General features: G+C 33.8%; 2 protein-coding genes and 3 pseudogenes across 3 annotated transcripts in view; 4 read left to right on the top strand and 1 right to left on the bottom strand.

Moving 5' to 3' along the window:
• LOC116113195 overlaps positions 1 to 862 on the bottom strand; it is a 3,814-nt pseudogene extending 2,952 nt beyond the window's left edge.
• A 2,801-nt stretch (positions 863 to 3,663) lies between these two features.
• On the top strand, positions 3,664 to 7,378 carry LOC116113196 (annotated as a pseudogene).
• Positions 7,379 to 16,987: 9,609 nt separating this feature from the next.
• Positions 16,988 to 21,827, top strand: LOC116113197 (annotated as a pseudogene).
• An 11,634-nt stretch (positions 21,828 to 33,461) lies between these two features.
• LOC116113201 (diacylglycerol kinase 7-like) lies at positions 33,462 to 52,453 on the top strand. 2 transcript variants are annotated; one of them, XM_031399352.1, is made up of 12 exons: positions 33,462 to 33,896; positions 46,108 to 46,230; positions 46,423 to 46,560; positions 46,652 to 46,737; positions 47,097 to 47,184; positions 48,277 to 48,352; positions 48,950 to 49,032; positions 49,891 to 49,961; positions 50,399 to 50,476; positions 50,700 to 50,787; positions 50,914 to 51,030; positions 51,979 to 52,453. In XM_031399352.1, the coding sequence occupies exons 1-12, from the start codon at positions 33,561 to 33,563 to the stop codon at positions 52,150 to 52,152; spliced, it is 1,458 nt and encodes a 485-aa protein (XP_031255212.1). In that variant the 5' UTR covers positions 33,462 to 33,560; the 3' UTR covers positions 52,153 to 52,453. The 2 variants fall into 2 exon arrangements, with proteins under 2 accessions (XP_031255212.1, XP_031255213.1); XM_031399353.1 differs by lacking the exon at positions 33,462 to 33,896 and adding an exon at positions 44,855 to 44,913.
• An 18,357-nt stretch (positions 52,454 to 70,810) lies between these two features.
• The window catches only part of LOC116113207 (glutamate receptor 2.8-like), a 3,167-nt gene continuing 1,888 nt past the window's right edge, over positions 70,811 to 72,089 (top strand). The window contains exons 1-2 of the mRNA XM_031399359.1: positions 70,811 to 71,598; positions 71,884 to 72,089. The exon at positions 71,884 to 72,089 is cut by the window's right edge and continues 113 nt beyond it. Of these exons, the coding sequence (XP_031255219.1) occupies positions 70,813 to 71,598; positions 71,884 to 72,089 (992 nt within the window). The 5' untranslated portion in view covers positions 70,811 to 70,812. The remainder of the gene's footprint in view (positions 71,599 to 71,883) is intronic.

The raw sequence follows: 72,089 nt of genomic DNA on the forward strand, positions 1-72,089 counted from the left end.
GAGGGAGAACGGGAAAGAATCCTTTAAATGCTAAAGCATTCCATGAATTTTATTTTTATTTTTTAAATCTAATTACAGTTTAATTTGATGTCATTGCTATCCACAAGGAATATAGTTAAGTAGATGAAAAAGAAAAAAAAAAGAACTTTACAAGAAGCATAGCCACGGGGAAATGGAGTTTCTAGTTATGGAAACAACAAAATTCATAACTTCATTTTGTTTGATAAAATTTAATACAATTTTTTCGTTTCCAAAAATAATGGAAACAAGAAATGTTGTGAAAACATGTTCGGTTGAAATGGAATGAAATGTTCTAAAAATCAGTCTTAAGATACAATCCTAAATAAGAAAATAATAAGTCCTTTTCTGAGTTTGCTATAGCTTTGACTCTCGAAACAGCTTTCTCTTCTGAATTGTATCTTAGATTTTCAAAATTATTTTGGGATCACAAACCAACAAGCCCAATTGCACAATGTAATGAAGTAAAATGTAATATGGTAATAAAGTAATCTAGACGATAGATAATAACTTATACCTGAATCTCTGCAACCAATTTTAACATCAGGTGCTCCCTCTGATGTGCCCCCAAATAGGCAACCAAAAAATGGCCTTTATCAACCTGCAGAACAAGAATAGTCCAATAACTTCTGTTATGAAGCAAAACTTACAAGGACCAAAAATTCCATCAAATTACATAACCTCAACAATGGTAGAGCATGACAGCTATTGAAGGGAGCAGAATTTGCAGGAAATGTAAACTCCTCCACCAATGGTTTCCGGATGTAAGATCCTTCGTCATATTACACACCTCCAAATTTGAACTTGCAGCACTTGCAGATATCCTAACTATCTTTCTGCACATAGTTTTCACCACATTACATTTCATCTAAACTTACTAAAACATCACTGCATTAAAGTTCATATTTGTAACTAATTCATGATTGAATGTTACAAAACATGACATTAACTAAAAGTCAAATGGCAAAGAATAGAGTACCTGAAAAGGTGTGCATGGAAATGATGAAACAAGTGATTGATATGCAAAGAAGAGTTGAAAATCAATAAATGAAGGTTGGATTTGCCTCTTGCTTTCAATTCCAAATGGGTTGTGAAAATCAGAAGCAGAAAACAGCAGCCAGCACCATAAACACAATAAGAGAACTCTCGCAACTGGTTTCCACATTTGAATGTAGAAAACTTGATGAAACAGAAAACGGCTAAACCATAATGAATTAAAGAACAAAGAAGAGAAAGAGAGCAAGAACGTACTTGGAATAAGCTTCAAAGAAGAGAGAGAGAGTGTTGTTTTGTTATTGTATAAGCTGGTTAGTGGCTTTGGTACTTTCTACTTTGTTGACTAAAAGAGAAGTGTCAAGAACGTCCCTATGGGGGGATTTTGTAATTTTCAGAAAATATTCATAATTTATTCCAAAAACTTTCTTTATTAATAAGCTATTTAATAGTTTCTAAAAATCTTATATAAAATATTAATAAAAAAAAATGATTCCCTAAGGATAGGTAATACCTGTCTTGATAATAATTATATTAAATTATTTGAATAACTATGATTAATTTAGATCGTGAAAGTGAATTATCACATCTCCTACTTTTTAGAATTCTCTAAAAAAGTTAATTAATTCAATATTTTAAGCTGGTTTCCTGTATTTAAATCTTCTTATATATATAATATGATATATTAAACATAATGTATTAGCATTTTAATCTTCATATAATCTAATAATTCAATCAAATCATAAAAAATCGTCACATGTTGCATGCGACAAAAACAAAAACAAAATCATGCATAAAAATTCTTGGATGATCGTCTAATATTCTAGTAACATCTTGTTAGGATTTTACATCGGAATCTCACATCTATCAAGTGTGGTACTTAAGTCTAAGGACTCTCCCACCTATCAGGGCGACCTTTGATGTGACTCTCCCTTGGATTTGAGTTCTAGCATTGATACTTTTCATTGAGAATTGGTTGTGGAAATGGCTACTTATACATTAGATTAAGGGCAGTGAGCTCTCCTTGAGAGGGGTGTTTATATTAATAACTGATAGGTGAGTGAAACATGAAGCTGCCTAAATGGGGAAATGGCTATTGTCGGGCTAGTGTTAATAAAGTGAAAACTGTCGTAGACATCCGCTCTTAGGAAGAGGGGCTACAAGTTAGGATCACACATGGAATCTTACATCTGCCAAATGTAGTACTTAAGTCTAAGGATTCTCTCATCTATCAAGTCAGTCTTTGGGGTTAAGCTCTCCCTTGAGCTTGAGTTCTAACACATGTGACTATTGTACATATATATTCATGATCTATTTGGTTTCCATTTTTTTCCAACCCTTAAAGTATAGGATTTTCTTTCTGTTTCATATGGGTATGCATAAACATTTATAAGAAAAAAATTTTCTCAATTACAACTATAACAAAGGCCACTCACACATAATTTCATTTATATTAATCAAGTATCTCATTTATTAATGAAAAAAATGTGTTATTGACTCCTAAATATCCATAATTGCAACTGTTGAGAAGTGGTGGTTGAGGAAAACACAGAATTGAGTTAAATAATTTTTGTACATTCATCGCATTAAAGTTGCACGCATGACATACACGAGTAATATTAATTGGTTGTTTGTACATATATCGATTTATAAAAAAGCTGTTGATAATTTATAAGGATTGCTAGAGAGAAGAATATAAACCCATATTAAGAACCATTCGCCGGAAGAAAAAAAGAAGATAAAATTTATATAGAAAAAGGGATAATTGCATACCATTTATAACCTTAATATAACAAAACTCATGGTGGTGGTGATGATAGATTGAACTGGAAGAACTTGAAGTGCTCAAGAGAAGCCATAATTAAGATTGAATAAAACAAATCAAGAGTGTTTTAAATGAAAACACATACCTTATATAACAAAACTCAAAAAGATCACACAAAATGTGGAAGTGAGGGCTAAAACCAAAATTCTATTTAATTAAAATACTATGTGGCAATGACTAGACATTATTATCACATAATCATTATTATCGCGCATATCTCATGTATATTACATATTTTTATCGCGTATATCAGGTAATTTCTTATCTCTATGATTGGTGTGATATTATTATATCATACTATATCCAATCATTATATTTACATATAAATACCATAAAAAAACATATTTTTTGACGATGAATTGTGAATATTTACTTGACGTGTGTAGCACAATTGGACAAAAAACATCAAAGTATTTCAACTTAGGGTCATTCATTCGATTAGTTGATTTTGAATGTAGATAACAAATTATAAGGGTATATATGTCATTTAACCCATCAAGAAATTAAATATATAAATTATTTTTCTTAATTTGAATGGTACTTTTTCGTATAAAATTTCTTTATTTTAATTTTTAATAATCAACCTTATGAAAATATCTCAATATCATAATAAGTGCCCCGTGTATCAGTTTAGTAATAAAAAAAAAGATATCCAAACCCCCAAATTTTGGTTTATCCCAACAAAGACCGTAATATCTCAAAATGACTCAAAAAACCCTCATCTAACTGAGCCGAACACGTGTTACGCCCTTCCCCTGACGAACAACACAACACAATACACCAACACTGAGAAAGTCGTCTGGTAGAAGAATCCGGGTCGACTTCACTCAAACTATGACCTCCAAAACACACTCCAAACGCTTAATCTTCGTAGCAGTTGCAGCAGTTTCTGCTTCCACTGCCATCTCTGGTACCTTCTCTGCCCATAAAGCTATTATATATATTTATTTAGTTTATGTTCTCACTGTGTCGTTTCTTGTGACCTTTCAGTTTTCATATGGAGAAAGATTAAAGGGTTAGAGAGATCTTTGAACTCTGCCTTACAAAAATGTGCTGCTGAGAGACAAGGTCGTATCAGAGCTCAACGGTGAGCAGTGTTTGTGCTTCAACTTTAGAAAAATACTTACTGAAGTGCTTTTGTTGGATTAAAAAAGTCTTTTGTAGGTTTTGAGGGAAGCTTTAGCGCGACCCAAGTCTCAAAATGTGGAACAAACGTCTTATCCCATGGCTCCTATTGTGTTGTCCAGTCTTGCTTCTCTACCAGGTGTATTGTTAGGAAATCAATTTTGTAATTTTTTTTTCCTGCTCTTTTGATATTGTTGGATGAGGTGTCTGAAAATATGCTGTCACACTTGTGAATCAAACTATTAAGAGCAAAGAAAATTTTTTTTTTCAAAAGAGTGGAAAAATCAAAGCTTTGACGGAATTGTTCCTTCATGTCAAAAGCTTGGATTTTTTGTGTTCATGATAAATTCTGGTTGTTGTGTAAATATGATGTTTTGCTGAATTGGGTTGGTTCTTAACATTGAAAGGTGTCATATAAATGAACTTGAGATTGGAATTTTTTCATTTGTGCATTTGATAATGCATGTCTAAATTCTTGTTTAATCAGATAAACTTTCATTTTTGCAGAAATGGGACACCGAGCAACCTTTACTTGTTCTTCTTGCTAGGCTTGTTGGTGGTTTGATGCATCTCGTGTCCCTCCAGCTTCTCTCGAGGGTCTTGGAGAATATTCTCATTGCTGATTATAATGATTTCATTTAAATACAGATCTAGAGAAGTTATGGAAGCATCCATCGAAATCAAAGTTTAAGCTAAGGTACGCAGTACTGTACTTGGTATACAATTGTTTCTTATCATCTTTAAATGTCTATAAAGTTGGCTTGATGTTCAGGTGAGAGTACCAAGACTAAAAGGTGAAAGATGGGAGTCTTTGCTACACGTTCTCCACACGGCCTTGCCCTATTGGGCTCACTGTTGCAAAGGTGCAAACTTTTAACAAGCATGAATGTTTCCTATATACTGATGCAAGCATGTATAAATCTGTAGCTTTTTAAGTTTAATATGTCTCCATGTGGGTTTTACTTTTGTGAAACTCGGAGAAAGGGAATTTACCATGCTCTTCACCCAAATGCTTAACAGAAGGTTTAGGAAAACTAAATTCAGTGGACATTTCGTAATTGTTTGTTAGCAGCATAATTATCATGTTTCGGTATGATTGTAGCAATCAATTTTAGACTATATGGGTAGCGAGCATTCCTCAAAATTTTCTTTAAAATTGATTGGCTGCATTTCTCTTTTGAAGGCAACAATATTCAAAGTGTTTGTTTTGTTGAACTTGTAGTTGCCATGATTGATTTGCTCAACTTGATGAAGGATAGTAGTCCATAATGTCTTGACTTACACAAACATGAGGCTTTTCTATCTGTGTGTGTGTGTGTGTGCAAGTGTGCGTTTTGCATTTGTATGTAGCTCTAGGGCTTTGTTGGTAGGAGAGAAGTGTGGGATGGAAATATTATTGTGGATTATAAATTTCTTTGGTAATGATGGAAGGATTGAAAATGGGTATGGGACCATTTTTCACCCCTATTGTCATTTCTAGGTCCCTACAGATTAGACTGACAAGGAAGTGTTTACTAAAGAGGTTATAAATAAAGCCATATACAATGATCTTTCAGCCTTTGTTTTCATCTCTTTAATATTTCCACCCCTTCTACCAATTTGATCATTAAAGATTCAATTCAAAATTGTATCTATAAAACCATTCTTGATTCGTTGTCTGAATCCTCTTATACAGAAAGTCGGTCTGTGTAAATCAAATGTTATATATTTATTGTTCCTCTGCAATGTCATGAACTTATGACTCTTACAAAAGACAAATTGCATATGGAAAGGGTATATATTAATGAGTATATTCTGTGTCCCCTAGGTGGAGGCAGTGCAGGAAATATGTTCTGTTATCTGGTGTGGATCTGGTTGATGGGACTGTAAGTTTTCCATGCTTATGTTTACCTACACCAAACTAAGCTAGATATGAACAGATTCGCCTGTTTCTTGGTTATAATTTGTCTTACCGTGATAAGTGCATTTATGTGTGCTATTGAGGATTTTAGTTTTAGGTCACTCATTCTTTATGCTTTATCAACAGCCAATACTCGATATCAAGCCGTATCTACCATACTGTGACAGCATACATGGAGCAGCAGTGCCAGAGTGCGTAATGGTATAATATATACAATCCTTTAGGTTTATATATTTTTTTATATATATATTGAAGCTATGTATTTGAATGTTATATCTTCCTTGTCGTTTTCGTGCTTTGTGATTCTCAATACTTTTAAAGGAGCTACTTATAATTGGGATATAGATCCTTGATATCCAGGGGTTTACAAACACATTAGACTTGGCCCTGGGTGGCTGATTTATCTATGGCTGACATATCCTGCTTTAGATGTATTCTGGTGTATAAATTGGTTTAAAACTAGTTTGAAGCGTTCATAAATTAGTTTATTAAGAGGAGATATCATGTGCTTTGACAAGCTGTTGCCATTTTTTCCATTTCATTACTGCTATTCTCATTATTCCATGCTGCACATGAACTGAAAATCTGAGGCAAATATGCCTTAGAGGTTATAATAGATGAAGTAGAGAAGAGGTGAGGGTGGAGCTATGGTTCGGTTCAGTTTGAAGTTTGGCGTAGAATTGGGCAGGCCATATCCCAAACCCTCCTTTCTGTCTCTTAAACGTTTTTGTTGAAAAGATATAATCAATTTCACGACCTTCACCTCTTAATGTGTTCATCAAAGCATGTACTATTTTGAAGATATTTAATGTTTTGCTTCTTTTTGTGTTGGAGGGACAACTTTCTAGACTGAATTATCTGTGTGATATTAGATGAATCTTCTCTTTTCATTTTCCCTTTTTCTTTTTGCTTGCCTACATCACGGTTTCCTTTTCATTCTGAATAATTTGCAGTTTTTTTTTTCTTTTTCTTTTTCCAAAAGGTGGACAATATTTAGCCATAGCTTCTGTCAGCTTCTCCGAGGCATTCTTTTCCACACTTGCGATTGTTGGGACACTGTAGTAAGTGGTTTCATCTTTGTTTTGATATATTAAACATCTTTTATTTATGCTTAATCTTTGCCATAAAATTGGCACAACACACAAAGCTTAGTTTGCCACATCAGGATTCTTTTATTCGCACCTTAGAAATGCTATTCCTATTTGTTGCTTAGACTTTTTCGAACAATTAGTCTCCACAATGTTAAACGCCCCAAAAAAATGTCATTCACTTCTCACTTTGAGGTTAATTTGCATTTCGATTGTTTCAGGAAGAAGTCACTCTATGCATCACCTGATGAGTTTCAAAGCTTAATCAAAGAGGTACTTTCATGGGATATCAGATCAGTTTCCCAGCGGAATCGACCTCATGATGGCCTTGTTAAGATAGAGTGGCAATGTTGGGGTAATACTTCAGATTTGGATGACACCAAGATGAAGAGCAGTTCCTATTCCTCTGAGACATACTTTACCATCTGATTTTGGAGACTGGATGTCTCATATAGAATTGATTGCAACAGCAATGTCATTGTCGAAAAAGCAAAAATTTCATCCGAATTCTTTAGTAGTAATAGAAGTCGGTGTAACTACTTAATGTGGAGAGAGCAACTAACTTGATTCTGTTTTGAACGCCTGTTGTAATTCCAATGCATAGAGTTCTATATGCTGCTTTTGAAATAGAGAGATCTTTTTATAATGTGCTGCCTTATGGGGCTGGCCCATAAATGCCAATCCAGTAACATGGAATCATCAAAAACTGCTCAAGCTTTATCAAAGTATGTAATTGCATTAATCGTGTAATAGCAATTCAGAATCAGTCTACATTAATGGGTGATATTAATGGCACCACCACTTTTTTACTGTTTCTCGCGCTTGTTTGGATCATTACAACAAAGAATCAAAGTAAAAGAGTTCCCCGAAGTTGCCAACATGCTTCAGAACTGGATACAGTATGGCTTGGTGGACCTCAAACCTTAAGAACAATGGAGTCCTGATAAGGATGTACTTGGAGAGAAGCTTCAACCTTCATATGCATCTTGAATATCAAAACCAAGAACACTTTTAAGTATGCTCTTGAAGTCAATCTCGTTTGTACATGATGGAAAATCCTGTCATATCCCAACCCTTTGATGCCTACACACTGCAAACAACAACACAACCTGCCAAGCACATCCCTGCTGCCACGAAAACAGATGGATTTGGTTTTGCTTCTTGTCACACAGAGACTTGGATCTAAAACAAAGATCTTCTACTTTCATAGCTTCGATAATCGGCAAGCTCCATCGGTGAAAATAAACAGCATCAACTTCTGACTAATAAATCTCCAAGCAATCCCATGTGCTCAACTGTTAAATTTGTTAGCTGACAGATAAGGTCTGATCTAACTGTTTCCAAACATAGCATTGTGCTTCGTTTTACTGTCTATAATGAGCTAAAACACCTTATGACTATTTTGAGCAACAATTTTTCAAGCGCTTCAGATGCAAGAGGATAACAAACACCCTGACATCAGAATGCCTTTAGTCTTCACCAACTCATGATCTTTGAATTTTGTCAAATGGGAGTTCAGAGTAATCGGACTGCCCACCAGGAAGCTATCATGCGATATTTATATAGATTTTATTGGCATACCTGGAATAGATACCAGCACTAGTTGAACTGTGTATGACCCATCTTCCTGTCCCACACTACAAAAAAACCAAGGATGAGTTTATTGGGTCAATACATTATACATACTCAAAAGGTCCAATCACAATGCTACACATGCATTCCTTCTATGAAGAACATAATGTTGAATCCACCACACTAATTTACTGATATACTAAAACTGAAGACTCGAGATGTTCTCCAACTCTTTTGTAGTAACACACTTACATCTATCTGCGGCTTATTTTGGTAGGGCAGCTTGAATCTAGGGCCTCAATATTGTTCTGGACTCGCATAAACATTTTATGTGCAAACAGATGGAATGGCTATAGCACCTTTCTTTATCTAAATAAATAGATTAAGAAGAATCATTAATTGAAAGATCAAGCGCTACCTGCATCTTCTAAAAGCATAGTGTGGAAACCCTCACAACAAACGGTTCACATTCTAAAAAACATGTTTAACAATAAAAGTAAAACAAAGAATCTAAAATTTTATTGACCACAAAAGACTTGAGGGAATAAAACTCAAGATCTTTTGACTTGAACTCTTTAGAAACTACCAAAAATACAAATTACCCACAAGATTTCAGGACAACACTTAACTAAAGCAACACAGTAGACAATGAAACAATAACAGAAATGGTTTGAACATCAACTAGCTAAATAATTATCAATATGTTACTTGTAATGCGAAAAAGTAAACTACAGAGAGGGCGCTCACATGGTCATAAAGCCAATAATATGAATATGAGAACGAAGCAATTTGGGCAAGATATTTTGATGTTCAGAGCCTCTTAATCCAAGCCCATCAATGTTGTGAATAGCAAACAGACAAACCAATCATTCTCTTCCGCTTTTGACCGTCCAAAAATGCAAGAAGATCACCATGGATAAATTAAATGGTTGCTGAGCTTTAGGCAAGTTCTTGAAAGGGTCCGATGCCTCAACTTCAATTGATCACATAGAACTTCAACTAAGTAATCAAACCTACATTTTAAAGTTTAGATTCATAAATGAGCAGGACATAAACAAATGGTTATGTTTATGCTCATTATTACTAGAACCCATCCACCCTTACAACCAAATGGTTAAAAGTACTAATGTTCCCTATTGTTCATAAATTATAGTTTTTATATGCACCATGCTAAATTAAAAAATTCTCATTCAATTCATTTTAGTAACTTTTGATACACACCATATCTACACGAGTTAGACCCAATGAAATCCAAGATGAAAATGCATGTTTCATGTTGATTGACTGGAGTACCATTTATCATAACAATAGAATGTTCCGTTAAGGCTGTTGAAGCAAAGTCTTCCATTAATGCCTTCTTGGATCCAAATCCATACCACACAGAAGCCAACCCACCTAACACCACAAGTTGTTATTATTCAAACAAATTCACACTTTGCATAAGCAATCCATAAGATGATTTTATCTTCTATTTTTCCTCCAAAAAATAAAGGCAACAACGATGCATGTAGATTTTGACACTCAGGTCAATCTCATCCTAATTGTCCTTGAAGGATTAGTTATTCTCATCATTATTATAACATAACACGATTTTAGTTTTTATTTTCGCACCAACAAAAAGGCAACAATAATGCTAGTAAATTTCACACTTTGATGAGTCTAATCATCTCAAATTATCCATGAACCATACATATTCTTATCGGTACTGCAAAATACCATACAGAACTATGTCCTTTAATAAAATCCACGGTAGGTGTATGTAAATAAAAACTTTAAATCAATAAAATAACAACTATAACTACCAGTGGCAACGCAATGGTGGTTGGTTCAGATTCAACAAGGGTAGAATGCTTGATCTAAGGTCCACTAGAGTAGGTAGCGTGTTTGTTTTGGCTCCCAAGAGCCAAAACTCCTTTAAAGCATCAGCCCCTTTCTTCAACATAGGAGACATTGAACCCTAGATTTCCCTATCTACTTTCCCATTACTCCTCACCAGTTAAAGGCCTACCAAAGATTCACTAAAAACACTAAAAATAATCTCAATTGGGTTTTTCTTCGAACCCTATGCATTCAACAAAATGGAAATCACATTCAACTTTATCTCAGTTTCGAAATGATTTCTTACGTAGCTCGAAAACCTATTTAGAATACAAGCTTTTGCAACGGTTCATAAAATATGCGATCTCTTTCTCATGTTTGGGTTCAGTATTGGATGATTCTACTCTCAGCTCCGACAAAAAAGAAATAAAATCACAATGTTATTTACAAAGCCGAAATTATAATAATAAAGAAATTTTGTTGACAGTAAACTGATTCAAGAACCTGCTCAGCAGCAAAATTAATATGGGAAAGTTTATGAGACGATCCTGAGGCAGCCAAGTCTTTTGCCAAAAAATAATTTCTTGAAAATCCAAATTCATCTTCTTCCCTGTTCTCATTCTCAAGATTCTTTGTCACTGAATCTGAAAATGAAATGGGTTTTTGTTTTGATTGCAAGGCTTTGTTTAGAAGTAGTGGGATTTGGGGTTTGCTAATAGATTTTGGCGGGAGTCTGTGGATGACTGAGAATGCGGCAGCGGCATGTTTAGTATGGTTAGTAGGACGTTGGTTTATTACACTGAAGGACTGTATTTTCAATCACTTAAATTTAATCCCCGTACAGTCGCACTTGATTATTACTAGACCAAAACCTGACGGATGAGATTGTAGTTATATCCTTGATGTATTGGGTTTTTTAATTATATATTTAATTTATTAAATATAAGATTCTGGGTAGAGTTGGCGTTTCGCTTGCCCCGATGGGGATCCATCCTGTCTCGACCCGGTTGGGGTGGGGATTCCTCGAAGATGGGCAAAAAAGCATCCTCGCACCCAGGGATAGGCAGGTGTGGGTGTTAGTTTTCTCTGACGGGCCCTGCCCCCAAAAACCACATAAAACCCTAATCAATGTTGCCCCCCAACCGCCCGTAAAAACCCCACCCTGTGTCGTCCCTTACCCGCCCCAAAAAATTGCAGCCCAGCCCATTCTTTTATACAATAATGCAATATTATTATTCTATATCTAAATACCTCTTTTTTTATATAATAATGTTATATTATTATATATCTATGAAATATAAAATAGTTCTTATATTTAGTATTCCAATACATATACATGCAATTTAGTCATTTCATCTTATATTAGATTAATAAATATTATTAATCTAATACTGTTTATATAATTTAGATATCATTTCATCATTATTAGTTTGAATGAAAACAATATGACTTAAAAAGTCCAACTGTCCAAGTATCTTCTTCAATGCTTCACATTATTAAATTACATCATTTATTATCTTTAACTAAATGTGTATAAAATATATTTCAAGACTTTATAAATTATCATAAATACAATTCAGTTTATTTTAAATAAGATGAATGATTATATAATATAAATTCTTAAATTTAGAACTCATTTTACCATATTAGATCCAAAGTGGGGCAATAAATCAAAATTGTTTAATCATATTGTTATATTAATTTTTTTTTAACTATGTTTAATGGTTTACAAATTACATTGACTTGTTTAATCATATTGTTATGTTCATGTCTTCTAATGTTGAATTGTTGAATTATTGCACTATTACATAAACTAAGGTAATTGAGTTTCTCTTCTAAGTATATTATCTAAACTGGGAACATTTTAGGAGAAATCAATATTAGAAAAATAAATATCAAATTTCAAAAATTTTGTTATCTTTCTAATCAATTATTTAGTTAATTAATTAATTATTTATTAACATTGTTTTATTTTACACAAATTCTATTATCATGTCTTTCTAATCAATTAATTAGTCATAAACTTTATTAACATTGTTTTATTTTATTCAATGGTTCACTAAGATTTAATAAAATGATGTATGAGGTATCAATCTGGATTTATATTTTTATTAATTAGTCACAAATTACATTAATAGTTTCTGATTCTTTAAACCCTTTTCATTTAAAAGTAATTAAATCAAATAATTGAGTATGATTTATGAATTATCAAATATCAATCTTGATTTAATTTTGATATTCTCTATAATATTTTAAAATTTATTCAATTAATTCAATACAATTTAATTATTTAATAATCTAATCACATTGTAATTAAGTAATTAATTAATTAATCCCTTAAAGATTTGCGATTTGTAAATTTAATGCACTATTACATAAACTAAGGCAATTGAGTTTCTCTTTTAAGTATATTATCTAAACTTTGGGAACATTTAAAGATAATTATGCAAAATTAATATTAAAATAATTCTTATAAGTCATTCAGGAAAAATTCCCCACTAAGATTACCCCCGGGGGAAAATCCCCATAGGAATTAATACTTGCAATTCCCCGACCTCGAAGTTGGGTCAGGTTGGGGTCGATCAACATCCCATCCCCACGGGGCGGGGTTGGGGATTTCCTAATATCCTTGTTAGGCATGGCAATGTTCCCCGAAATTTCGAGGATCCGTCCCGCCCCGCCCCATATTCCTCGGTTTTTTTGGGGATAGAGGTGGGGGTGGGGGGTGTTTTAATCCCCGTCCTCGGGGATAGGGCAGGGGTGGGTGATGCCTTTGCCCCACCCCGCCTCATATATATATAGTTAGCCCAATGGTACACACCATGCTCCCCATTTGCCTATAGCCCCTTGGGCATGGGTTCGAGTGTTGGGAGGCCGAAGAAATCCCTTAAGGAGGGGGGGGGGGGGGGGGAATACCTGCCGTATATGAGGCCATGCGGTCGGGTAGCCAGTAGTCAGAAGGGCCCACTATACTATCCGTTACATAAAAAGGTGCCTTTTTAAATATTAATATAATATTATTTTTTGAATAATTTTTTTAACTTCCTACATTTCAGATTTAGCTAAAACACCCTAACAAAAAAAAATTTAAAACTTAACAAAAAGAACCCCACCTACCCCAAGCCACTGCTGGCAGTGGTGAAAGTAGAGATTTGGCCGTGAAACAACATCCATTTCACTGCCAAATATCTAGCTTTTCATGGTTAGATCTGGCTATTTTTGGCCATGGATCTGCCGGGAGCAGCCTTAGCGGTGGTTGTCGACGGCTGGCGGTGGTGGCCAGATCCAGCCACCACCCTTGGGTAATTTTTTTAAATTTCAGGGGTATTTATATCTAAGGGGGTGTTTGTCTAAGCTTATAAGCTGGTCAAACTTACTTATAAGCTCTAAAATTAAGCTGACCTGTTTGTTCATAATTTTTTTGAGCTTATAAGTTGAGCTTATAAGCTAAAAAAAATAAGTTGGGGGGGAGGTACTTTTTTTTTTTTGGGCTTATAAGCATTTTGCTTATAAGCTAGTTTGACCAAGTATATTACCACATTATCCTTGTTTAATTTTAAAATTTCATAGTATAACATTATTTAATGTAGTACATTTTTTAGTAATTTTATAATAAAATGTACTTATAAGCCACATTTTACCAAACACGTCAATTACTTATCAGTCACTTATAAGTACTTTAACCAAACACGTAATTGCTTAAAATTTCAAATGCTTATAAGTTAATTTTAGCTTATAAGCAATGGTTGCTTATAAGCTAATTTTCATAAGCTTAGACAAACGCCCCCTTAAAAACTTTGTATATAAGGATGAAATAGTCAATTGGTATTTTTGTAAATTGTTTTTAAAACAAGGGCATTGTTATCCTAAAATTTTATTAATAAGGGGTAAAATTGTAACAAAAAAAGATTACCAAGTAATCATATTACCTTCTATATTACCAATAGTAACTACTATTGGTATTAGAAGATTACCGAAATCTTATATTACTTGACAACCAAACGTAGTAATCAAGTAATATAGGATGACATTACCTCAGTAATCTCCTATAATTCCTAACCAAACACACCCTTAAAGTAAACGAGAGTCCATGTGTTTACTGGGAAAGGTATTGACATTTCTACTAATGCTAGCACTCCTTAGTCGGAGATGGATTTTCTTTTATTAGTGAAATTTTATCAAAACAAACTTTTATATATACATGGGTCAAACTATTTTAACAATTAGTCAATTCAATGGCTTAAAGCCGACTTGGCTGAGCGTATATATTGATGAAAAGAGTTTATTTAAATTCATAATTTTGAAATTTTTTTAGGTTGTTTGATTGATCCCCAAAGTGCTTATGGGAGTGTTTATATGCTATTTACAGTTTATTGGAGAAGCTTAAATTTTGAGCTTCTTCCATAAACTTTTTTTTAGCTTAGTTAAACGATTAAAATATCAAAAATGCTTTTTTTTTTTTTTTTTAATTTGCTTTTATCTGTTCTTGTATATATTAAAGCCCTTTAACAAATAAATACTAGGGGTGAGCAGTTCTAGGTACCCTGCATTTTTCGGTAGAACCGGAACCGTACAATGCAAGTTCCCAAAAAAAGGAACCGGAACCAGAACCGAAACCAAAACCTGTTAGTTCCGATTCTTAAATTCAAGGAGCCGGAACTTGAAATGCCATTTCCAGTTCCTTACCTGGGTACTCTATAAAAAATTAATTACCCCTTATTAATTTAAAAAATGATAAAAATACCTTAAAAGTTTACAAAGACACCCCTAACAAATTAAGAAAACCTATATTTAGTAGTTTTTAACTTTTGATTACTCATTCATTTGCGTCCAATGTGACTCATAATTCCTCTAATCTCTGGGCAACACTTGAATTTGATCAATTCATCACTATTCACATAAAATTTCTTAATCAAAACCAAAACACAAAAAAGTTCCAAGCAAGGTACCCACTTCAGCAGGGGCGGATCCAAAGTGTATTGGCCCACCCTCAATTTTTAAAAAACAAAAATTAAATACATTATTCCATTTAGTTTGACTTTGGTCCACCCTTAATTTTTATTGTCAAATATTAAAAAATTGTGGCCCATTCTCAATTTTAGAACTAAAAATTTTTGTTTGGCCCACCCTAATAAAGATTTCTGGATCCGCCCCTGCACTTCAGGTTCTTTTCCTAGGTTTTGCATTGTAGAATTGAGTAATCAGATTCGACAATTTCACTACACTATTTGACAGTTTTACTATATTAATCAAATGGATAATAATTTCTTCCTCGATCATCCAAATGAGCAACAAATCATGTATGCTTTAATTAAAGAAGAAATCATTGCTGCAATTTGACAAGAAGAGAAAGAAAATAATCTTGAGAATGATAGTGTATAAATACAAAAAGTTTCATGCCATGAAGCTCTAAATATGTTTGAGAAGCTAAAAATATTTTGGTTTCAACAAGAAAGTGTCTATACTAGCGAGTTATTACGTACTCGCAAGTTAAAATATTTGGTAACAACTCTAAAACATAAATTATTGTCCCAAACAATTTTAGATAAATATTTTATCTAATCTTAAACATTTAATGTAATCTAATTTTTTTTTTTATAATATACATATAATTGTTACTATAGGGAGAACTTTCCTTGACGGGAATTAGAAAAATTATAACTTTTTACAATATAGTTATTCTTATTTATAACTATCCCAAATTAGGACCATAATTTTTTATGATTGTAAAGTTTATTCGTATATAGAGTAGGTTTTTCTGTATTTGTGCCAAAATAATAATAATATAGAAAATGTATTTGTTTAGAACATGATCAACGGAAGATCTAGAGCCAAGAAGTCAGATAAAAATTTGTGGTTCATTTATAGTCAACTTTCATGTTCTAAAATTAATAATCACACAAAAATTCTTTAGTTATTAATTAGCTCAAAATATATCTTCCATGCTAAGTGTTGGTGAAGCCATCAAATAGCGAAAGAGATTTCAGAATTTAGACTTGTGAAAAGGCCATGGAATTCAAGGCATTACCGCGTAGAATATTGTATTTAATTAGTCAATTAGAGATTTCAGAATCTAGACTTGTGAATGTTTTGTGATGAATATTTAAGAATCAAGAAACTTCATTTTTGTCTTTGCTTATTGTTAAGGTTCTCATATAAGACACGGCAATTTGCTAATTTTTAGTCACTATAGTTGACTTCTACGTGTAACAATAAAACATATGATGAATAACATGTAGATATTAATTTCAAAATAATTAATGTGGTGATTATGAAAGATGAAAATCTTTACAAACCACAAGAGCTTGCAGATGAGGACGAGAGCACATAAATATGTGGGCCATTCAAGATGGAACGGCCAAGAATTTGTTTATATCAAAGGTTAATTATAATATCACGGACGGACTTACATAGTGGTTAGTAGGGGTTCAAATATTTCTGTTTGTGCCCATAATGCATTTTCACCATCATCCTTCTTCTTTAATGAAATCTATAATTATAAATTGAAAAAGAAGAAAGCTATTTCACACCAGTCACTGGTGAATGATTTGCTCTTTAAAAATCTAATTACCATATGTTCTCTCGGAGAGTATATACTTTTGATTTAATTTATTTATAATTGAATTAGATACTGTACAATATGAACACATGAACACTTTCAACTACTGTTTAAGAAAATGTTTTAGTTACTTTCTGACTGTTGAATGTGCTGCACGAAGGAGTGGTAGGTTCAGAAGTGTGAGCATGAGACTTGAGGCAACACACCACCTACCACTCGTAATTTAGCCACCATTACTGACTTTACTACTTGTAATTATGAAGAATATAATTAATGCGACACATGCATACCTTTCATGAAGACAATGATAATGTAGAATATTCAAGCAATCAACCCATGTACTGTGAAACCGAAGACCCAAAGATAAATTTGTTCTCCAAAACTTTCTCATTGATTTGAATTGACTTTTAGTTTTAACGAAATTGTATTAATATTACTGTTTCTAGATTTGACCATACTTATTTATTCTCTCTCTCTCTCTCTCTCTCTCTCACACACACACACACACACACACACACACACATATATATATATATTCAATGAGTTATAATACTATCCACCTTACTTTTCTAAATTATGATAAATTATTTGACTTAACCTCTTAAAGTTAATTCTTGATCTGTCCCTGTATTATACAGTAACACACCTGTTTGCCAGTATTCTAGAGCTTTAATAATAAGTTCATGGCGAAACTGAAACATTTCTTCTTCTTCTTCTTCTTTATTTGCTAATCTCTTCATGTAAGGAGCCTTGGCTTCGAAGGTCGACACAGTGCGAGTGGGAGTAATTCTAGATTTGAATTCTAGTGTGGGAAGAGAGCACAGAGGTATATATCCATGGCACTCTCCCATTTCTATGTTGTGAACAATCATTTTCGAACAAACCTCACTCTTGTCACCAGGGATTCCCAAAATGATGTTTGTTGTGCAGCTTTGGCAGGTAAAACCTTTGTTCATTCTTAAACTGAATTATGAATCATCAGTTTAAGTTAACTTATTAATTAGCTCAGAAAATAATTAGTGTGTTGGTAAAGATGAAGTGTGGAGGTTAGCAATTATTGAAGAAAAGCCTAGTTAGTTGTGTGGTAGACAGAATTATTTGAATGAACATATGTGGTGTCGGCAAGTTAAGAGCTTACAAAAAAAAAAAAAAAAAAAAAAAAAAAAAAAAAAAAAAAAAAAAGAGAACCATTACAAAATGTAAGCTTCAAGACGAGGACTTAGGGACAATTTATTGAGTCAAGTATACGTATATAATCAATCTTAGGTGCGGTTTCTTTCCTGGTGATAATTAATGGTTGATTATCATTGACTAACACTAAAAGATAAAAAATTATCATTTTTTTTTTTTTTGGTATTGAAACTGTAAAAATTCTATTTTTGTAGTATTTATTATATATAGTCCAGATTGTATTTTTTTCATATATATGGGTATATGATTTAAATTTCGACTTAAATTTTCTTTTACTCCTTATAAAACATTTATTTTTATTCATTTTAATAATGTTGAGAGATATTGAGTTGACATTCACTATTTTTAACGTATAGTATTATTATTGGATTAGGTCTCTTTGTAGACCCTTTTGGTGGTTTCTCAAAATTTAAATTATATTTAACTTTTTGCAGCTTTAATTTGATGAAGAATGAAAAGGTGCATGCAATCATAGGACCTCAAAGATCAGAAGAAGCTCAGTTCGTATCGATCTCGAAGAAAACTAATTTCCCAATCTCTCATTTTCTGCCACAAGTCCCTCTCTTTCTCCACCAAGAACGAATTTTTCATTCGCACTGCCCATGACGATTCCTTTCAAGTAAAAGCCATGCCGACATTTAAAATCATATGGTTGGATGGAACTCATACTCATCTATGAAGTACAAATTATGGAATGGCTTGATCCCGTATTTAACGATGCCTTGCGAGAAGTTAACGCTCAGTACTTCATCGATTGTCATTTCACGGTTCCGGTGACAGTGAAATTCGGATGAAGCTCAGAGTTTGAAAGAAATTATGCCAGAGAGAATTTTCTTAGTTCATATGACTGCTTCCGTCGGTTCCAAGCTCTTTTTACAGGCAAAGAAATCAGGAATGATGGACGAAGGCTATGCATGGATCGTCACTGAAGGGTTATCGTCTTTGTTAGATCCTTTCATTCCAAAGCAATCAATTCAATGAAAGCGTATTGGTTTAAGCCGTTTATACCCTTCTTCAAGGAAGCCCCAAGTTTCCAAATTGAAATCTTCAATTAAGGGAAAAAAACCTCTTCGATTGTGGGCATACGACACTGTTTGGGCTGTGGCCGGTGTTGAAAGGGCTGGCATGCACATTCGGCTTTACGACTCGAATACTGGTGAAATGAAGTTGATATTGAGTTGGGAACATTTGAAGATGGTGAAAGCTGCTTAACGCTTTGCTAAACACACATTCGACGGCGTAAGTGGAGATTTCACTTGGTTAAAGGGCAACTGCAACCTTCAACTTGAAATATTCATGTGTTGGAAAGCATGAAGAATTATCGATATTGGACTCAAAAAAAGGATCGGCTATTTGAATGATAATGGTAATGGAGCAGTAAACTCAAAGCTAAGAACCCAGTTTGGCCTGGAGACAATACTATAAATCGCCCAATAATATACTGAGGATCGGGATTCCAGTAAAAATGCTTTACCGGAATTTAATCAACGTAGAAAACGAAACTAATGTGAACGATGAGCATAAAATTTCAGGGTTCTCCTATGAAGTGTTTATGGCAGTATTGGATGTTCTGGAATTTTCCCTCCCGCATAAGTTCATCCCCTTCGGAAAAAATGGGACGATAGCGGGGACTTACGATGAACTTCTCTATAAAATCAAATATCAGGTTGGTGCTGATGAATACTAAAAATAAATTTTCAGTTTTTTCAGTTACGACTGCTGCATTTAATATTTTCCTTTAATTATAATCATACTGTTGCAGGAATATGATGCTGTAGTGGGGGACACAACAATTGTAGCAAACCGATCAACTTATGCTGATTTTACGTTGCCCTATTCAGAATCTGGCGTGTCAATTGTGGTTTTGGTGAAAGATGATGAGAAGAAAGACTTTTGGATATTCTTAAAGCCATTGAGTTTGGACCTTTGGTTAACAACTGGCTTAGTCTTCATTTTCACAGGTTTGGTTGTATGGGTTCTTGAGCATCGTATAAACACCGAATTCAGAGGACCTCCAGAGCATCAACTTGGCACAATATTTTGGTTCTCCTTCTCCAGACTCGTCTTTGCTCATAGTTATTAACTTCCAAACTGATTACATTTCTTTCTCCTTCATAAAATGGAAAGGTTTATAATAGTCTATACTGATATATTTTGCTTTGTTTTATTGTCAATGGAGATCATTTTAGGAATTAGAATCAATTTTAGGTTATGAGAGTCCGGCGGGATGTATGATGTACAACAGTTGTTTAAAAATATAATACATCACCAAATCTATAATATTTAAACAAGTTTATGCTAATATTACAAGGGAAATTTTTCTTTTATCTATGGATGTATGTAGGTTTTGTAATTTATATTTATATGTAACCGATTTTAGGTAACCAACCCACATTAAATATTACATCTCGTTATGTAATATAATTTATATTTATACATAATCTCAATGTTTGTTATCACTTCTTATCGTCTGATATCTTAGAAGTTTATTAAAAATAGTGTTTTTATGTGTGGTTTCAGGAGAAAAGGTGGTGAACAATTTGTCAAAATTTGTGTTGATTATATGGATTTTTGGGGTACTCATCTTGACACAAAGTTATACTGCAAGTTTAGCTTCATTGTTAACAGTGAAGCGGCTGCGGCCTTCGTTTGATGATGTGCAAGAGATCAGAAAACATGGCTACTTTGTAGGATACCAGAATAATTCTTTTGTGAAAGATCTCTTAATGAAACAACTGAGATTTAGTGAAGACAAATTGAGGCCTTATAACACCCCAGAAGAGTATAATGTAGCATTGTCTAAATGAGAGGTGGCTGCAATTTTTGATGAATCCCATACATAAAGCTCTTCCTTAATAAGTACTGCTCCAACTTCATGGTGATTGGACCTACCTACAGAACTGGCGAATTTGGCTTTGTAAGATTCTTTATCCATTACTTATTACACATGACTTTATTCATGTTATAACATTCAAACATTCATTTGTGTATAAGTTGGCCTTAATTTGTATCCTTGCTTCATATATAAGATATACATACATGGTTGATTAAAAAAAAATGCGAACTTCCACAATAGATTTATATAGTGAATTTCTAATGGAGACATCCTAGAGTTGTTAACATGCAGACTATAAGTCAACGACTAATCTCTGACTTGGGGAAATGCAAAAAATCAAAGTCAGGGATACAAGGTGCAAAACTCAAAACCCATGTTTAGTCGTTAGCCTTAATTTGTACATTTAAAATTTCAGGATGTTCGCACTTTAAATTTCTCATATATACATATATTTACAATATTTTGTATGATCACTATAATTCCAATGAATTAATATGGTGATACATATCTTTTTGTTTCAGGCCTTTCAACAAGGTTCCCCACTGGTTCCTTACATGTCAAGTGCAATTTTGAAGGTGACTGAAGATAAAGATACAATGGAAGCAATCGAGAGAAAGACTTTTGGCAGCAAACCAACTTGTGAAGATAATAGCGTGACAATTTCTTCATGTAGCAGTCTCAGTGTGTACAGCTTCGGGGGGCTCTTTATAATCACAGGAGTTGCTTCCATTTCTGCACTCTTGCTACATCTCTTCAACTTGGGAATAGACCAAGAAAAAGAGACAAGAACAACTGGCAAGGATTCAGATGGCAAGGATTCAGACGACGCGGTTGTAGATGTTGAAGCAGAGTTAGAGGAAGTATTAAATGGGAAGTCAGACTCATCAAAACGAACACTCTGACATGTATAAACTCGACCAGAAGGATCTAAACACAAATAACCTTTATGTTGAAGACTATACCCAACAAACGTACATTTAACAGTATGGAAATTAAACTTATAAGCACTGTAGGGTCGAAGAAATGGATAGACTACACAACCAAAAATCTTGAGAGCAGAATAGTTTGGAATAGTATGAAAGAGTTTCTGGAAAGGACAGAGATTATCAAGGACAGGGGACGAAAGTCTATTTGTAAGATAAACTGAGGTTTGAAACGCAAACCACCAATACTTCAGTGGCATACCAGCTTGTGCAAGAAGAGTTAAACCTTGTTCCACAATCTGACGATGCTTCCTCTCTACTCTCCCATTTTGTTGATGGGTATGAGGACAAGGATGCCTAAAGAGTATGCCATGATCCTTAAAATAAGAGACCAAACTCCTATACTCCCCTCCCTAATCAGTTTGGACACATTTGACAAAGGCATTAAATTGTTTTTCTACTAGTTTGTGGAACTGAGTAAAAATGGTGTAAGTGTCAGATTTGTTTTTTAGAGGAAAGATCCAAGTAAATCTAGTGTGGTCATCCAAAAATTTTATGTAATATCTGAAGCCTTCAGGGGAGGTGATTGGTGAGGGTCCCCAAAGATCTGAATGAATAAGTTCAAGTGGTTTGGATGCATAAAAACCAGACTTGGGGTAGGTAGACTGATGTAGTTTGCCATACTAACAAGTTTGGCAAAATTTGATGTCTGGTTTCGCAGGATGAGGTAATTTTAGAGTTTTAAGAATGTTTGTGAGTACTGAAATGTTAGGATGACAAAGACGTTTATGCCATAGCATAAAATCAGTTTTGCAGGTTGGAAAAGCATTCAATTTATTGCCAATAGAGGTATCAGTTACAACTGAAGTTGAAGCAGACGGATTAACATGACCAATACAAGACTTATTATTGACAGAAAAATTCAAAGGTGTACACTTATTGAAAGTGGAATACAATTTTTGAGTTGTAGACATAATATCAACATTCTTATTAGAGACTTTGACATGGGGAACAAGACTGCTGTCGATGGACTTTAAGGAGACTTAGGGATCCAAAACTGCACTAGATGAAGAACACGGTGAATGAATTGGGACTTGAATGCGATAAAGTCCAGCTCTAAGTACCCCGTGAAGAAGAATGACCTGAGACATTTTGTCCTTAACCACACAGTGATCAGTAAAGAATTCCACAAGAACATCATTATCTCTAGTGAGCTTGGATACACTAAGTAAATTCTTTGTGATATGAGGAACAAATAAAATATGTTTGAGGTACAAAGTTTTAACAGGGCAGAGGAATGTACCAAAACCAGTATGAGAGATTGATAACAACTCACCATTGCCAACCTAGAGTTGTTCATTTCCTGTGTAGGGAGAGCTTGTTGTAAGCTGTGAAAAATTTGAAGTAACATGATCCGTGGATCTTGAATCCATATACCAGGCTGCATCTTGAACAAAGGTTGGTGAAGCAACATAATTGATAGCAGTAAGTGTTTGATAAGAAGATTGAGATTGTGCCATGAACACTTGATTGGATTGACTGGCATTATGAGCTGTTGGCTGATTTGCAGTAGGTGTAGAAAGTGGACCAGCATTTGGCAAGAATTGAGTGTGGTATCCAGGTTGATACGATGGTAATGGTCCAGAGACACTACCTTGTGTGTAATGAGGAGGAGGAGGAGAAGGAGCAAAAGTGTATTGTCCTTCTGTTAAAGATGCAGATGATCTCATAAAACCATGTGGATTAAAGTTGCCTCTGACATAAGAATTATGTCCAGTAAAATTTACATCAAACCGATGATAGCAGTGTAAGGCAAGATGTCTAGCTTTTCCACAAACTTGACAAAAAAATTATGTTTCTACCTCCTGTACGACCTCTACCTCAGCCACCACCATATCCTCCAGAAAATTGATTACTAAAATAAGGTTGAGGCTGAGATGTACCAACGACAGGTAAATTCTAACCAGTAGGTAAGTAAGAGGAACTAAATCTAGTAAATTGTGGTATAGTTGAGGTCACTGTGTTATATTGATTTCCAGAAAGATGTGGTGATTGATCAGGCTCAATTTTCTTGTTCTCATTCGCCATTGAAACACTAGCAACATTAGCTGAACTACTATGAAACTCATTATGAATCATTGTGTTCATTACAGCATGTGATTTCTCCAACCTAAGTTCAAGTTTTTGTAAAATAATTTGAGCTTCCTGAACAGATATTGGATCAACCTTAGATTCCAATCTAGTTGTTATATTAACCACGGCAGCATTATACTCTAAGTCCAAACCATCCAGAATATAGTTTAATAGCTCTTCATCAGTAATAACAACTCCACTCGATGACAAGTTTTCTGAATAGTTCTTCATTTTTAAGAAGTAATCATGTATACTCATAACATCTTTCTTTGTGGTTTGTAAGAGGTTTTTATCATGAAGTGTCTTAGCTCTAGAATCAGTCAAGAATTCTTTTTCTAATGTCAGCCAAATATCAGTAGCAAATTGACACTTAGAGATCACGACAAACATAGATTCTAAAATTGATGACAATAGCCAGCTAACTAACATTTTGTCAGTTTTCTTCCAAAGTAAGTATTCTGGATTAGGTTTTTTTATTACCTCTAATTGTGTACCGTCTAATAAAGCTTTCACGAAAGAAGTTGGACACGATATTAAACCAGTGAGATGTTCTTCAAGGTCATGAGCTCCTACTGTAAAAAGAATCTGCGATTTCCAGAAGTGGTGGTTGTCTCTCATTAGTTTCAGTGAAATTACAAGCAATGTTGAAGATGACACTGTAGCAGAATGGACAGGATTACTTGAATCAAAGGTGTGTTTGGAGCTCGAACTATTATCTGTTTTGTGAAGAGGTGAAGGTTTTTTAGAGATATCAGCCATTCTTGACGTTTGTCCATGGCTCTGATACCAACTTAGAACACTAACAGAAAACGCAGGAAAAACAGAGCAAAAGAGAGAGAAAATTCAGATATGTATTATTGATGATGATTATTAATTATACATGCGTAAAGTGTTTTATATATACATGTGCACTGCATGTATTTTGCATGTGCACTGTAACAGAAATAAAACTAACTCCCTAACACGTCATCTACAATCAACGGTCAGATTTCATTACTTCCTAACATCCCTTCATCAACAAAACGTCCACACTTCTTTACCTCACACTTTTTTACTTCTTCATTATGTTCTTTCATTACATTCTAACAGTTCACACTGGCCTATCTTGAATGACCACCATCTTCACTCCGAACGATCCTTCCTGGCGAAGATCGTCGATTTGATAAAGTATTTTGACAAAAAGGATCACTCTTCATACCATTTCAATAGAAGTGAATCAAGAGTATATCCTGCACAAAATCTAGAAGCCAATGTTGTAGCTTCAGTTCTTAATCATATTGCTGATATGCAGAACCATTCAAGGACTTGTTCCGAAGGAGGAGAGAATAATGATACATCTATTAATACACTACACACATCTTAGACGTATAATGTAGTGATTAGATATATTCTCCATGTAAAGCAGTAAATTATGTCAGGCATATGGTAGCAGATTATTATGTTTTATCTTTTTTAAGAGAGTAAACAACATTTTCCCTCCCAAATAATAATTTAATGACACTTTCTCACCTACATACTTTTAAAATATCACTTTAATATCTAAAATTATGTTTCGTTTCCGATTTTAGCATCGTTGTGACCCCACACCACCATCATTCTCTTTCCTGATCATCACTCACCAAAACTCGTCAAACCCTACTCCTATCGACCTTGCCAATTGTTGGTAATCGAGCGATTAGGTTTTGCGCAATCACCTCTCCCAAGTCAAATTCCGATTAATCCCAACTACCAAAATCTAACCTTCCACCACCAAAAGACTCATCGGCCTCTTCTCTTCAAAAGCTCCAACAATCTGAACCAAGTTTGTTCTCTATTTGCAGTCGGATATGTATTAATTTGGATATTAAAGTAGTATTTAAAAGTATGTGGGTGGAAAAGTATCATTAAACCATTATTTGGGTGGAAAAAAGTCGTTAACTCTTTTATTCTATTGTGAAAATTTTCTTAGTGCAAATGTCAGTAATTTTAAAAAAAAAAAAAATTAGACTTTTGTTAAATGGTGTGGTTGCGAATCAAACTTGATTTGGGGTTATGTGAGTTTGGGTTTTCTACTTACATTTGACTTCTTTGTTGTTGGTCAAAGCTATTGGCCCAATTTTTGTTTTTAGCCCAAACTACGCTTGTATCGACACTGGACTATATATTGTCATCGATCTAGAAGAACCATGGCCTTAGAGCTTTTTAAGTAAGCTGAAAATTTCTTCCAGAAATTTCCAGGGTCCAAGTCTCTGAACATGAATTTGACTCACGGACTTGTAGGCTTTATCCAGTTGTATGAATATTGCGCAAAATGCGGCAGAGGCAGACAATTGGTGTTGACAAATGAGAGAAATCTTGGTGGTACTGGACATTAGCTGCGTGTCAGCTACAAAACAGAAATATCAATGGCTTCATGTTCAAGATTCTATTGAATGCACAAAACTGAGCGATTCATTAATTGTTGAAATGGGGTGATGGTGATCAGCGATCAAGATAATGGGTTATTGTTGGTTCATAAATTGTCTGAGCCTGAGTCACAATTAATTGCTCAGGATATCTTTATGGTCTTCTCTGGGCTCTGGCAAAAGTAATCACTTGGATCTCTCCAGTCACCAATAAGAAATATAAGGATAATAATAGTAGAGCTGCATTTTTGGTTTCAATGTACTTGTCAGGATATGGCAACAGAACTGTATCAGATTCTTCGGCTTCATTAATTCCTTTGTACTAATTTAACAGATGGTTTCTTGCCGCAAAGCTACGGAAACATGGATTCTTAAGCAATGTATTAAAAAGAACGAGAAAAATATTATATTTCTTTGTACAGATGGGATTGTCTTGCCTTTCCCTGCAAGTTCTGTATTAGCATTTTCCAAGATGCACAAAAAGGTTTGTTTAATTTAGTTTTCAATACAAATTTCTATTGCTTTTGCACAAAAGAACTTCAATACATTTTAACTAGATCCGTACACACATTGGTTTGATGAGAGATTATCTCTTTATTTGAATGTTCAAGTTTTTAACTACTTAGATTATATCACGCGAGATTTTCTTTTTTTTTTGGAATCTTCCCGGGAGTTAGTAAATTTTTTTTTTCTTTAATGATAAAAGGTGTATAGAAGAATTCCAATAATCACCTTCATCAACAATTGAAGTGAATCAAATCTAAGATATCTTGAATAATATATCTAAAAATCTTAATTGATTATTTGACCGCCCAATAATTGTTATTTTTCTATGTTTATTTGCATTTGAATAATTTTTGTCAAATGAAGAAAAAAAAAAACCTTTTAGATTGATGCTAAGAAATCAATACCCAAATAGCCTTTATACCAATTACCGAATATAAATTCATTTGAGTATAAATTCTATGCTAAAAATAATAACAATAATAATAAATAAATAAATAAGAAAAATGTGCTAGAATCTATAAAGTATATTATAATAAAATGGAGTAAATACAAATCAAAAGAATTATCTTGACGAATTATTTCAATTAAAAAAGAAAAACAAAAGTAGAAACACCAAAACCAAGTTTAGAATATGATTTTAGAAAGATACACCCACTTTCTTTATAGTGGTGGGCCCCCGTAAGAATCAACGCGCGGACAGTTTTCAATGTACGTGTTATAAACGATATTGATTGTATAATTACCCCTATTTTTTCACATATTTACTAAATAACCATATGCTCTATAAGATTTGCGTCAATGTCACAAGTAAAAGCATAGAGACACCGAGAGTGTAGCATTACTCATGTCACAAAACTTTTAACAAATTTAAAAAAAAAATTATTTTTTCTTGAAAGCTTAAATTTAAACTAACGATTTGATAATTTTTTTTTAATTAATATCAACAAATTTGTAATATGATAACAAATCATTAACCTTAAACATAATGGCTTATGTTTAAAATTTCTTATTTAAACACAAAATTTATCAAGAAAATATAAGTTTATGATCATATTTAAAATTCTCGGAAGTTTTGTTAGTAATAATAAAAACTTCAAGGAGGTCGGTGAAATTAACCCTAAAGGTGCGTTTGGTTTAGAGAATTGTGGATTATTGAGAATGTTATAATAATGGAAAGTTAGAATACCTTAAAGCTTACTGGAAATCTTTAGAGAAATGTGTTTTATCAGTTAGAATAAATTGGTAGATATGTTATATTAATATGTTTGGTTGAAAGGAATAAATTGGTGGGTATGTTATATAAATTACTAAATTGCTCTCATTTTTTAATATTAATATAATATTATTTTATTATTAATTTTTGAATAATTTCTTTTAACCCCCAACATTTCAGATTTAGCTAAAACACTCCATCTTATATAAAACTTTAATTTATAACAAAATCACCCCCACCCACCACAAGCCACTGCTGATCGCCAACCACCACAGCCAGTTGCCGGCTGTCGCCTGTAGCCATCGGAAGTCATTGGAAATTATCGTGAGTGGCTGATATGGCCATTTCCGACCACATTGATGGCCGAAAATGGCCAAATGGCCAAACCGCCATAAATTTGGTCGAAAATGGCCAAATCTATTCTAGCCATCTCCAACCAGATCCATGGCCATTTCTGGCTATTAATGTCCATGGATCCGGCCATTTTTTACTAGATCTATAGCAATCTGGCCATCAATATGGTCGAAAACAGCCATATCGGCCATCACGGTGACTCTCGACGATTTCCAATGACTTCCAGCAACTCTCGGCAACGACGATCGGCGGTGGTTGGCCAACTGCCAGCAATGGTGGTTGAGTGGCGGTGGTGATTTGCAATTTGTTTTAAATATAAGAACATTATTGTCCAAAAACTTAATTAAATAGAGATAAAATTATAATGACAGATTAATGTAAATTGATTTTAAAATAAGGGCATTATTATCCAAAAAAATTATTAATAAGGAGTAAAATTGTAATAAAAATAAGATAACTAAGTAATCTTAAGATATCTAAGAAAATTGAAATAATCAGATTACATCATATATTACCAGCAGTAACTACTATTGGTATTAAAAAATTATCGGAATCTTATAGTACTTGATAACCAAACGTAATAATTAAGTAATATAAAATGACATTACCTTAGTAATCCAACATTACCTCTAACCAAACACACCCTAAAGGAAAAGAATCAGGGGCATGGAGTGAAGTCACATAGTGTGGAGCACATGATTAAGATCTATGATAAGATTTGGAGTTAAATATATTTTGGTCCATGAGGTATGGCCTACTAATAGGTCCAGAAGAATTTAATAGTGACATTTAGATCTTTGTTAGATATCAGTCTTTTGAATTATTTTTTTTGAATGTCTAAAGAACCCTTAATTTGTCACATTTTATTTTCTTATAATTAATGTAATTGTTCTAGTTGTTCATATTTTTTACAATTATATTAATTTTTAATTTCATTCACATAAGAAAATATTGGGGGTATTTTAGACGCTTACAATAATATTTTAAATAAGTGTTACCTTACAACGCGTTAAAAGTTATTATACAGATTCCACTAGATACTGTTTAGTTAGACCAAACCTCTTGCAGTACCAAAATGTATTTACCTCATAAGATCTGAAGTGATCTTTAAATAAATTATGAAGGCATTGGTGCAGAGGATATGTCATAAATAAATTAATAAGCAAGCATTAAAAATTGTAGAGCACCATGTGCGGTAGGTTGAAAACATGGGTCTCAATTAAAATTGATAAATCATGATAACAAATGGAAATGCAACCATCCATCTAAGTAAATCTTTGTCTTTTTTTTTTTTTTTATTAGGTATAGGAGGTATTTAGACCTGCATTGGAGCAATTTAATCCCCGGTTTACGAAACACCTTACAAGTTAAATAGACCAAGATAATTGTGCGAATTGATAGGTAACATCTTCTGTAACTTGAACACAAGTCCCTAAGTATAACTAACTCCAGTATTTAAAGAGTTTACCATGCGGAGTGGTTTCTTTGTCTTATTATTAATTAGGTAGTTAGTAGTTTAAATTAATTAATTTTCCACCTAGATTTAGATGTAATCGTTTAATAACTATTGGGTTGGGTTGTCATTCCATGTCTACTAAAATGGAAACCATTATGATTGATTTGAAGTCACGATTGCTCCAAATGCAATGCACTTTATGATACTGTTCATTTTGAGTTCGATTGATACAATTTATTCTAAATTTTTTCTGAAAATTAAAAAATTCTTACACATTAAATTTATGGACCACTAAACAACTATGGTGGTCACTATGAAATTATTCAGCGCAAGCTGTAAAGCTGCCGACAATTTAACAAATCTAATGCCATGTATTACTCAGAAGTCTTATTTCGAGTTCCACAAAATGATTATCTACCAATTTGGACTAACTTGATCCATTGAGCTTGTAAGGTTAATGAACCTAAGAATTAGTTGAGATGCGTACAAATTGGCTGTCCAATATATATATATATATATATATTGAAATGTCTTTGGGTGCGTTTGGTTTAGTATTTGGGTAGGATTTTAGGGTAGTATTGGGTTATTGGATATGGGAGTATTACAAGGTAAATTTTAAAAAATTTTAAAAAAGCCCTTAGGTTACTAATTTATATAAAGACCCTAACATGTAAAATGACAAAACACCCCCACATCTGCAGTGTCAGATTCCGGCCACCACCGCGGAATCTGGCGGAAAATTTTGTTACGCACAGACTTATCGGATGTGCCGTAACACGTCGTTATGGCCTTTTTCGGCTAGAGCCATGGTGGATCTGGCCGGAAAAGGCCATCTACGGTTTGTATTGGCCGTCGACGGCGGAAAAGGCCAAACGACTGCCATCTTGGCCGTCAGCGACGGCCAAAGATGTGGCCGTCGTTTTCGGTCAACGACGGCCAAGATTTGGCCGTCGTTGACCGTCAACGACGGCCATTTCTTTGGCCGTCGCTGACGGCCAGATCTGGCCTTTTCCGGCCAGATCCGTGGTGGATCTGGCCGGAAAAGGCCACAGCGGTGAACTTCCGGCCATTTCTGGTCGGAAGTTTGGCCGTTGTACAGATTCCGGCGATCACCGACGGTGGTTGCCGGAATCTGACAAGTTGGGTTGATGGGGGTGTTTTTGTTAATTTTTAAACTTTTTTTTCAGGGGGTATTTAGTGAAATTAATAATCTTATGGGGTTAAAATGTAATTAAAAAAAATAGGGTAATATTTTGAGAATATTGTACCAAACGCTATTTGAAAAATAGGATCCAGAATAGGGATAAAAATATTAAACCAAACGCATACTTTGTCATCTTGTTTATAATGACAAATTATAAGATTTTAAGAGTTTTTAGTAATTATATAAGTTAATATATGCAAATTTCATACAAAAATAATCTATGCATGACATTGAAATTAAAAAAAAAAAATATAAAAATTGTTTGGTGAAAACAAATAAAGAATATAGAAATTTACTTTTATTTCTATGAAAATTTCTAAATGATTTGCTTTAATTTAATTACTAAAAATATCCTTTTGAAAATTTATCTATTTATTAATTATATAAAACCCTATTTATATCAACCTCTCTTTTTTATATTATCTTCTTGTTGGTTCACACAACTCGAGATTGACTCACCAAAATTATACCACAAAGTCTAGAATTCATTGCTCATAATTTTATAATTTAAATAATATAATATATACCTATCTATTTTCCAATACATCTTTATTTTATTCAAATGCTTAATTATCAAAATTTTGACTTATAATTTTAAACAAAGAAATATATTAAAATTGACAACCTAACTTAGATTACTATTAAAACAATATGAAGTCAATATTGATATTTTCATAACAATGTGAACAGAACATATAAGTCAAAATAGCAATTATCTTTTTAATCTAATTAAAAGGAATATTTTAATGCAAGTTTCAAATATAAAGAAAAAGAAAGCACATTATTTTGATTTATGTATATGGATGTTATTCAAAATATGATTTAATCACTAATTTTATATTAATATTTGGATGGCCGAGATACAATATAACTTACAAAATTAATGCAACTTGTAAATAAATCAATTTTAATAAAGTAGACAATTTTTTCCCACCCAAACAATGGTTTAACGACACTTTTTTACCTTCAAACTTTTAAAATACCATTTTACTAGCCAAATTTATATTCCATTTACTACCCAAAATATACTTTCCGATTCAACGGCGAATGAAGAACAAATTTAATCCAAGGAGCTTTTAAAGAGGGGAGATCGGTGAGTTTTTTGATAGTGGCTTGTTAGATTTTGGTAGTCATGATTGGTCAGAATTTGACTTAGGAGGGGTGATTATATAAACCCTAATCACTCGATTATTAACGATTGACGGGGTCGACATAAGTAAGGTTTGAGGGGTTTTGGTGAGTGATAATCGGGGAAGAGAATGGTAGTGGTTTGGGGTCGTAATGATGCTAGAATCAGTTGGTTATTAGTGAGGTCGGCGGGAGCACGCTTATTGGTCGATTTCATCATTTGTGCTACCCCACACCACCGCCATTTCCTTCCCCGATTATCACTCACCAAAACCCTTCAAACTTTGCTTCAGCTGACCTCGTTAATCGAGCGATTAATATTTACGTAGCCGTTCCTCTCAAGTCAAATTTTGATCAATCTCGACCATCAAAATCCAACTTGCCCACCAAGACTCAACAACCTCCCCCCATCAAAAACCCCAAATAGCTTAGACTGAGTTTGCTTTCCGTTCATTGTCGAATATTTTGGGTAGTAAATGAAATATAAATTTGGGTTGTAAAATGATATTTAAAAATGTGTGGGTGGAAAAAATGACATTAAGTCATTATTTGGATGGGAAAAAGTGGTTAACTCATTTTAATAATTCAAATACATTAATCTAAGGACTTAAATTTATGTCAAAACTAAACAAGTGATTTCTTTTTTCTTTATTTTAATCCTAATCCAATATTTTAAGTTATAACAATCATCTCTTAAGAATCTCGAAATTAATTTGGCTCATAGTTATGGATTTATAATTTTATATCATATAAAAAATCATTAAACAAATAAATATAAATTTATTTTATTTTAGCAATGTTACACATATTAATTTATTATACAAACTAATTTATTCAAACTGATACGACAATTTTATATGTTTACCATTCATTTCATTTATCTCTAAATTTAAGTAATAAAAAATTTCTAAAAATGATTATCTCCTAAATCAAATCCCAACAGAAAAAAAAAAAAATTCTAAAAAAAATAAAAATAATCTTGTTGATAGCCTGATAGGCCAAGCTGGCAGTTGAGTATAATTAAAAGTATTTAACAACTAAACAGATATTGTATTCTCATTAATCATTATTACATTTCAAAATTTCTTCACACAACACAGTGTTTCACTTAAATCCCACTGACTTTGAAAACCTTGCACTTAAACCCCCGCCTTCTTTTTCATACTTTACTAGCTTTTTAAAATTTTAACTTTTAACTAAAATTAAATGATTTCCGTCTCAACTTTTAATATTAAACAAATTGCTCCATTTTGATATTCTCCATTCATTCATTCGTTTCTCTGGAGTCTTGAGTGTGACTAGTCTTTGACTGTTCCAAAGCTTCTCTTTTCCGATGGACTCGCCGTCGTCCACGACGCGTATCGCGGCGAGATCGTCGATGATTGACTCGTTCCGGAGCTGCGGCTTGTCCGGGATGCGAATAGACAAGGAGGAGCTCAAGCGGCGACTCTCGATACCGGAGTACCTGCGACACGCCCTGCATGACGCCATTAAACGGAAGAGCGTCGACGAGGCTGAGACGGAGAGTCAGTTAATCGTTGACGGAAACGACGTCGTTGAGGCCGAGCCCCCCGAGGCGCCGGTTGTTGTGTTTATTAATTCGAAGAGCGGTGGACGGTACGGGCCGGAGTTGAAGGAAAGGTTGCAGCAGTTGATGGGCGAAGAACAGGTAAGCTCACGGTTGTTGTTATATGTACTGATTTTTTTGTTGTGTTTTTCTGGGGAAGGGAATGTTCTGGTAACTGAATACGAAGTTCCGGTACTGTTACCGTGACGGTATGAAGTTGCGATACCGTTATCGTGATTAACTGTTTGTAGTGAGCCACTAAGTTATTATTGGTAATACAGCTGGCACGGTAAAGTTAACGGGTTGGTAGCGTCCACTTGTCGGGACTCGGGATATGCTGCAAACTTTTTATTTATTTATTATTTTAATTTAATTTTAGTTTTAAAGTTTTATCACTGTTAATAATTGATGGATTATTTGAATTTTTTCTTGGTTATTTGAATTTTTATTTAATTTAGCATTTTTTAGTGTGTTTATGTATTTAATCGGTGTACTTTGATTTTGAATTTTTAATGAACTGACGGTTTTTTATTTAAAATTTTTTTTATTACGTGTGGACGGACGTCCATTAGGAATGGACGTCGTCCCTTACATTTACATTTGGACAGGCATCCATTAGAAATGGATGCCCGTCCATACTCTAATAAAAAAAAAAAAAAAATCCTAAACAAAAACACTCTTCTTCGTCTTCATTCCCCATCTCCTCTCTTTTTCTTCGTCTTCGTTCCCATCTCCTTTCTAAGATGAGATGATATAAGCATGTATTGGCAGCTTGGCTCATTTCACGAATTCATTGACTCATGAGGAAAAATGCAATCAGAATCCCCTTCAAGAAGCATCTTTGAGGAAATATTTTGAAGTAAAGATTATATGGAAAAGGAGTGGATGGGCGATGACTGTTTTCTTTACACCTTTACTAATAGAGAAAAAATGAAACTAACTCACTCGGGATCACAAGCCTTTTTCGGAATGCTTTCAGATCAGCTAGAAGGTCTTCTGTTCTTTTTCAAAAAGCTCTTTCCCAATGGGACCAGTTGCAGCTTCAATTACAATTTCTCATGAATGAGCTGCAAAAAGCAAGCGGGAGATTAACTAATGAGTTTGACCTTATCTCCCCATTTGGACCTTTATCTTTCACCTCTTAAATCTCGCACCAGTCTCACTTCTTTTCTAATCAAACTAACTTCTCTCTTCCCTCTTCTTCTCTTTCTCTCTCTCTCTTCCTCTCTAACCAGAGATCCAACTTCAAGTACTTACCTAAGTTGGAAAGGAGAGAAGAACAAAGATAGTGGGTTCCCTTTCCTTTTCCCTCTCCCTCTTCTTCCTTTTTTTCTCTTTTGGTTTCTTTAGTATTATTCACTAATATTTTTATTTGTTCTTGGTTAATTATCCCTTTATAGAAAAACAACGTCTTTTGTTGCATGCTTTCTTTTTTAAGTCCTCATGAATTTGGTGCATAATATAGGAGGAAGAAGCACAGCACATGTGCAGCTGGCAGCGTGTTTCAGGAGAAGAAGAAAGAAAAAAGCAGAGCCCGAATGCCCAGCTCCACGCTGCTTTTTTATAAAAATGGCGAGCGTTCATTTCTAATGGAGGCCCATCCAAATGTAAGGGACAGACATCCATTCCTAATGGACATCCGTCCAAACGTAGGGACGACCGTCCAAATTTATGGACGACCGTCCCAAAAGTTTTTTTTTTTCATATTTGGGTCAAGAGGGCGTCCATTATTGTGGACGTCTGTCCAAAGTAAAGGACAACCGTCCATAATGGATGAACAGTCATCCCTAATGTTTTCAAATTTTTTAATTGTATTTTAATCAGGGACGGGCGTCCTTTAAATGGGGGCTCGTCCCTTGTATATGGACGCCCATCCATTAATATGGACAGACGTCCATATGAGAGAACGGCCGTCCAAATGTGAGGACGGCCGTTCACTAGAAAAAAATTATAAAAAAATTGAGACGCGTGTTACACGTAAACCGGTACAAAAATTCGGAGTAACTTTTTCGGTGTCCATAGTGTTATTGTAAAAGTTATTATACAGATTCCATCTAGATACTGTTTAGTTAGACCAAACCTCTTGCAGTACCAAAATGTATTTACTTAAGATCTGAAGTGATCTAAATAAATTATGAAGGCATTGGTGCAGAGGATATGTCATAAATAATTAATAAGCAAGCATTAAAAATTGTAGAGCACCAGTGTGTAGGTTGAAAACATGGGTCTCAATTAAAATTGATAAATCATGATAACAAATGGAAATGCAACCATCCATCTAAGAAATCTTTGTCTTTTTTTTTTTTTTTTTTAATTAGTATAGGAGGTATTTAGACCGCATGGGAGATCAATTAATCCCAGGTTTACAAACACCTTAAAGTAAATGATAAGTAATTGTGAATATGATATAACATTCCTGTAACTTGAAACAAGATCCTAAGTTACTATCAATATTTAAAGAGTTTTCATGGGGTGGTTTCTTTGTCTTCTTTATTAATTAGGCAGTTAGTAGTTTAAATTAATTAATTTTCCACCTAGATTTAGATTGTAATCGTTTAATAACTATTGGGTTGGGTTGTCATATCCATGTCTACTAAAATTGGAAACCATTATGATTGATTTGAAGTCACGATTGCTCCAAATGCAATGCCACTTTTATGATACTGTTCATTTTGAGTTCGATTGATACAATTTTATTCTAATTTTTTCTGAAAATTAAAAAATTCTTACACATAAATTTATGGACCACTAAACAACTATGGGTGGCACTATGAAATTATTCATGCGCAACTTGTAAAGCTGCCGACAATTTAACAAATCTAATATGCCATGTATTACTCAAAGTCTTTTTTCGAGTTCCACAATGATTATCTACCACATTTGTGACTAACTTGATCCATTGAGCTGTAAGGTTAATGAACCTCAAGAATTAGTTGAGAGATGTACAAATGGCTGTTCAATTATATATATATATTGAAATGTCTTTGTCATCTGTTTATAATGACAAATTATAGATTTTAGAGTTTTTAGTAATATATAAGTTAATATATGCAAATTCATACAAAAATAAATCTTGCAGACTTGAATTAAAAAAAAAAAAATATAAAAATGTGTGGTGAAAACAAATAAAGAATATAGAAATTACTTTTATTTCTATGAAAATTTCTAAAGATTTGCTTAATTTAATTACTAAAAATATCCTTTTGAAAATTTATCTATTTATTAATTATATAAAACCCTATTTATATCAACCTCTTTTTTATAAATCTTCTGTTGGTTCACACAACTGAGATTGACTCACCAAATTATACCACAAAGTCTAGAATTATTGTCATAATTTTATAATTAAATAATATAATATATACCTATCTATTTCCATACGTCTTATTTTATTCAAATGCTTAATTATCAAATTTTGACTTATAATTTTAAACAAAGAAATAATTAAAATTGACAACCTAACTTAGATTACTATTCAAACAATATGAAGTCAATATTGATATTTCATAACAATGTGAACAGAACATATAAGTCAAAATAGCAATATCTTTAATCTAATTAAAGGAAATTTTAATGCAAGTTTCAAATATAAAGAAACCAATTACCGAATATAAATTCATTTGAGTATAAATTCTATGCTAAAAATAATAACAATAATAATAAATAAATAAATAAGAAAAATGTGCTAGAATCTATAAAGTATATTATAATAAAATGGAGTAAATACAAGTCAAAAGAATTATCTTGACGAATTATTTCAATTAAAAAAGAAAAACAAAAGTAGAAACACCAAAACCAAGTTTAGAATATGATTTAAGAAAGATACACCCACTTTCTTTATAGTGGTGGGCCCCCGTAAGAATCAACGCGCGGACAGTTTTCAATGTACGTGTTATAAACGATATTGATTGTCATAATTACCCCTATTTTTTCACATATTTACTAAATAACCATATGCTCTATAAGATTTGCGTCAGTCATAAGTAAAATAATAGAGACACCGAAAGTGTAGCATTACTCTTGTCACAAAACTTTAACAAATTTAAAAAAAAAATTATTTTTTCTTGAAAGCTTAAATTTAAACTAATCGGTTTGATAATTTTTTTAATTAATATCAACAAATTTGTAATATGATAACAAATCATTAACCTTAAACATAATGGCTTATGTTTAAAATTTCTTATTTAAACACGAAATTTATCAAGAAAATATAAGTTTATAATCATATTTAAATTCTCGGAAGTTTTGTTAATAATAATAAAAACGTCAAGGAGGTCGGTGAAATTAACTCTAAAGGTGCGTCTGGTTCAGAGAATGTTGGATTATTGAGAATGTTATAATAATGGAAAGTTAGAATACCTTAAAGTTTACTGAAAATCTTTAGAGAAATGTGTTTTAACAGTTAGAATAAATTAGTAGATATATTATATTAATATATTTGGTTGAAGGGAATAAATTAGTGGGTATGTTATATAAATTACTAAATTGTCCTCATTTTTTAATATTTTTGAATAATTTCTTTTAACCCCCAACATTTCAGATTTAGCTAAAACACTCCATCTTATATAAAACTTTAATTTATAACAAAATCACCCCCACCCATCACAAGCCACTGCTGATCGCCAGCCACCACGGCCAGTTGTCGGCTATCGCCTATAGCCATTAGAAGTCATTGGAAATCATCGTGAGTGGCTGATATGGCCATTTCCGACCACATTGATGGCCGAAAATGGCCAAATGGCAATAGATCTGGTCGAAAATGGCCAGATCTATTCTAACCATCTCCGACCAGATCCATGGCCATTTCTAGCTATTAATGTCCATGGATTTGGCAATTTTTTACTAGATCTATAGCAATCTGGCCATCAATATGGTCAAAAACAACCATATCGGCTGCTTACGGTGACTCTCGACGATTTTCAACGACTTCCAGCAACTCTCGGCAGCTACGATCGGCGGTGGTTGGCCAACTGTTGGCGATGGTGGTTGAGTGGCGGTGGTGATTTGCAATTTGTTTTAAATATAAGAGCATTATTGTCCAAAAACTTAATTAAATAGGGGTAAAATTATAATAGCAGATTAATGTAAATTGATTTTAAAATAAGGGCATTATTATCCAAAAAAATTATTAATAAGGAGTAAATTTGTAATAAAAATAAGATAACTAGATAATCTTAAGATATCTAAGAAAATTGAGATAATCAGATTACATCCTATATTACTAACAGTAACTACTATTGGTATTGAAAGATTATCGGAATCTTATAGTACTTGACAACCAACGTAATAATTAAGTAATATAAAATGACATTACCTTAATAATGCAACATTACCTTTAACCAAACGCACTCTAGAGGAAAAGAATCAGGGGGCATGGAGTGAAGTCACATAGTGTGGAGCACATGATTAAGATCTATGATAAGATTTGGAGTTAAATATATTTTGGATGGCCTACACGGATAAGGTCCAGAAGAATTTAATAGTGAAATTTAGATCTTTGTTAGGTATCATTCTTTTGAATTATTTTTTTTTTGAATGTCTAAAGAGCCCTTAATTTGTCACATTTTATTTTCTTATAATTAATGTAATTGTTCTAGTTGTTCATATTTTTTACAATTATATTAATTTTTAATTTCATTCACATAAGAAAATATTAGGGGTATTTTAGACGCTTACAATAATATTTTAAATAAGTGCTACCTTACAACGCGTTAAAAGTTACAATAACACTACGGACACCGAAAAAGTTGCACCGAATTTCTGTACCGGCCTACGTGTAACGTACGTCTCAATTTTTTTACAATTTTTTTCTAGTGAACGGCCATCCATCACATTTGGACGGCAGTTCACTCATATGGACGCCCGTCCATATACAAGGGACGGGCGTCCCCATTTAAAGGGCGCCCCGTCCCTGATTAAAATATAATTAAAAAATTTGTAAAACATTAGAGATGATCGTCCATCCATTATGGACGGTCGTCCATTACTTTTGGACGGACGCCCACAAATAATGGACGCCCGTCCTTGACCCAAATATGAAAAAAAAAAAAAAAAAACTTTTAAGACAATCGTCCATAAATTTTGGACGATCGTCCCTTACGTTTGGACGGACGTCCATTAGGAATGGACGTCTGTCCCTTACATTTACATTTGGACAGGCATCCATTAGAAATGGATGCCCGTCCATACTTCTAATAAAATAAAAAAAAAAAATACAAACAAAAAACCCACTCTTCTCGTCTTCATTCCCCATCTCTCTCTTTTTCTTCGTCTTCGTTCCCCATCTCCTTCTAAGATGACTGATGATATAAGCATGTATCTTGGCAGCTCTGGCTCATTTCACGAATTCATTGACTCATGAGGAAAAATTGCAATCAGAATCCCTTCAAGAAGCATCTTTGAGGAATATTTTGAAGTAAAGATTATATGGAAAAGGAGTGGATGGGCGATGACGTTTTCTTTACACCTTTACTATATGCAGAAAATAATGAAACTAACTCACTCGGCGATCACAAGCCTTTTTCGGAATGTCTTTCAGATCAGCTAGAAGGTCTTCTTGTCTTTTTCAAAAAGCTCTTTCCAATGGGACCAGTTGCAGCTTCAATTACAATGTTCTCATTGAATGAGCTGCAAAAAGCAAGCGGGAGATTAACTAATGAGTTTAGACATTCTCTCCCCAATTTGGACCTTATCTTTCACCTCTCTTAAATCTCGCACCAGTCGTCACTCTTCTTTTCTAATCAAACTAACTTTCTCTCTTCCTCTCTTCTCTTTCTCTCTCTCTCTTCCTCTCTAACCAGAGATCCAACTTCAAGTACTTACCTAAGTTGGAAAGGAGGAGAAGACAAAGATAGTGGGTTCCTTCCTTTTCCCTCTCCCTCTTCTTCCTTTTTTTCTCTTTTTGGTTTCTTTAGTATTATTCAATACTATTTTATTGTTCTGGTTTAATTATCCCTTTATAGAAAAACAACGTCTTTTGTTGCATGCTTTTTTTTTAAGTCCTCATGAATTTTGGTGCATAATATAGGAGGAAGAAGCACAGCAACTGTGCAGCTGGGCAGCGTGTTTCAGGAGAAGAAGAAAGAAAAAAGCAGAGCCCAGAATGCCCAGCTCACGCTGCTTTTTTATTAAAAGTATGGACGAGCGTTCATTTCTAATGGAGGCCCATCCAAATGTAAGGGACAGACATCCATTCCTAATGGACATCCGTCCAAACGTAAGGGACGACCGTCAAAATTTATGGAAGACCGTCCCAAAAGTTTTTTTTTTCTCTATTTGGGTCAAGGACGGGGTCCATTATTGTGGACGTCGTCCAAAAGTAATGGACAACCGTCCATAATGGTGAACAGTCATCCCTAATGTTTTACAAAATTTTTAATTGTATATTTAATCGGGACGGGCGTCCTTTAATGGGAGCTCGTCCCTTGTATATGGACGCCATCCATATAATATGGACAGACGTCCATATGAGAGAACGGCCGTCCAAATGTGTGGACGGCCGTTCACTAGAAAAAAATTATAAAAAATGAGACGCGTGTTACACTAAACCGGTACAAAATTCGGAGTAACCTTTTCGGTGTCCATAGTGTTATTGTAAAAGTTATTATACAGATTCCATTAGATACTGTTTAGTTAGACCAAAACTCTTGCAGTACCAAAAGTATTTACCTCGTAAGATCTGAAGTGATCTTGAAATAATTATGAAGGCATTGGTGCAGAGGATATGTCATAAATAAATTAAAGCAAGCATTAAAAATTGTAGAGCACCATGTGTGGTAGGTTGAAAACATGGGTCTCAATTAAAATTGATAAATATGATACAAATGGAAATGCAACCATCCATTAAGAAAATCTTTGTCCTTTTTTTTTTTTTTTTCTTCTAATTAGATATAGGAGGTATTTAGACCCGCATGGGAGACAATCTAATCCTAGGTTTACAAAACACCTTAAGCTAAATGGATTAAGATAATTATGTAAATATGATATATAACATCTCTGTAACTTGAATACAAGATCCTAAGTGTAGCTAACTTCAATATTTAAAGAGTTTATCATGTGGTGTGGTTTCTTTGTCTTCTTTATTAATTAGGCAGTTAGTAGTTTAAATTAATTATTTTCCACCTAGATTTAGATTGTAATCGTTTAATAACTATTGGGTTGGGTTGTCATATCCATGTCTACTAAATTGGAAACCATTATGATTGATTTGAAGTCACGATTGCTCCAAATGCAATGCCACTTTTATGATACTGTTCATTTTGAGTCCGATTGATACATTTTATTCTAATTTTTAGAAATTAAAAAAATCGTACACATTAAATTTATGGACCACTAAAAAACTATGGGTGGACACTATGAAATATTCATGCGCAAACTTGTAAAGCTGCCGACATTTAACAAATCTAATATGCCATTTATTACTCAAAAGTTTGTTTTCGAGTTCCACAAAATGATTATTACCACATTTGTGACTACATTGATCCATTGAGTCTGTAAGGTTAATGAACCTCAAGAATTAGTTGAGATATGTACAAACTGGCTGTTCAATTAATATATATATTGAAATGTCTTTGTCATCTGTGTTATAATGACAAATTATAAGATTTAAGAGTTTTAGTAATATATAAGTTAATATATGCAAATTTCATACAAAATAATCTATGCATGACATTGAAATAAAAAAAAAAAATATATAAAAATTGTTGGTGAAAACAAATAAAGAATAAGAAATTTACTTTTATTTCTATGAAAATTTCTAAATGATTTGCTTTAATTTAATTACTAAAAATATCCTTTTGAAAATTATCTATTTATTAATTATATAAAACCCTATTATATCAACTCTCTTTTTTATAAATCTTTGTTGGTTCACACAACTGGAGATTGACTCACCAAAATTATACCACAAAGTCTAGAATTATTGTTCATAATTTTATAATTTAATAATATAATATTACCATCTATTTTCCAATACGTCTTTATTTTATTCAAATGCTTAATTATCAAAATTTTGACTATAATTTTAAACAAAGAATATATAAAATTGACAAACTAACTTAGTTACTATTCAAACAATATGAAGTCAATATTGATATTTTCATAACAATGTGAACAGAACATATAAGTCAAAATAGCAATTATCTTTTTAATCTAATTAAAAGGAATATTTTAATGCAAGTTTCAATATAAAGAAAAAGAAAGCACATTATTTTGATTATGTATATGGATGTTATTCAAAATATGATTTAATCACTAATTTTATATATATTTGGAGGCCGAGATACAATATATCTACAAAATTAATGCAAATTGTAAATAAATCAATTTTAATAAAGTAGCAATTTTTTCCCACCCAAACAATGGTTAACGAACTTTTTTACTTCAAACTTTAAAATACCATTTACTACCAAATTTATTTCCATTTACTACCCAAAATATACTTTCCGATTCAACGGCGAATGAAGAACAAATTAATCAAGGAGCTTTTAAGAGGGGAGATCGGTGAGTTTTTGATAGTGGCATGTTAGATTTGGGAGTCATGATTGGTCAGAATTTGACTTTGGAGGGGTGATTATATAAACCCTAATCACTCGATTATTACGATTGCGGGGTCGACATAAGTAAGGTTTGAGGGGTTTTGGTGAGTGATAATCGGGAAGAGAATGGTGTGGGTTGGGGTCGTAATGATGCTAGAATCGTTGGTTATTATGAGGTCGGCGGGAGCAGCTTATGGGCGATTATTCATTTGTGCTACCCCACACCACCGCCATTTCCTTCCCGATTATCACTCACCAAAACCTTAAACTTGCTTCAGCTGACCTCGTTAATCGAGCGATTATATTTCGTAGCCGTCTCTCAAGTCAAATTTTGATCAATCCGACCATCAAAATCCAACTGCCCACCAGACTCAACACCTCCCCCCTCAAAACCCCCAATAGCTTGACTGAGTTTGCTTTCCGTTCATTGTAGATATTTGGGTAGTAAATGAATATAAATTTGGGTTGTAAAATGATATTTAAAAATGTGTGGGTGGGAAAAAATGACATTAAGTCATTATTTGGATGGGAAAAAGTGGTTAACTCATTTTAAAATTCAAATACAATCTAAGGACTTAATTTATGTCAAAAGTAAACAAGTGATTTCTTTTTCTTTATTTTAATCCTAATCCAATATTTTAAGTATAACAATCATCTCTTAAGAATCTCGAAATTAATTTGGCTCATAGTTATGGATTTATATATTTATATCATATAAAAATCATTAAAAATAAATAAAATTATTTTATTTTAGCAATGTTACAAATTAATTTATTACAAACTAATTATTCAAACTGATACGCAATTTTTGTTTACCATCATTCATTTATCCTACAATTTAGAAAAAAAAATTTCTAAAAATGATTATTCCTAAATAAATCCCAACAGAAAAAAAAAAAATTCTAAAAAAAATAAAATAATTTGTTGATAGCTGATAGGCCAAGCGGCAGTTGAGTATAATTAAAAGTATTTAACAACTAAACAGATATTTATTCATTAATCATTATTACATTTCAAAATTTCTTCACACAACACAGTGTTTCACTTAAATCCCACTGACTTTGAAACCTTGCACTTAAACCCCGCCTCTTTTATACTTTACTAGCTTTAAAATTTTAACTTTTAACTAAAATTAATGATTTCCGTCTCAACTTTAATATTAAACAAATTGCTCCATTTTGATATTCTCCATTCATTCATTCGTTTCTCTGGAGTCTTGAGTGTGACTAGTCTTTGACTGTTCCAAAGTTCTCTTTCCGATGGACTCGCGTCGTCCACGACGCGTATCGCGGCGAGATCGTCGATGATTGACTGTTCCGGAGCTGCGGCTTCCGGGATGCGAATAGACAAGGAGGAGCTCAAGCGGCGACTCTCGATACCGGAGTACCTGCGACACGCCCTGATGACGCCATTAAACGGAAGAGCGTCGACGAGGCTGAGACGGAGAGTCAGTAATCGTTGACGGAAACGACGTCGTTGAGGCCGAGCCCCCGAGGCGCCGGTTGTTGTGTTATTATTGAAGAGCGGTGGACGACGGGCCGGAGTTGAAGGAAAGGTTGCAGCAGTTGATGGGCGAAGAACAGGTAAGCTCACGGTTGTTGTTATATGTACTGATTTTTTGTTGTGTTTTTCTGGGGAAGGGAATGTTCTGGTAACTGAATACGAAGTTCCGGTACTGTTACCGTGACGGTATGAAGTTGCGTACCGTTATCGTGATTAACTGTTGTAGTGAGCCACTAAGTTATTATTGGTAAACAGTGGCACGGTAAAGTTAACGGGTTGGAGCGTCCACTTGTCGGGACTGGGATATGCTGCAAACTTTTATTTATTTATTATTTTAATTTAATTTAGTTTTAAAGTTTTATACTGTTATAATTGATGGATTATTTGAATTTCTTGGTTATTTTAATTTATTATTAGCTTTTTTTAGGGTTATGTATTTAATCGGTGTACTTTGATTTTGAATTTTAATGAATGACGGTTTTTTTTTTAAATTTTTTATTGGTTTACGGGCATTTTGAAGCGCAGTGGAGTAGCAAAACAGTAAAGTTTTTGATTTTTTTTTTCCGGCCGGCAACCAGCTGCTTTGTTAATTAGTAAATTTTGAGAGTGGAAGATGTTATAGTAATGAACTCGCTGAGGTTTTTTTTTTCCCCCCCTCCTTGATGGATGACTGATGAGCATGCTGAAAGTCATACATATGCAATAGAGTTTGCCATTAGCTCTTTCTGCTCAAATTTGCTAAGTTGTTGGGGGATTTGGGGTTCAAAAAAAGAAATAAAGAGGAAGAATTTTTACCATTTGCTTGCCATAGGAAAAGGTTTATGTTTCTAGTGGAGGCATATGTCATTCTTAAGATTTTTGGGACGTTGGTGTTGGTGTTATGGATTGGACTACCAATGGATCTTCTATATACTCCTTTATTTTGTTATTATTATTATTATTATTATTTTATTGTTTTTTCCTCTCCTTTGGTGAAAAAACTGAAATACCTAAAATATATCTGTTAGGAATGTCATCTCGAGAAAAAAAAAAATTGATTTGCACATTTCAATTTTATTGCTTATGATGACACCTTTCTTTGTAAACAAGACTAAAATCTTTATTATGCAGTTGGGTTCAGCTTGAGATTATGTAAATTGAATGTTGGCTGCTTAGAATTATTTATCTGGATTTTTGTTTTGGTTAAACTTCCTCTATGTTTTCTCCATTAAGTTTCTTGGTCTAGTGTTTTTAAGAAAGTTGGTCAGTTGAATTGAGAATAATCTGTAATGCAGGTTTTTGACCTATCAGAAGTGAAGCCTAACGAATTTGTGCAGTATGGATTGGGTTTCTTAGAGAAGTTAGCCGATCTTGGGGACACATGTGCCAAAGAGACTCGTCAAAAGATAAGAGTTGTGGTATGTAAATTCTGCTATGTCCTTGGAAAGCTTACATTTACATCTTGTGCAAGGTTAACCTTATTGCTTTTCTTCTGCATAATTGTTAATGATCATAATGGGGATTTCATGCCTCATATTGGACCTATTGGTGTTTTCCAATGCTCCCAAAGATTAAAGCATGAAATTATTAACTCAGGGATAATTCTGCAGGTTGCAGGAGGTGATGGTACAGTTGGTTGGGTTCTAGGGAGTCTTGGAGAACTTAACAAACAGGGTCGGGAGCCTGTTCCTCCTGTAGCAATCATTCCGCTTGGCACTGGCAATGACCTGGCTAGGAGTTTTGGTTGGGTAAGCTTTTTCCCTTTGTGTTGATTTTCATCTTTTTAGACCATAGTTTTATTTTGCTTTCTTAAGTAGTAGTTCTGAATGATCTTTTCAGGGTGGTACATTTCCTTTTGTCTGGAAATCAGCTGTCAAAAGAACTCTCCTAAGAGCCACTTCAGGTCCAGTTTGCCGTCTAGATAGGTAAGTGCTCTCTTATTATCTATCAGTTTGCCGTCTAGATTGAACACTTACCTATCTATAAGTTTGTTATTATTTCCTGATGTCCAAGGATGTTTATAGTTTTGCGAGTGATTTTTTTACTGTCTTTATAGTTTAGTAGCCATATCCTGTATATGTTTATAAATAACTGATGCTCATTTTTCATATGGTCTAATGTCACTGTTAAGTATGTAATAAATGTATTTTTAGGTTTTATAGAATTGTATGGTTTGGTTAGTTCTGTTTGTTATAGAATAAGATACTTATGCTCATAGTTATTTGGTTGAGGCTTGTCAATGTAACTGGTACATATTTCAATAGTTGGGTTTTTGATGATGCAGTTGGCATGCTGTAATACAAATGCCGTCGGGAGAAGTTGTGGATCCACCCCATTCTCTGAAACCTATAGAAGAGTGTGCTCTTGATGAGGTAGATGATCTTGCTAGTATAAATTTTAGTGTTTTTATCAGCGGCCTTTGGATCACTGTTTTTTGATGATGAAGGGTAGCTTTTGTTGACGATAAAAAAAAATTACTTGTAAAGTTCTCATTCATTTAAAATTTTGGCTGTTTGTGTAGATTATTTGCTACATCTGTTGGTAGTTTATGTATTTGTTGGTCTGCTCTGAATAAATTCTTCCTTATATCAATAAACTTTTTAATACTCTTATGATCTCCTATGAATTTTATGACACTGATAGGTTATTAATTCACCATAATTTCTTTTTGATGAGTATTACTATCCTGTTGTATGTATAACCTTAAAGTCTTTCATTGTTTGTTAGAATTGCGATTATTTTCATCAGCTTTATAAAATATATGGAGTGGGAGGCTACTTGACCTGGGATCATTGAAATATAGAAAAACATTTACATAATTATGTCACTTCATGGAATGACATATCGGTGTATTGTTACCTCACGTAAAGCATAGATGATATGAACTTTACTCTTAATATAGTTTATTGAACATGGAGAATTCTTGGTTAGAGATGGGAAATTTCAATATGGATCAATTTGAAACTCTTGCTACAAGTATATTTTCAATTGACCCTTGTGTCTGATGTTTGTTTACTAAGGTCTCATTCTGTGTACTGTATTCAGTGAAATCAATCACATTTGACCATGCTGCTGTGTCTATAATAATAGTTTGTGTTAAACTTTAGGTAATGTTTCTTTTTTAATATAACATGTCCTACTTGCAAAAGGAATGAGGCAATCTGTCTCTTGCTTTTGGGAAAAACTAGTGGTTTCTTGAAGAGAAAGGAGGTGGGGAAGGGGGGAGGAGTTTACAAGATTTGCATGCACAGAGTGCAAGAGGATGTGTGGAAAATAGTTTCGGGAAGCCATGACTGCAAAACATTAACAAAATTTAAGTGAGATATATGGGTTGTATATCGATGCTTCCCATCCTATTGTTATTGCAAGTCTGTTCTTTGGTGTATTGTTCTTAGAATTTTGATGCAGTGAACCTATGATACAAAATTTGTGTTCTTGATCATATAATTTTTTGGTGTGTGCAGGGTTTGCAGATTGAGGGGGATTTGCCTGAGAAAGTTGTTAGCTACGAAGGAGTGTTTTATAATTATTTTAGTTTAGGTGTGACATATTGATTAAATATATATATATATATATAATATATCTATTATTTTTTTTTGGTTTAGATAATGTCTTCTGGTCTTTGATTGTGGAAGCTTCTGAAGAGGGTTTGCTGAAATAGGATATTGTGCACCAAACCAATCTCTTATAGGAGTCCGTTTGGTGCTAATTTTAGCATCTGAACTTCATGTTCTTTTAATCAATGAAATTGAACTTGGAGAAATTTTCTATTTGCTTAAGATATACTCAGTTGTCAAAGTTCCCTTTAGACTTGCTTTTCTTTTGTTATATTGCTATGCACCCATTAAGGTTAAGATAACCTGTTGAGCTCAGCCCAATCTTCTAGTGTTGGCTAATGCAGCATTTGCTTAGCTCGAACAAGATCAACCTTATGTCAGGACCTACAAGCCAGGGAATTGTCTCAGGTAGACAATTTTTATGGGATGTAGGTCTCTCCCATAATACACTAGAAATCTTTAGAAAGGAAGAATGTTAGTTTAAGTTCAAATGTTTTGAATGACTAACCTTTGCTTGTTTCTGCTAATGAATATTTGCTTCTTTTTAATAAGTTCTTTACTTTATTGTTTGGTTTCACAGGAATGGATGCTCAAGTTGCTTATGGCTTCCACCATTTACGTAACGAAAAACCTTACCTTGCACAAGGCCCAATTACAAACAAGGTCTGATTGAACATTCATTTATGGTTTATAAATTCTTGATTTACCTTGGAAGTGCATTAGCAATGTTAATTTTCGGTCTTCAAGTCCCTTAGCCAATTATTTGTTTCTGCTTCCTGGCATTGTGGAATCATTTGTTAGTGTAGTATATATGACTAGACTTCTCTAAAGATATTGCTAGGGAAGGAGGGTGGGAACTGATTTATAATTAACATAACTAAAGTTCGTTCACTGTAGGTTTTCTTACTTGCTCTAAAAATTATTATTCCTGGATTATGTTCTTAAATTTCTAATGCACATGAATATTTTGGTGTAAAGCTCAGTAGAGTTTTTAATAGTTTAGAAGAAGTAATACTACATAAGATGGAACTTCCAGACACCCTAACTCTTTGGCTAATTCCATTTCTCTCTAGTGAATTTGTCTGACTTGAGAAACAGGTGTAAATGGCCAGAAACACACAAATAAACGTGGAAGCAGAAGAATAATCTTATAACACTTTCCTTGTTATATTGCTTGATGTTCTCCTTCATGTTCCAGAAATCATTGGACTCAGAATATACAGGAACTTACAATTTTTGTTCTTTGTGTGCAAATTTGCTAATTTGTTGATGGCAAGTGAAGAATGATTGGAGTTTTGCAAGTGTAGATATCAATGCATGTGCTTGGATGTTGAGATTTGTTTCTTTTTTATCTGGTTTAAAATGGCATGTAAAAATATGAAAATTCAATATCATTTTCAACTACTCTGCACTCTTACTGTAGCTCCTCTTCACAATACTTCGGCAAAAGCCAAATCAATGCGTTACTGGCTCCTGATAGTTTTGAGTGTTACTAATGCAGTTTATGGTTCTGTTATGCAGCTAATCTACTCTGGCTATACTTGCACTCAGGGTTGGTTTCTCACACCTTGCATAAGCGATCCAAGTTTAAGGTTAGATATCTCGACTTAAGCGGTTTTCTTTATGATAGTTTTAGCTTGTTGGTGCCCCCTTTGCAACCAACCTTCATTTTTATCGTAATACTTTAGTTCATATTCCTTCCCTGGTTGAGAAGAAAGTATTCATGATTTGTGCATCAGTAGAGGCATAGTAGCCTCAACCGGTTTTGTGTACCTGATATGTTGAAGCTTTATTTTTGGCATGAGTGTTGAGTTGCATGTGGGCTAATATGTGCAGACTTGGCTGTCTATACTAATTAGTTTATTGAGCTAGTGCATTCTTATTATGAGATTAAATTTTCCGAAAATGTCAACAGTTCTCCTGTTGAGCGATATTTATCTGCCTCATCAGCTACTATTACATTTGATGCAAATGTTTTTACTGATACAATGGTCTTCTGTATTCTAATATTTATTGAAAAATTCTGCAGGGGACTGAAGAACATCCTAAGGTTGCATGTTAAGAAGGTCAATTGCTCAGAATGGGAGCAGATTCCAGTTCCTAAAAGGTGGGTTTCAAATATCAGAGAGATGATTTGCTTTTTGATGGCCGTCACTAAAAATGAATGCTTATTCACTATTATCCTTTGCCTTGCATCTTTGTATTTTCATTCTTCAGCTTAATAACTATATTGCTGAATTAAGTGTGGTATCAGACAAGTAGCAGTGTAGAAACATATATTCTGTTCTTTTAGTTTGAGTTTTGGTTAATGCTATATTTGTTTCTTGTAGTGTGAGGGCAATAGTTGCTTTAAATCTTCACAACTATGCAAGTGGAAGGAACCCATGGGGTAATTTGAGTCCGGAGTATTTGGAGAAGGTGAAAATTATTTGAATTCAACTACCTACCTGTTAAAACTTTCAGCATGCTTGATTCATTTTTTTTTTTTTTTTGAGAAACTGTGTTAATTCATAACCTTATTATGGTAATTTTATTTAATTTCAGAAAGGATTTGTTGAGGCCCACGCTGATGATGGTCTCCTAGAAATTTTTGGCTTGAAGCAAGGATGGCATGCATCATTTGTTATGGTTGAACTCATCTCTGCCAAACACATTGCTCAGGTACTGCAGTTGCAATGGAATTATTTTGTTTTTGCTAGTAGTTCATGTTTTTCCACTTCAAATGCAAGGGTAGAAGTCTATTATTAGATAGACCTGCATGGGAATATTATTGGATATAGTTGGGTTTTACCCTCAGATGACCTGCATCATTTTTTATGGGTTGAACTCACCCTTCTTGCCTCCAACAGTGTTCCCTTCAGTATTTCTCTAAATAATAAGTACTTGTTGAATTACCAGTGGCATAAGAAAGCCAAAAGAGGCAAAAGTTCAGTTGCATGAAATCTATACAAATAGCCGCTCTGATGGCATATTAATTGTTACATAGAATGCATTAATTATATCAAAGGAAAAGGCAGAAAAGCCAAAACAATATGTGCAGATTTGTTTCCCTCTTTTTGAACAAGAGCGATCCAAGCTGTCTTTCTTTCATCATTGCTGTGGTTTTTTGCTAACGTGAAGTAAATATGAATAGACTTATAGAGTTCTGCAATCTGTTTGCCATCTGAAATGAACAAAGTACAATCCTTTGATTTTTTAATCTGAAGTAACAGTATAAAGTCAAACTGTTATAGCCATATTCTTATCTGCGAAGCCAGTTGACTTCTTGTTGGGTAATGGTCTTCTGAAACTTTATTTTTGCAAGTGCTTTACTAATTTTTTGCTGAAGAGTAAAGCTCTGAAGTGTAGGTTCAGTGTCTCTGTTGATTTTAGATTTCCAGGATCATTCTGCTCCCAATCCTTGATTCATGTTCACTATCGTGGCAAATTGTAAATTTCTCACATATTTATATATGTTCCTGTTTCATATACATATATAAAAAGAATGGACCAGCAGAAAAAAATTAAAAGATGCTTTGTGCTTGGCATTCTGATTTTTTTTTTTCTTTTAAATGTCTTTTCAACACATTGTTGCATATATTGCTGATAATTTTAACGGGTATCTTTCAGGCTGCAGCCATTAGATTAGAAATTAGGGGTGGGGAGTGGAAAGATGCATATATGCAAATGGATGGAGAACCGTGGAAACAGCCGATGAACACAGACTACTCAACGTTTGTAGAAATTAAGAGAGTGCCATTTCAATCTCTGATGATCAACGGAGAGAAATTATCTGGCATTTAGTTTATCAGGTTTGGATTCCTATCCCTGGGTTGCCGAGTCTTCGTGCAGTTAAGACCTATGTAAAAAGCTTGATTGTCACCCACAGGAATGTAGATTATGCTGAAGTGCCCAAGTTGTTAGGGGCTGTAGTGTATTAATTTAACTCAGTTGTTAGTAATGAGGTTCCGATCCTTTTTAGGTTGTGAATACTTGATTCACGAAGGAAACATTTTTGTTGTTTTGAAAAATGAATTCTTTTATCTGTTAATATTTTTATTGTTGACTTTGCTAAGCAATTGAAACACTTGGGACCCTTTGTTTAGATATTTAGAATAGCATTTTTGAAATATTATTGTTAAATGGAGTTGGGTGATTATTACGAGGTAAAATTTAAAAATTAAAAATAGTTGAATAATTTAGGATAAGATTTTGAAAATAGGGAAACAAATATGTATTTTGATTTGGAATACGAGTAGGATGGAGAAACAAACGTGTATTTTAGTTATTTGGATTAGTATTTTTGAAATATTTTTGTTAGGTAGAATTTAGTGGTTATTACGAGGTAATTGAGTGGTTATTATGAGATAAGATTTGAAAATTAAAAATACATGAACAATTTGGAATAGTATTTTGATTTAGAATACTAATAGAATATTTAAGCAAATGCATTTGTGTTCCTTTATATTTATTGTCGTGGAATGAACTAGGATTCTTTCCTGATCTGAGCTTTTAAAATTTTATTGATAGGTGTACATTATTGAGTATTTGTAGATATGTTATCCTTTTTTTTTTTTTTTTTTTTTTTTTTAAATGCAATGTTATTAATTATTTGAGTCTCATTTTACGGTCACTCCATATTGGTCTATTGTTCCATTAGGACAAATTTTGTTCCTAAAATCTATATATTTATATAATGCTGAAACAGACTGCTTCTTCTAATGTCACGTAGGATTGATATATGATCGTCACGTAGAGTGCCGTTAATTAGTCCACGTGTTTGCTGTTTATTAGGCTTGTTATAATAGAGATTATTTATATGCATTCAATTAATGTATTCAATACAAATCTTTTACATACGTCTTTTAATTTGAGATCTTTCATATTTCTCTTTTAATTTGATAAATTACTAATGATTCAATTGTGTGTTTTGATTTTTATGAATATTAAGAGATTGTTATAATAGAAATTATTTACATACATTTCAATTAATGTATTTAATACAAATCTATTACATTCCTCTTTTAATTTGAGATCTTTTACATTCTTCTTATAATTTGATAAAGAGACAATATATCTTTTTACATTCATAAAATTTAATAATACACTTTATTAATATATTAATATTCAATGTTCATTCATGCATATTAATTATTATTATTAATTAATATTAATATTTTTGTACCCTTTCACATTCAATTAATTATTATTAATATTAATATATCTTTACCAATTCACATTCAATTAAACAAAAATATCAAACATAATAACGAAAAATGTTTTTTATAAAATGTATTATCATTTAATATTTAATATAAATCTGAAAATTTTAAACTTATCTAATAACAATAAAACATTTAAATCAAAATAACTATAACTAATAAGATGTAAACACTTATTAAAAAATATCAAAAGTCATATTAATTAGCAATAATCCAATTACATTGAACATAACATGAATAGTTGTTGTAATCATTAATTATCATATAATATTACTTAATGACATTTAAAGCTATATAAGAGTAGAGAATTCAACAATCCATACACCTTCAAATATTTCTTTCATTTTACACAGATACAATTAACAAATGGAAGACAAAAGACCAACTATTTTCAATCCAAAATCCAAACAAACAGAAGCCTGTGGTAAATAACATCAACTGATTACTCTTATATTCCTTCTACATATCTACTTTTAGATGTCCATTTTTTTATTTTTAGAAGGCCAAACAGCAACGTCAGATGGTTCGCCTGAAATGAAAGGTATTTTACAAAACTTTAAAGTCACGCTGGACAAACTCAACACTGTCAGAGTGATGAACAGAGATATAATGAATGCTTTGTTAGAAATAACAGGCTCAATCATACATGTAATATTCAATTTATAGAAACGTGAATCCCTGATTATTACCAAAGAAAATGAACTTGGTATTCCTCAAGGAAAAAAATAGAACTATATATATAAATTTTATTATCAAAAAGTTGCAAACTTACATTCTTAGATAGGTTATACATGTTTTTGTTGTGGATTTTGTAGTAGTAATAGTTTGTGTTTTGTGGTGAATAGAGTTTGTGTTGGATGATGAAGGATGACAAATTTTATTTTATTTTATTTTTATTCATTTCATGGTGCTGGGCAGCCTTTTAAAATGGTGAAAGATTAACTGTTGGACCTCAGAGCAATGGTTATATTCTATGTAGGAACTACTAATTTTAAGAAGGGCAAAATTGTCATTTCAATTATATTATTATGTACCAAATTGTTGTAAGAAACGTGTTGCAACTCTTCTTTTGCTTTGAAAAGGGAATATATTCTTATCACTAAAATGTTATAGTATTATGTCGTTCTTCAATTAATTAATTTATTTGTGTTAAAACCACTTTCATAAGTTGTGGGACTTTCAACTTCTATGTATTGAATTCAATTAATTCAATTCCTACTGAATTACAAACTGACCATTTCAATCTTCCATCACTTGCATTTTATCAAATCAAAAGAGGAATGTGAAAAATCTGTACTGCGTACATTAATTGAATGTATGTGAATTATCCCTATTTTATTAACACCAATAAGCAGCAAACACAGGGACCAATTAACAACATCCTAAATGACAATCATATAACGATTTTCAACAATCTTTAAACATAAAAACCTGATTAAAAAAAAAAAAAGAACAATAACAAAATGTTCTATTATAATCAATATTTGACATTTTTTTTTGTGAAACAATAGTCGTTTACAATTTCTTAAAATATAAAAAATTGATAATAAAATAAAAACAATATAATAAATAAACCCGTGCAACATGCGGGCGTGCCATCTAGTTATCAAATAATAATAACACGCACATTAACTTGAAAAAAAAAAGGCAGGATGTTAATTTAAAATTAGTGGTGTGAAAAAAATTTTGATATCCGATATCCGGTCTGTATTTGATCCGATTTGAAAAAATCGGATGTCCAAAAATTCGGATTGGATTTGGACATCAATTTGTGGAATTTTTAGATCGGATACTGGATCGGCTTTATAAAGAAACTGGATATCTGGATTAGATTCGGTTTTGTCCATAACTATAAGTTTTAACTTTTAAGAAGTTATTTTGGTGTCCTAGGTGAAAAGTGGTAAAGTATGTGGACTGTTTAATACAATGACAACTTTGGGGGACAAAATGTAATAAAATGATGATGTGGTTGGGGGTATAAGCAATAATGCAAAATTTTAGGGAGCAAATTAATATTTTCCATGAAATTTGGATAAAACCGGATATCCAGTTTATCTAATCCGAATATTCAGATCGGATCAAATGGAATCCGAATCAGTTTTTATTCTGATCCAAATTTTCGGATCGGATCAGAAAAATGCAAAACTGGATCGGATATCCGGTTTTGCACACCCCTATTTAAAATGACTATAAAGTATAACAAAGTATAATTTCCCTTTAAGCAAATTAATCATAAAGAAATTAGTATGAATTTAATTTCCTTTCTTAAATGGTAATTTCATAAAGAATAAAAAATTTATAACTAAAAGGATAGAAACCCCAAACAAAGCAATCTTACAGGACACAAAGGACTACCAACAAAAAGAACCAAAGAGCAAGGATATGCAATCCTTTACAATTAGCAACACACCCCTGGCCAGCAAAAACAACCAGGGGAGGAGCCTTTGCAAAATGGGGTCAAAAGCAGCGCAAAACAGCAGCCACAACACAAGCCAGGACAGACCAAAAGCATCACCCAAAACAAACCAGCAGCCAGCAGCCAACCCCCAGCCAGCAAGGACTGCATACAAAACACTAGCCCAGCCAACCATAAAAAACCAGACAGGAGACCAAGACTGCAAGAAAACAGAAACAGGCAAGCGCCAATCTCCCGGAGAAAGCCTTTAGCAGCAGCCTGTGGGGGCGGGGGGGTTGGGTGGGGTGGGGGGTGGGGGGTTTGTGGTGGGGTGTGGGGTAAACAGCCTAGCCACGCCAACAAGGCTGCAGGGAAAGCTGACCACTCCAAAAGATACTCATCAACCAAAGCTCCCACAAGGGATCAAAATCCTTTCAGAAAGGAAATATAATAGTTATTTAAAAACTAGTGAAACTAACTATTCTTTCAATAAATAATTATGATATAGTTGGTGCCTGCTTGCTTCGGGTAATTTGTGGGGAGCTGGAGAGGGTTAGGTGCCACAATACATGTGAGAGCATCTCTGCAGTAAGCTGTTAATGCCGAATCAACTTTTGTGTTAAATGACACTTTCTTCTTGCTATTACGAAAATATAGCTCTTCCTTAGCTTTTCTGTCTTCGTTAAATTGTTTTATTCCCAAGATCATTTCGTCCAATATACTTGTGACAATACCATGGTGTAGGATTAGAAAGATCTCCAAGTTTCATTGGCACTACGAATCTGGTCAACACTCAACAGTCGCTTCACGTCGAGTTGAGTTATTTATGCCATTAAGGTTGATAAGAGGGATTTGAATCCCGTTACTTGTGTAAGGATTAGACTTGACATCAAGCCTAAGGTTCTCTTGAGCAAAGATTCTCGGAATCTTTGGTTAACCCAGCCTCCGCATGCCCCTTGATCCCACTCTTAGATTCGTCAATAGTCTTTACATTATTTTCACATCAAAGTTCGTGGCATCCATTTTCTTATGTGATAGAGCAACTACTGCTTCTATTGTGGAAGAAAAGTAGCTTTTAGATGAACTTAAGCTAACACTAGTTAGCATTTATACAGGAATTGCTTTATGATAAAGTGGGCTTGAGTACCCAAAAGCTAGCTCAAGTTTAAGAGACAATCCATCAACTTGGCGATGTGAGATAAATTCAACTTCAATATCCTCTCTCATGCTCGGCATGCAAGGCTGAGCTCAAACCCATCATCGCCACAAACATTATGATATGACCCAAAAGCTAACTCAATCGACAACCCACCAACTTGGCAATGTGGGACAGATTAAACTTCAATACCCTTCCTCATGCTTGACATGTAAGATTGGGTCTAAACCCATTAATCGCTTCAAACAAACATGGCCCGGATATCATGATAAAGTTGGCTTGGTTAGAACTCACTTTCAAAAACCAACTTAAGGGAGGAAGGAACCCAACCACATACATATATATAGACCATAATAATCCACTAACTTACAATTTGGGACAAATCCAACTTCAATACATTAGACATAGGTAGCTTAGAAACTTTTTAATTGTGCTAATGACGCATTATTCTCTTGTCGTCCATGTGATTAGAATTCGGACTCTGTTTTCTTCGTTTTTTCAGTATTTTTCCAAGCTTAAAGTCATATGATTACTCTCAGTTTTAGAATTTGCCCTATCCTATGATTTTGTTCCTTTCAATACAAACCACAAGAGTGCTGCGACTTATGATGAACTTATTTACAAGATCAAAGATAAGGTGGGTTTTAATTACTTGTTCCCATTGATTTTAAATCAAATCCTTCGCAACAGAGGATGACTAATTACTTAGTGATCAATGCTTATGTTTCATGCATTCGATGCGGTAATGCAAAACACAACAGTCGTGGCTAACCGATCAAAATATGTTGATTTTACGATGCCTTGCTCAGGATCTGGTGCGAGGATGGTAGTTTTGCTAATGTTATGGAGATCCAGAGACATGGTCATCACTTTGTAGATGCCAGAAGGATTCTTTTGTGAAAGAATATCACTTAACAAAACAATTGAACTTTCAGGAATCCAACTTGAGAATGAGGAATTATGGTACCCCGGAACAGTTTGATGAAGCATTGTCTAACGGAACTGTGGCTGCAATTTTTGATGAAATTCCTTACATGAAGGTCTTTCTTGCTAAGTACTGCTCCAAATATATGATGATCGGATCGACCAACAAAATCAACGGACTTGGCTTTTTAAGTCTGTCTAATAAGAGTTAAGTTTTGTTAGCGAGAGATTAAGTTCGGATTGAATTATCTGTTGAACATGAAGCCTATGTTTCTTATTTCAGGCATTTCCACAAGGGTCTCCACCGGTGTCTCAGATCTCAAGGGCAATACTGAACATTACTCAAGATAAAAGATATAATAGAAGCCATTGAAAAGAGGGTTTTAGGAGCTAGCTTTTAGCTCCAGGCTAATTAGAAGGAATTGAGAAGAGAGATGTTTTAGAAGAGATGATTACTATGGCTTCTCAAATTTGGCTGGTACAAAATGTGCAAGAGGCCACCCCTTTTATAATGCTCAAGGGAGTCGTTTATGTTTGTTTGAAAGAATTGAGTTTTCAATTCATTGATTTATCACTAAGGAGTTACACCCTTTATATAGGGAGTATACGATCTCCTAAATCTCCTAATTATGTCAATTGTGGATTACACAATATTTTGTCTGACATAATTAGGAGATTACATAATCTCTAGAATATTCTGAGATCGTATACCTGACATAACTAAAAGATTACATAATATTCACTGAGTACAAAATATTATGAAAATCTTAACACTTCCCTCAAGTGGTGCGTAGAGTCAACATGCCCAACTGTCCAACACTTGTGAGAAAATACGTTTGGAGATAGCCTTGGTAAGAATATCAGCCAATTGATCCTCTGATCGAATCTTGGGCAGTTCAATAATCTTTTCTTCTCAGTTTTTCTTGATGAAAAATCTTATCTACTTCAACGTGCTTCGTACGATCATGTTGAACTGGATTGTGAGCAATGTCCATGCTGCTTATTGTCACAATATAACGGATTGGTTGATTAGGTGATAACCCCAATCTTGTAGTAGAAATCTTGCCACAAAGCTTCACAATCCCAAGTGCCATTCCCCTAAATTCTGTTTCAGTGCTTGAGCGTGCCGCAAACATTCTGTTTCTGCTTCTCCAGGTGACTAGATTACCTCTACAAAAGTAAAATAACCAGAAGTAGAGTCTTGTCATCCACTGCTCCAGCCCAATCCGCCTCAGATATGCATGACATTTTGGTAGTCCTTATTTTTATAAAATAAGATTCCCTTTCCAGGAGCAAATATCTCAGGATACGCATAACTGCGTTCATATGTGCTCCCCAGGATATGCATGAACTGACTGACTATACTCAATGCATAAGCAAGATTGCCTAGTGTGAGACAGTACATCAATCTTCACAAGTTCTGGTATCTCCCGTCAACTAGTACTTGATCAGTCTCAACTCCTAATTTCAAGCCTTCTTCGATTGGGTGTATCAGCTGGTTGACATGCTGAATACCAGTTCCTCCAACACATCCATGCATACTTTCTTTGTGATAGAAAGATACCTCTGTTTACGAGATACTTCAATTCTGAGAAAATATTTAAAGAACCTAGGTCCTTCATCTCGATTCTTCTGATAAGTACTTTTGCAGAGCCTTCCTTTCTTCTGGATTATTTCCTGTAACCACCATATCATCCACATATACAATAAGTGCAGTGATCTCCTTGCTGTTTTTAAGGAATAGTGTGTGATCTGGATTGCTCTGATGGTAGCCAAAAAAACTTCATAGCTTTGGTGAACCTCCCAAACCATGCTCGGAGATTGTTTTAACCCATATAGTGACTCTTTAACTTACACCTTTTTGCTATGTTTCCCTGGTAAAATACACCCTGGTGGAGGATCCATATAAATTTCTTCAGACAATTCTCCATGTAGGAAAGCATTCTTCACATCGAAACTGCTGTAATGGCCAATCCAGTTTGCAGCCAAAGAAACAAGAACGTACTGTGTTGATTGGCTACGGGTGCAAATGTCTTGTATAGTCTATCCCATGAGTTGAGTGTACCCTTTTGCTACTAGTCTTGCTTTAAATGTTCATCATACCATAGCTTTATACTCACAATGTAAACCCATCGACACCAACAGTCTTCTTTCCTGGTGGACAATCAACAAGTTCCCAAGTCTCATTCTTCTGTAATGATTTCATCTCTTCATTCATAGCAGCTTTCTATTTTGGATCAGATAAGGCTTCTTGCACACGTTAGGAATAGATACAGTAGATAATTGATTCACAAATGACAAATTTGATTCTTCAACAGACGATGATTAGACACATAAGACTCATGGGATATTGACCTTACTAGATGGCTCAGGTTCGTATCGGTTTAGGAATCCCTCTATTATTCTTGGTGGTAACTGCTTCCTAATGGTTCAGACTCTATTGTTTCAGACTCTATTGGTTCAGACTCTAAATCAGGAACATTTCAGTGAATGGTGGTTGTGACATACTAGGAATGAGAGATTCAGAATGAGATGAAGTTTCTTCAGATGGAGATACCACCTCGACATTTTCATCCACTATCTTCTTGTGATCAACAGGTCTAGTTTCTGACTCATAGTCTCCCACATCTTGAACGGCATAGTCAAGAGTCTGAATTTCTTTGGACAATACTCCCCCTGAAGTTCAGACTCAGAAAGAAAAATACATCAACTCTTCATGGAACACAACATCCATGGTTTCAAATAGTTGTTGGGTTGGAGGATGGTAACATCGATAACCCTTTGATGAAACACCGTACCCAACGAAAACACATTTCAATGCTCGAGGAGACAACTGTTGCGTTGAGTGTATGGAGGTGTACAAAAGCAACACAACCAAAAACATGAGGTGGTAAGTTTGCAACCGTTGGAGCATCACTGTTTTACCAAGAGCTGAAATGGAGTTTGGAACTCAATGAGCTAGAAGGTATTCGATTGATATGTAGGCAGCAGAAGTGAGGCTTCTCCCCAAAAAGTCAATGGCATGTGAGCTTCTATTAAGGAAGCATGAACAACCTCCAATAAATGCCGATTTTTGCGCTCAGCAACACCATTTGTTGGGGTGTGTTGGGGCAAGTAGTTTGATGAATAACACCATGTGCTGTCAAGTACTGCTGAAGGTATGTACTTTGATTTTCTCCTCCATTGTCACTTCGTAGAACCTGAACTTGAGCATTATATTGTGTACGAACCATTTGGTAAAATCTTTGAAATACCACATTGACCACTTTAGATTTCATCAAACAAACCCAAGTCATCTTGTACAGTCATCAATGAAAGTAACAAACCATCGTGATCCTCTTAAAGTATCAACTTGGGAGGGCCCCCAGACATCAGAGTGAATAAGCATAAAGGGATTTGAAACTTTATTCAATTTTATTGGATAAGAAACTCGATGACTCTTTGAAAGTTCACAAACACAGCGGAACAACTAACATCACTTTGCTTAAACAAACTTGGAAATAATTTTTCAGTAACCAAATGAAGCATGTCCAAGACGCCGATGCCATAACCAGATGAGGATTTCTGCCTGTCTTCTTCCGAGCCACTGACTGTAAAGCTTGTTGTACTATGGCAGAATTTTTTTCTCTAAATCCAAGTAATACAGCTACCCTCATCTAATACCACAACCAATCGTTTGTTTTGTCTGAATGCTCTTAAACACACAAAAATCAGGCAAAAAATCACCACACAAGATAAGGTTTTGGTTATTCGTGAGATTGACAACAAGTTGTAATTTAGGGAAGGAACAACTAGAACTGAATCTAAGTTTAAAGTATTTTGAAAGGTTACTGATCCTTCTCCAATGACTTGATTGACTCACCAGTGGCAGTAGACACAATTATGTGAGGATGGTTTTAAGTGTGAAATATGCATAGAATCAAATGTCATGTGATCCGTAGCACCAGAATCAATATCATGCACTATTAGAAAAGATGTCACATATGTAAAGACTTACCATCATTTCCAGTAGTTGCCTAACATGAGGCACTGATCAAACATCTTCTTCTTTTCACAATAGCAGCAATAGAGTTTTTCTTGGATTCTTCTTCCTTTGATCAACGATTGTGATCCCACCAGTCAGGATATCCAACCAGTTCAAAAAATGGTTCTGGTATGACCAGATTTGTTGCAGTGGGTGCATTCTTGTCTGTGTTGTATGATTTGCTGGATTTACATGCTGACTTCTATTTTGGGCCACCATTGCTGAAGTCTCAATATTTCCTGATTCTCCCTTCAAGGTAGTTTGACGGACTGCCTTCGTCGAACTTCTGAGTAACCTCTTCTAGATTTGGAACGGATTTTTTCGTAGAATTCTCCACGAATTTGTTCGAACTCTCCATCCAACCGCAAGAAAAATGTGAACTCGAATTGCTCGACAGATTTTTGATATGCTATTATGTCATGAGATCCTTCATAACCACTGTATTTCGGTGGTTTAATTCCTGAAATATTTATGTCAATTCTCCATAATAGACAGAGAGTGACCTTCCATTTTGTTTAGCAGTAAAGGCTTTTGGTGCAAGGAGAAGACAGTAAATCATCGCTTCCATCATAGAAAGCTTTGGATAGAGCACTCCAGATTTCGCGAGCAGTGGATAAGCGGAGATAACGCTTCAAATTTCAGGAGAATGGACCTCAACAACCATCGTTTGACTTTCTGGTTTCAGCATACCATTTTCATACCCCTCATCGGATTCCTTTGGTGTGGTTTCTTTCCACGATATAGGAAAGTTTTTCTCTCTCCGCAATATGCATTTCCATAAGCTGAGACCATACATCATAGTTCGATTCAGTAAGAGTGATTCCTGCATTGAAAGCTCCATCGGGTTGAATAATAATGGGTTTGATCCTGATGATTCAGACATTGTCGACCCTTTTGATTTTGACTTTTGACTTTTGACTTTTGACTTTTGACTTGAATTTTCCCTTTTTTTTTTTAATATTACTTAAGAATAAAAAAATAAATAAAAAATAAAAAATAAAAATAAATAAAAAAAGGAAAAAATAAAACAAAGTTTAAAAACAAACTCTCAACAAGCACAACAAGCAAGTCACGGTGGCACAGCAAACTGCCGATCAGAGTCGCCGGAAACAGATCGGTTTGACGTAGCGGTGGTGGTGTTTCTTGGTGATTGAAGTTGTTTGGGTGATGATGTGAATTTGCGGGCAGATTTGTTGAAGATGGTGGTTTTGGAATTTTTATTTTTTTCTGGGTATTTTGGTGTTGAAATGCCAGATTGTTGAAGATGATTTGGATAGTCTGGAGGTTGAATATGGCAGGGGGTTGATATGGCAGGAGGTTGAATATGGCAGGGGTTGATATGGCAGGAGGTAGGTGATATGGCAGGAAGTCTGGAGGTTGAAATGGCAGGAAGTTTTGGTGTTGATTGGCAGGAGGTTGATATGGCAGATTGTTGTTTTGCAGGAAGTTTTGGTGTTGTTTTGCGGCTGGATTGATGGTTGCTCTTCAATGAGAATTTTTTTTTTTTAAGAGATCAGAGAGGCTCTGATACCATGTTTGTTTGAAGAATTGGGTTTTCAATTCATTGATTATCACTAAGGAGTTACACCCTTTATATAGGGAGTATACGATCTCCTAAATTCCTAATTATGTCAATTGTGGATTACACAATATTTTATCTGACATAATTAGGAGATTAACATATCTCTAAATATTGGAGATTACATAATCTCTAGAATATTCTGAGATCGACTGATATAACTAAAAGATTACATAATATTCACTTGATTACAAAATATATACAAAATATATGAAAATCTTAATAGTTTACACTGTGATTCCCAACTACCACTTATCCTAATAAATATCATCTATCACCTTTCCACGATTAATAGTACTTAATAACTCTCTAATAAATGAGATATTTTTATAAGATCTTTTTAGTCCAAGATCTATTATTTGGGTTAAATACATGGGTCAAATATGCGTATACATTGAGTTTAAGAGAAAATATTAAGTTAGCAATATATATGAGTTTAACTGATAAACCCAAATATTCTTGGGCTAAATCAAGTTTATATTCAACACTATAGCCATCTATGAAGATCACAGTTACACTGCCAAAATATCTTTCTAATACTTATCTCTTTCAAGGTCTATTCATCACCACAGCAGTGGCTTCCACATTTTCGGTCTGATATATATATTTTACATTGTTTCTTCACACTGTCCGTGACTCAGACAGATCCTTTTGGTCAAAAGTACTAATTTGAAAAAGCTTTTTGCAAAAGATGATGACCCCTCCTCAATAGTTTGCAGAGAAGTGATCCAGGGTCCATCCTGGAGCAAGTCCAGAGGGAAAGGAAGCTTCACCTGATCAAAACATTGATGTTATCGAGAACCATTCAAGAAACCCTTCAGGAGAAGAATACGGCTGTGTAATGAGGATGATGAAGTTCATTCTTCAGTGGATAGTGCTCACAGTTCACATCTGAGACACCAAATAACAGTTGATTTTTAACTGTGTTTTCATTACTGAAAATTATCTGAATTGACATGAATTTTAAGGATCTTGGTCTTGGTGGTGATCATTAATATCATAAAATTAGGATCATGTAATATTGTCTGACTCTCTCTGCATACAACCTGAACATTTTCATAAATCAGCCAAAATTCAGCCAATTTTTTTTTTTTTTTTTTTCACTGCAAATTGATTGACGATGGTCGGGTTCTCCTCACATTTCAAGTCTTAAAAATACTAACATTTGCTCCTCTTTTTCTTGATATCTTTTTCTGATACCATAACAAGCTCACCATCTTCCTAGAAACTGCTTCGTCAAAATCAACTTACCTATCCACTTTTGGATTCAAAGATTCAGACACAAGTCCTGATTGGAGCAAGCTAGGATGAAATACTTTTAAAAGGTTGTTCTGAAATTTGGACAAATTCTATTCAAAATTCACCAGGGTCTGGTCTGGATCAATATAATATAAAAAATATACTTTTAATTTTAATAGTTGCACATGAATTAGTCAAGGAGAATTTTGACTTCTGTGTTCTGTTGCATGGAGTATTGGTCAACATAATGGTACCTGGATGGGTCACTCATAAGAACTTCAGATCAAACGAGAAGAAATTCTACATGAGAAAGCTGAGCATCTTTTTAATAAAAGCTTTTTGTCAGTATTGAATATTGTAAAACCGATATTGTTTCATTATTTATAGAGAGTATGCCTTAGCATGCGTATAAAAATTAGAAACGCTTTAGGAAATATATTGATTAAATATATATGTTTTTAAAAGAATTTGTTGGCATGATTTTCCCCGGTCCGATTAACGCCAGTTGTCTGTGAACCATGCCAAGACCGAACGGACATGATCATGCACATGTCGCTTCTACAATGGATGATTTAGTCAATAAGTCCATTAGACTAAACATCACCACTTAACTTAAGTAGGGACAAAACTGACTCAGGTCCAGATTAGGGGATTATACATGTAATCCACACCGTAACCTACCAACTCTCAACTATTACCCGAGGGAAAGGAAGCTTCACCTGATCAAAACATTGAGATATCGAGAACCATTCAAGAAACCCTTCAGGAGAAGAATACGTTGCTTGTAATGAGGATGATGAAGTTCTTCTTCAGTGGATAGTGCTCACAGTTCACATCTGAGACACCAAATTAACAGTTGATTTTTAACTGTGTTTTCATTATCCTGAACATTATCTGAATTGAAATGAATTTTAAGGATCTTGGTCTTGGTGGTGATCATTAATTATCATAAAATTAGGATCATGTAATATTGTCTGACTCTCTTTGCAATACCTAGATCTCTCAACTGAGCATTTTTCATAAAACAGCCAAAATTCAGCCAATTTTTTTTTTTTTTTTTCACTGCAAATTATCGACGATGGTCGGGTTCCCTCACATTTCAAGTCTTAAAAATACTATAACATATTGCTCCTCTTTTTCTTGATATCTTTCTTTTTTTTTTTTTTTTTGGTAACCAGGGTATTCGGGCCAGTTTATACACACTTTAACTAATCTACGAGGTTCACTGAACACCCCACAAGTCCAAGAAATTAGGTAACCCCAAGATTTGAAACAAAAATTCAAAGAAGGGAGCAAACATCTTGACCACGAGGCCGATCCTTTGGGGTTTTCTTGATATTTTAATGGAGAGTCATTAGAAAAATTTATTTTAATAAAAGTGTATATATTTTTTTTTATAAAAGAAAAAAGTAATTAAAGAAAAAATATTATTATAGAAGATTACATGTAAAAGAATCATTGGTTATAAGTTCAACTGTAAAATGCGACTTTTTGATACCCAATGAGATGAATGTTTGAAAATTTTAATAAGTCTGTAAGTTAAAAATGAGTTAATTTATAAATCCAGTCCACCCCAAGAATAGATTAAATTCATTTCGAGAAAATGCTTGTAGAAATTTATAAATCCAGTCCACCCCAAGAATAGATTAAATTCATTTCGAGGAAATGCTTGTAGAAATAAATGATTGACAAAGTCATTTCCGTTTGTTAGAAGTTAACATAACCCATGACTTTGGAAGCTGACTAGCTGTTTTCATCCAATCACTTCTTTCATAAATTAATACATTGCTCTGACTTGCTGCTCCTTCCTCGAGCTATCAATTCTTTTTCTTATTAATTTTACAAAGTCAATTCGTTGATTATTGAAAAATTTATCTAACATAACTTTTAATAAATATTTTGAGTACCATACTGTTATCTTTTCATGTACACCAAGCCATGACTTCCCTAATTAACTTTATAAATGCTGGATTTACTCAACCTATAGCTAACACATTCTTCATTCTCATTCATGCAAACCTTTGTTGTCATGGTACGCTCTAGGTTCCTTCTTCTCTTCCTTCCGTCGTTCCTTCTTTCGATTCATGTCGTCGGAATCCATTCAGGAGCTGCAGAAATTAATGTACCGATTGGAGCTATTCTTGATTTAGACTCAGCCGAGGGTGCAACAGCTGAAGTCTCCATATCAATAGCCATCGCTGATTTTTATGCCACGCATTCTGATTATCAAACCAGGTTGATTGTTCACACTAGGAATTCCAAGGATCTCGTTGACACGGCTTCAGCAGGTACAAGTACCTGTAAATACATTACCTGATAAATTTGGAACATATCAACTGAAAAAAATATGTGTTAATATCTAGTTAAGTGTAATGTGTTGTTTATGCAATAATTTCCATTCATTCATTTATTTATTGTTGGTTGTGTCTAAATATATTATATATAGATTCCTTCATCTACAGTTTTTTCTAGATTTTTGAACATAGTAGGCAATATTTATTGGCTTCTAGTTGTGAATTATTATACCGTCAAAATAATTTTTACGCCAATATTTCTCCTTGATAATTTTCATACAATCCCAAATTCTTTTTCTTTTTGTCCCTTGATATACACTTTTAATTCTACAAGGCACTACCGACTGTTTGATTTGATCTTTCAGAAACGGGATCTGATTGACCCTGCAACTCTTTTAAAATGATATGGTAGACTAAATGGCATGGATCTCGCAGTTATAAAACGATGACGATGAATAAGAATTTTCAAACAAGCCAAAAAGATAAATAAATAAGCGAGAGAAGTGATAATATTATAATAACATTACATTAGATTAAAATCCAGTTAAGGGCTTATTTCTTGTAGTTATAAATATTATAATAGAGTTACAATAGATTAAAATGAAATAGCAGACTAAATGGCGTGGATTTGGTAGTTATAAATATTATAATATTTTAACCGTTAAAAATGTTGAATAAAATCTGAAAAACTTTAGATTAATCAGAAGTCTTGTGCTCGAGTCGTATCAAATTGCCATTTACAATATTTGTGGTTTATTTGGTTTATTGGCTTTGTAAGATGTTTAATGGATTCTGAAAATTAGTTGAGGTGAGTATAAATTAGAAAAAGTTAGAAAAAGAAAACTGAAAAATGAGAGAAAATTGACTTAAGCTTTTATTTCTTGCAAAACGCAGAGTACAAGTGTTTATATACAAATCAAGCTGTCTAGGTATCCTTGTGATTGTCCAACACTACACATTTTAGCCATTGGATTATCAGTAACAAACACAAAATGGTAGCTTAATAGCCNAATAATTTTTACGCCAATATTTCTCCTTGATAATTTTCATACAATCCCAAATTCTTTTTCTTTTTGTCCCTTGATATATACTTTTAATTCTACAAGGCACTACCGACTGTTTGATTTGATCTTTCAGAAACGGGATCTGATTGACCCTGTAACTCTTTTAAAATGATATAGTAGACTAAATGGCATGGATCTCGTAGTTATAAAACGATGACGATGAGTAAGAATTTTCAAACAAGCCAAAAAGATAAATAAATAAGCGAGAGAAGTGATAATATTATAATAACATTACATTAGATTAAAATCCAGTTAAGGGCTTATTTCTTGTAGTTATAAATATTATAATAGAGTTACAATAGATTAAAATGAAATAGCAGACTGAATGGCGTGGATTTGGTAGTTATAAATATTATAATATTTTAACCGTTAAAAATGTTGAATAAAATCTGAAAAACTTTAGATTAATCAGAAGTCTTGTGCTCGAGTCGTATCAAATTGCCATTTACAATATTTGTGGTTTATTATTGGCTTTGTAAGATGTTTAATGGATTCTGAAAATTAGTTGAGGTGCGTATAAATTAGAAAAAGTTAGGAAAAAAAACTGAAAAATTGGAGAAAATTGACTTAAGCTTTTATTTCTTGCAAAACGCAGAGTACAAGTGTTTATATACAAATCAAGCTGTCTAGGTATCCTTGTGATTGTCCAACACTACACATTTTAGCCATTGGATTATCAGTAACAAACACAAAATGGTAGCTTAATAGCCGTAAGATCAGTGTGTTATTCCTTTAGCTTCGATCCTGCTTCTCTTCCTTTCATTTTGCAGCTTCAACGTTGTTATTATAACGACATCATTCTCTATAAGTAAACTGACGAACTTTGACGACTAGGCACTCCGTTAGTTCCTTTCAGCAGCTTCTTAACTTAAAGCATCTCACGTCCACTTCCGTTAGCAAAAGAGTTAGTTGGCTTTGAGTCTTTGACTAACTTTTACACAGTTACAGACTAACAGTTCTGAATTTCTGCACTTCAAACTCCTCCTGCTACATTTGCTTTCATCAACTTTGAGCAGTTCAGCAATTCTTCTTTTATCTCAACACCGCTTAGTAAGGACGTAACCAGAAATGAAACATAGGATAGTCAAAGTAGGAAGAACAAAATAATTTTAAATTAAAATAAACATTTGTGTAGATAAAGAATTAGAAATAAAAGAATATATATTATCTAATAAATATAAAATGTATTAGTATTACCTGACAAATTGGAAGAACAGTACAATCAAAATAAAAAAAATATAAATATAAAATATATTAGTATTACCTGACAAATTGAAGAAAAAATGGGCTTGTCGGTTTGCTAGGTGGGAGAAAACTACATTTGTGTGGATAAATAATTAGAAATTTAGAAAAATTTTGAAACCTTAGTTGTTGAATCAATTATGAGCAATAGAGAAAGACTGGTCTAGGAAAGAAAGGAGGAGGGGTTTAGTTTTGATAGTCCAAAAAGAAAAATGAGACTTTAACTTATTTGATGGATTGAAGTTTTGTTGTAATTTATTTTTTATTTAGGGGCAACTGACTCCCCCGTCCCTCCGTTCCTGCCCCTGAGAGCCGCACAAGTTTTTCATATAACAAAGTAACTAATTCTTTTTATATGAACCTTGGCGGGACAAGGAAATAGATTAGAAAGAAAAAGGGAAAAAAATATAACATATCTAAAGATATGTTGAGCCTTGCTTTTCAAAAAAATGTCTATTACTAGATTAACAATAGGATTAAAGGATGCCAAAACAAAATGCATGATCCTAACATACAAGTTGAAGCAAAAACAATTAACATATAAACTAAGGTATATCAACTAAATCGGTAATCAATAGCTTAACGCTGATGATGGAGAATACTGATAATCTCATAAAGGGAGAATCCCACCAATTTAAAGTAGAACACTATAGACCTGTATTAGCTAACTTGTCTGCTGCCATATACACCATTGATATACTAACAGTACTATGTCCAGGTTATAATACAGATATGTTTATCTTACAATTGATTCCTATTTTATTACTCAAATTTTGTTGTTTCTGCAAATGCATGCAGTTGTGGATTTACTAAAGAATGTTCAAGTACATGCCATTCTAGGGCCACAAATATCAGATGCAGCTCCGTTTGTAGTAAAGCTAGGAGAACAATCACAAGTACCAACAGTTTCTTTCTTCCAAACAAGCCCTACTCTTTCTCTCACCAAAAACCCTCTCTTCATTCGAGCTGCCCAAGATGAATCCCTTCAAGTAAAACCTATTACAGTCATTTTACAAGCATACCAATGGTACGAAGCAGTTGTTGTGTATGAAGACACTAATTATGGTAATGGAATCGTTTCTTATTTAGTCGACGCATTCCAAGAGATTGATATTCGGCTAGCTCACATGAGTCCAATTTCTCCTTCAGCTCAAGATTTTGAAATTTCAAGAGAGTTAAAGAGGTTGAAGACAATGCAAACGAGGGTTTTCATAGTGCATATGACTAATAATTCCATGGGATCTCGTCTCTTTGAACTTGCGGATAAGGCAGGAATGATGAGTGAAGGTTATGTATGGATCGTCACAACTGGCTTATCCAACTCAATGAATGCTATGGACACCGAGAACGTTGATTCAATGGAAGGCGTATTAGGCATAAGATCTTATGTTCCCAAGTCCAAAGATGTTGAAAATTTTACAATGCGATTAAAAAGAAATCTCCTTTCAATGAAGCCAAACATTTCGGTGAGTGAGATTAGCATTTTTTGTTTGTGGGCATATGATACAATTTGGGCATTAGCCATGGCTGTGGAGAAGATTGAACTAACAAATTCTAGCTTCTTAAACACTAGAACAAACACTTCAACAGATTTTGAAAGATTAGGAACTTCCGAAATTGGTCCAAGACTTCTCAGTGAAATCTTGAACACCAAATTCAATGGATTGAGTGGGGAATTTCATTTGGTTAATGGACAGCTGAAAACTACTTCACCCTTTGAAATAATCAATGTGATTGCTGGAAAAGGAGTAAGAGTAGTTGGATTCTGGACGCCTGATAAAAGATTAACTAAAAAATTAGTTTCAACTTCGTCTAGCAACGGTTTGAAAAAGATTATATGGCCTGGAGACTCCACAACAATTCCTAAAGGTTGGGCTATTCCTAATTTAAAGGTAGGGATTCCAGTGAAAGAAGGTTTCAAACAGTTTGTTAAGATGCATAAGGATCGCCATACAAACGAGACGACTTTCTCAGGATTCTGCATAGATGTTTTCCGAGCTGTGTTGAACGCATTAGATTTCAAGATTTCTTATGAATTTGTTCCCTTCATGAATGATACAGGTGGGATGAATGGAACTTATGATGATCTTCTCCAGCAGATTGAGGAAAAGGTTAGTTAATCAGCAATCTCATTTCTTATGTATCTTTTTCGAAAACTTTATTTTATTAACGAGCGTTCACCTACTAGCTTAAAATTCTAGGTAGGATGATAATTTAGCAAAGTATCAGAGTCAAAGGTCTAAACTTTGAATCTCCACATTCAACTTGATAAAAGAAAAATGAAAAAATTTCAAGTTTAATGTTGAGTTCTTACCTACTAACTTAAGTTTTAAAGTGGAATGACAATTTAACACATTGAACTCATTTGACATTTATTGTAATAATTGAATATATAGAAGGTTCATGCTGTGGTGGGAGATACAACGATTGTGACGAACCGGACGTATTATGTTGATTTCACATTGCCATATTCGGAGTCAGGAGTGACCATGCTTGTTCCAGTTAAACATGATAAAAGCAAAACCATTTGGATTTTCTTTCAACAACCTTGGAGCTTGGATCTTTGGTTAACCGCCATTGCTACTTGCATCTTCATAGGGCT

This window comes from Pistacia vera, unplaced genomic scaffold, assembly GCF_008641045.1.
Source record: "Pistacia vera cultivar Batoury unplaced genomic scaffold, PisVer_v2 Contig674, whole genome shotgun sequence".
NCBI lineage: Eukaryota > Viridiplantae > Streptophyta > Magnoliopsida > Sapindales > Anacardiaceae > Pistacia > Pistacia vera.

Coding starts and splice junctions, on each gene's coding strand:
- LOC116113201 (XM_031399352.1), top strand. CDS start 33,561: ATGGACTCGCCGTCGTCCACGACGCGTATCGCGGCGAGATCGTCGATG. Junction 46,561..46,651: donor TGGCTAGGAGTTTTGGTTGG/GTAAGCTTTTTC, acceptor TGATCTTTTCAG/GGTGGTACATTTCCTTTTGT. Junction 47,185..48,276: donor AAGAGTGTGCTCTTGATGAG/GTAGATGATCTT, acceptor TGGTGTGTGCAG/GGTTTGCAGATTGAGGGGGA.